At 41.3% G+C, this 72,089-nt stretch overlaps 1 protein-coding gene across 1 annotated transcript; it reads left to right on the top strand.

Annotated features, from left to right (window-relative positions):
* Positions 1-32,496: 32,496 nt before the first annotated feature.
* On the top strand, positions 32,497-41,579 carry LOC148010294 (uncharacterized). The gene is made up of 3 exons (XM_087671045.1): positions 32,497-32,664; positions 32,802-33,220; positions 41,420-41,579. The coding sequence occupies exons 1-3, from the start codon at positions 32,497-32,499 to the stop codon at positions 41,577-41,579; spliced, it is 747 nt and encodes a 248-aa protein (XP_087527171.1).
* The last annotated feature ends 30,510 nt before the right edge of the window (positions 41,580-72,089 follow it).

The raw sequence follows: 72,089 nt of genomic DNA on the forward strand, positions 1-72,089 counted from the left end.
GGGCCAGGTAGACAGTCGGAGGTAACTGAACCTGCCTCTCCCTCCAAGCTTTTAACTTGAAGCATTAAGTGTTTTTCTTTGAATTATTTCTTTGAGCAAAAAAGTTCAAACAATGTACCTAAGTGTACAATCACAATCATTTTGGAGGCCGTTTGTACGACCAACTGCTAAGGTGTGATTCCTTTTTCTCGGATGCTCCCAGCACTCGATCCTGGATCGTTCGCGACTTGGCAAGATCCCAATAATCTCAAAAAAGATCATGCAAGAAAATGTTCTTGGTAAGTTAACTTATTTTGACTTGCTCTTCCCCTTGGGTTTTAACCTTATGGTATCTTAACCCTAACTCAAAGCATTAAATGGTCAACCAAGGCAACGGACAAGCCTTATTCGCAATCCAACCAAGGGTCTTTTATTCTTCCAGTTCTTTACTCATCTCCCTCTAACCCAGTTCAGTTAACACACTTGGCAATGCAAGACTTTTCATCTAGGCCTTCAAAATACAGTCTAGATGCATGCGTCCCTTCAATCTCTCTTAGTTCTGTACTATGCAGAATTTTCCAATCAAACTTGCCCATCATGCACATGGTGCGTTTAATATATTAGTACATCCTAAACGACCTTTAACTCTCTTCATACCTGGCAACGAATACTTATTCCTAATGCACCGAATCTCATGTGACCTGCGTATATGAAAGTCTGGGTTTCTATCCATCGGTGCAATTGCATCCTATGAATGGAAACTAACATTTCATGTGTTTATTTTAATCACAGATGCAAACCATGAGTCTTACCAACTAACCACACACTAAACTAGATGAAAGTCCGTCATTTTATGTAAATTATTATGGAAACATTATCATTTCATGTGGCATAAACCTATGCGAAATTCATTATTCTATCATTTCACGCGAGCTTTCGAAGTAATATTTGCAATTCTTGAGTACAACACTTAATGCATAAGATGATTGCAATAATCCCCTAAGGCATGCCCATCCCTCATGTGTTTTCTTTATGAAATTGATATGATCTAAAATCTTCAATGGTGGTATTGTACAACTCCTATGGCAAGCTGTGTGCAACATTAATGAGTCTACATATTTTAAGTGTGATTATATAAACATCTAGACAAAACAAGAGTTTGAGGAACCTGGACTTGATTCGCAGGAGTAGGGGCATAGTTGATGCTTGCCTCTCCGTCTGCATCTCTCATGTCTCTGGCTCCACTTATGATCGAGACTCATCGCAATACTCGGCTTTGGTGCCATCGTGGAGAATTCCACCAAGATCTTCTTCTTCTTCTTCTCTTCTCATCCTTCTCTCTCTCCCTCTTCTTCTTCTTCTTCTTCTTCTTCTTCTTCTTCTCTTCTCCTTCTCTCTCTCCCTCTTCTTCTTCTTTGTCTTCTTCTTCTTCTTCTCTTCTCCTTTCTCTCTCTTCCTTTTCTTCCTCTTCTCTTCTTCTCCTTCTCTCTCTTCCTCTTCTTCTTCTTCTTCTTCTTCTTCTTCTCTTCTCCTTCTCTCTCTCCCTTCTTCTTCTTCTTCTTCTTTTCTCTTCTCCTTCTCCTTCTTCTTCTTCTTCTTCTCTCCTTCTCTCTTCTTCTCCTTCTTCTTCTTCTTCTTCTTCTTCTTCTCTTTCTGTCACAGCCAGGGGCCGGTGCCTCCTGGAGTCCACGAGGGGGGGGACGCTGTTTATGAGGGAGGGAAGGGTGGCATACTGACGGGGGGAGTTGCCTCCCTGCTGACACGGAGGGGGAGGCATGCTCTTCACGATTGGAGGGGGGGGGGGGGAGGGCCTGCGGTTGATCCCCTAGGGAGAGGGGGGAGGCTCCCTTATATGGTGGAGGGGGGAGGGAAGACGGCTGTCCGCCACCACCCACCTGGAAAACCATATTGGGGAATATGGGAATTTTCTATAAGTTTGGGACACGTGGTCAAATATTTGGATTTGTCATAACTTGAACACTATAACTCCAAATTGAGCGCTCTATAGCTCAATAGATTCCATTTTTCAAGTGCTTTCCAATGATAGGTCACATCATATGATTTTGAGAAACTTATGGGCATGTTATCCATGTGCCATCTTTTTAGTATTTAAAAAATGAGAATTGGAAGATTCCCAAACTCACTAATATTGTGTTCTGGGGGCTGCATGCCCCCCCCCACTCATTACTCTCTCTCTCTCTCTTTCTCCCCACCATGCAGTCAACAGGGGGAGAGAGAGAGAAAAAAAAATTGTGTAATTTTTTAAAAATTCTAAGGGGGGGAAGCATGGGGGGGGGGGGGAAGCATGGGGGTCACCGGGGGGGATATTACACTCTATTAGAGCTAGACACTAAGCACTTTACACCCTCCATGGATTATGTTATGGTGACAGATACAAGTGAGTCTGTCTTAAAATGAGGCCATGTCTAGAGATAATAGTCACTCATGGGATAAGGCTATATAGTCGGAGTTTAACTCCTTATAGACTAAACATACATGAGATTTGGTTCCTTTGCCTAGTGGCAAGAAGGCATTTCCCTGCAAGTGGGTATACAAGCTGAAAAGTATAAGGCCACTTATAATGCCCGAATTGTAAGCTAGGGGTTTCAAGCAAGAATGTGATGTAGAATTTGATGAAGTCTTTTCTCCTTTGGTCAAAATGGTTGTTCCCTACTTTCCTATGTGAAGGTTGAGATGGCCAAGATCCCTTATGCATCTACCATGGTCAAAATGGTTGTTCCCTACTTTCCTATGTGAAGGTTGAGATGGCCAAGATCCAATGTTGCAGCCACCACTGAGGCTTGCAAGGAGGCTCTTTAGTTAGGTTGTCTAGTGGCAAACCTTGGTATTAGTGATGTAGTATCTACACTACATTCAGATTCTACAAGTGCTATCCAATTAGCTAAGATTCTAGTCTTCCATTCAAAGATGAAACACATTGAGATGTGTTACTTCACCAGAGAGGTCATTGAGGATCGGTCTATTGACCTTGTCAAGATCTCAACTGACCAAAATCCTACAAATCTACTCACAAAATGTCTCTCAGCAAAGTGTTTTACCTTTCTTAGGAAATTGATGGGCATTGGATGAGATGATGACTTTCCTCATCCTATTGTACTTATGTGGATTTGTACTTTATCACTTATTTCTTATTCTCTCCTTACTAGGGGCACATTCACCTTTAACTGGGAGGTTGTTGGGGGTAAAGGCGCCTATGCTGCCTAGCCACCTGTGTATTACTACACTGACAATACCCACATATATGTACATTGTAAGTGGCAGGCGCCCATTAGTGTCACTTTATTCTTTATTCTTTTGGTGATATTTGAATAAAGGGAAGGCCATTCACACATTGTGATTGTTGGAGTTTCCACAACTTGTGTGTCTCTCTTTTGCTCTTGCTCCTTCCACCATAGCTCTTACTTTCGCTCACATGCTTCCACTCTGGGCTCACTCCCTTCAATAAAGGGATATCAGGTATTGAATTCCAAAATTGTGAGCCCTAGCCTTCTCCACATGGCTTTATTTCCTCTTCAATATTATTATTGAATCACACATCCCTCAACAACTCTTATACTTTTCATACATTTTCCATTAATTGGTACCTTATCTCATCAGTTGTCAACAAGAGGAAAACATAAAGCTATCTTCTAACTATGCAATAACCTATATACATGAGTGCTCTCACATATTAATTACATCATAACGTATAATAGATTGGTTCCTCTAGTATGGGACAATTTTCCAAGCTTGCTTAGAGTTCGATTTATCTCCCAATCTATCAAAATATTTTTTGCATGCAAAGCAATCTAGCGTTCCCATAGGGAGAGAATGTATGAGAGGTTTTTCCTAGCAGATTTACAAGCAAATGTTGATGTAGCTTCTAACATGAGCTAAGTATTCTAGTAATGACTAACTTTGATGACCCAAATCTGATGTAACTAGTCTATAATAAAGCATAGTACTTAGTGGTAGAGAAGGGGGTATCTAAAGTTGGCAGAACCTCATGTCCATTATCTTTTTTCTGTTAATCAAATATTTCTATTAGGAATTCCTTGTGTGGACCTCCCACCATAGTTAAGGGGTAAGTACCTTTCTCCACTATTGCAAGGGGTGAGTTCCTTGCTATCTTTATCAATTTTCATGGTGTAATACTCCATATTAATATTCAATTCACATGCTATAGCAATCTTGATCATGGCTTCTCTATTTTCTTGAGTCTATTTCTATATTTCTTTGGCTATGGAGTCTAGCTCTTTTACATTGGTATCAAAGCAAGGATTTTGATCTTGTTAGAAAGTCATTTTCATGTCATCATTTAGTCATAGTCAATTGAAGGCAGGGAACTACATTTGGATCTCGAATATATGGTGTGGTCACATCATAACTCTAGTTAGACAAGATTTACAATTCTAAATAGTGATCATTTTGGTGACTAATGACAAGGTTGTGAAAGAAACGTAATAAAGAAAAATAATACTTAGCTAATATTTAACCTTAGGTCTAGGGTTGGATATAAAAAGCTAAGTTGTAACTTGCCAAGCATCTTTTGCCAATTCTAAATATTTCTTATTTGCAGTTTCCACCTCCCTCCATCCATTGAGGGTGCATACTCTTTGGCCGCCATGGCATTGGGGTAGATACCATGCCCCTCCATAGTATGAGGAGGATATCATGTTGCAACCTCTCATAAATGATTCTCAACCATTGTATCAATTGGTAACATGATTCATGGTAGCCTAGCTACCTTGGTTATGGCTTTCTTAGCACCCTAAACCCTATAGCAACCTAAGGAGCAAAAGGGATACCATACCTCTACCTCATGGCTAGCTTACACAGGTTTAGAGGTTCCAAAAAGTGTGCTACAATAGTTGAATGCTCATCAAAATTCCATGGCTGATGTTTGTACCCCTTCTAAGTGGTTCACCTATGTCACACGTAGCATTGCTGATGAGATTTCAAAGAATCTCCTTGCTACTTTCTTCTTGAGGAGTAGTTTTGAGGCACATGACTCAAAGCTAATAATAGGATAGCATATGAAGAGTGGAGACATCAAAGGATCTTCATTCTATGAGAATCTCTGGCCAAGCCTTTTGCATCACCACAGACTACGATAGTGTGATAAGATTTTTGTTGAGGGATACTTGCTAGAGCAGCCATATCCCAAGAAGAGTGAAGATCGTGGTAACAACTATAATTCCAAGTAGCTTGGATGATAGTACCATAACATTTCCATGCATTTTGGCACACTCCACGAAAAAATCTTTTGTCTTTTTTGTCCTGATAATAGACAAGGATGAAGATAGAAATATAATGTATAAGAAGATAAAAATGAGGGATGATGTGGATGAGTACACATAGATGCTCGTGGATGGAAAACTTACGATCATGGACACATGCATCAGGGTGAGAGCATAATTTAAACACCCATGAAGTCCCAGAGGAGCCAAATGATGCAAATTTTATGCAAGAATCCAAAGGCGATGGAAGCAAAAGACACGGATTTGACAATTTTAGAGGCCGTGGAAGATGAGAATGAAAATTTTGGACCATTACGATGGTTGCGGATTTTTCATAATTTTTCTAACTGTCATATTGAAGCAAGATGAATTCTCATCCATTCAAGACCTCAACCCACACGCACAAGATTTTTCAGATTCTCAATCAGAAGCCGGACGGAGGAATTGTGGGAGGCCGAACATCCGAAGGGTCAAATAATGACCAAAAGTGTGAAAGAAATGGGCATGGGCCTTTTGGGGGGCCTTGGGCCCCCAAATTTTTTACAAATCGGGGAGGCACTAGGGGGGGTTTCTTTTATAGCAGTTGCATCAAAACACTGCATCCCCTTCCACATGCCGATTTAGAGAGAGAGAGAGAGAGAGAGAGAGAGAGAGAGAGAGAGAGAGAGAGAGAGAGAGAGAGAGAGAGAGAGAGAGAGAGAGAGAGAGAGAGAGAGAGAGAGAGAGAGAGAGAGAGAGAGAGAGAGAGAGAGAGAGAGAGAGAGTTTTGGACTTGCAAGCAAGCCACCAAACTAATCATCTCCGTTGATTCCTTGTATTTTTTGGCTCTCCATTGCTACCTTTTGTGCTCAAGATGGCTATCTGGATAGAAATCTGAGAATCTAGTATTTCTCTCTCCTCTTGATGAGTGTTTTCATGCTTTAAACTATGAGAGGAGGGGGTGGACTGAGATGAGAGATATGGATCGTGGATGATGCTGGAGTGTGAAGGAGCATAGATCGAGGTTTGGAGGAGCATCAGGGGCTATTGGGAAGCGTCAACGGCTTTCCAATCACGAGATGTGTATGAAATAAAGCGTGATTTTATGCGTAAGTGATGAATTTCATCGTTTTATGATAAATCTTGGTTACAAATGGTTTTTTTTAATTGTCAATGATTTGATCTATGAGAAACATTATTAAAATCAAGAAAAATCAATCATCTAATAATTTTTCCATAAACACACAAAGCCCACAACATTGCGATTTTAAGAAAATCATGGATTATGGGGGTTTTGATGTGTCAATGCAGTTTGGATGGGATGAAATATGGTATGAAAATAATTCTTAGAAAGTCTAATCAGTCTATATCAAAAATTTAGAAAATATCAGTATTTATCAATAAATAAATAGAGAAAATGAGAAAAATAGATTTTTTGTGCTTTAAAAATAGGAAAAAATAATATATATGTCCATCAATGTATGATATGGTTGAGGCATGAGGTTTAGCCTCACCTTGGCCTTATCTTTATGTTAAAATGAGTATTTATTACTTTTTATGAAGAAAAATACATCAAAATGCTCCCTAAACCTACCATCGAATGCACAATCCGAGTCTAGGTGTTGGAAATTCTTTGGCACTATAATAAAGTGTCTTAATGCCTTAGCCAATATTTAGCCTACTAGGATTAAGTATAAAAGGCTAAGTTGTAACTAGCTAAGGATCTTTTTTCCATTTTACAACATTTCATATTTGAGGTCTCAACCTCCCACCATCTACTAGGTTGCATACTCTTGGCCACCATTTCTTGGGGTGCATACCATGTTGCAACCTCTCATCACTTGATTCTCAACCATTAATGGTAATATCATTTAGCCTAGCCACCTTGGCTATGGTTTCTTGGCATTTTAGTCTATTTCTTTGTATTTCTAGTTTAATGGTTTCTTGCGGGAAAGAGCTTCTTTACATTGGTATCAGAGCACAGAATGTTATTTTCATGGTGAATCTAGTTACAAGATTAGGCACAGGTCTAGAGGACAAGAATTAGTCACAAGACTTGATAGTTAAAATTGTGACTAGTTAAGGTTCTCTGTAGTAAGTCATGAATAAATTTGAAGATCTTGAAGAAGGCCTAAAGAAATAATGGCAGATTCAAGGTTATTTTGGTGGTTTGTGGTCAATTTGGGACCATTTTAAAGGTTCTTGGACTTAACTGAAGTCTAAACAGGGTTTAAAAAGTTAAACGATGGTTACTTTTTGAAGTAAGCTTTTCTTTCCTCTTTCCAGGCTTCTTTGTGAAAGCTTCCATGAAGTTCTCTTCTCATATCTCTTTGCCATGGCCATATCTCTTCATGCAACCTACAGGGCATGATTCTTGATGCCTTGGGCAATCTATTGACTACCCTATTGCTCAATCTTCATCAAAGTTTTGACCATGTGATGCAGGAGAAGGGCCATGATAGTTTGCATTGATTTTTCAACCTCCTCTCTTTCTAAAAATCAATATTCTTCTCCATCATTGAAGCTTCTCCTTCATTTGATTAACCAATGGCAGCCCTAACATGAAGTACTTGCCTTTTCCTACTTGATCTTTCACTCTCCTTCAGCCTTGAAGCTCTCTTCATAACCCTAACTATGGTTGAAAATGGACAACATGAGGATTTTAGAAATTTCTTAAAGTTCTAAGTCAATCTTGGTGCCTTTTAGCTTTAAGAAGTGAAAGGCAAGTATCTACAACTGACATTGGGTATACGTTGAAGCTTTGAAGAAAGATTAAAGCGTTTTCCTTATCTCAAATTGGGGCAAAACAGGGCAGCCATCAATCTTCATCAAATTTTGCTTCCTTGAGGCTTCAATTCATGGGATTTTGTTGTCCACAAACCCCGGGAAGGTTTGATTGAATTGAAGCATTCCTTCAAGATTGAAGGCATTTTTAGCCTAGACTTGAAGATGGCAATGTCTAAAAATTTGTAATAGAGTAAAAGTGCTTAAATGCCTTAGCCAATATTTAGCCTACTAGGGTTAAGTATAAAAGGCTAAGTTGTAACTAGCTTAGCATCTTTTTTTCCATTTTACAACATTACATATTTGAGGTCTCAACCTCCCACCATCTAAGAGGGTAAATCCTCTTGGCCAACCTACTAGAGATGATTCCTGATACCCTGGGCAACCTATTGACTACCTATTTGATGGATCTTCATCAAATTTATCATCATGTGGAGAAAGAGAAGGGCCTTGATAGTTTGCGCCAATTTTTTTGCTCGTTGTTGCATGGTTATTCAGCAATCTCCTTCATCACTGAGCTTCTTCTTCATTTTTTGGATCATTGGCAGCCTTGGCATGAAGTACCTACACTCTATTGCTTGATCTTTCACTCTCCTTCAACCTTGAAGCTTCCTTCACAACCCTAGCTGTGGCTAAAAATGGACAGCATGAAGATTTTAGCAATTTCTTCAAGGTTTGAGTCAATCTTAGTATCTTTTAGCTTCAAGAAGTGCAAAGCAAGCATTTACAACCAACATTGGGAAAACATTGGAGCTTCCAAGAAAGACTAAAGCATTTTTCTCATCTCTCAGATTGGGGCAAAATAGGGAAGCCATCAATCTTCATCAAGTTTTGCTTCCTTCAGACTTCAATTCATGGGGCTTTTGTTATCTACAAACCCATGAAGATTTAATTGAAGGTATTCCATAAAGATTGGGCTCACATTGAAGAACTTCTTCAAGATTGAAGGCATTTTTAGCCTCTTCTACTTGGCAATGTCTAAAAATTCTTGGAATCTTTGATTCTAACAAGAACTTACACTCTTCAAAGCTCAAAGGATCTTCTCCAGCAAGCCATTGTAGACTCCTATCAAATCAATGGATTCTATTGATTGCATTGGAGAAATATTATTGATCGGGAGTTGGAAATTATATGGGAGCATTCATATTAGATAAAGATTTCTTGAAGTTGGTCTTATTATCTTCAATCTTGGTCCATTGATGGTGGTTTATGTTGAATATTGATTAGTTGGATTCATCTACTACTCTTCATCAACATTAAAGAGGTAATTTTATTGCTTTCAACTTAATCTCTCTTTTCATCCAATTGTTGAACTAGTCCTATTGTTCATAAGAGAGATTGAGTGTAATAGAACCTCTTAATTCCCATTAAAGGGCATGTAGAATTTAGCCTGGGACTGATTATGATTGCTTGATGAATTTCTTTCCTGCCCATTCAAATGTTGATGTTGAATTGATTGCATAAATGCTATCATTGCCTACTTAACTTGGATTTTTGTTGGATGATTGAACATTGATGCTATAGAACTGCAATAATGATAAAAATGGTAAGTGGGAATATTGTAAAATCTTGGATTCACTGCAAAAGGGTAATGCCCTATCCATAGCCCTTTTAATTCAGTCATTTCCCGATACCCACTCCTTGGGTAAGTTAGTCATGAATATATGTGTACATCACGTGGGTTTAAAATAATGTATTTTCAAAATACCATTTTTATACATTTTTTACATACAAAAGGGTGTAATATGAGAGCTATGCAAAATTGTATGCATCGCTCAAATTTTTTTTCTAAAATAATCAATTGCCTTTCTCTCATGGTGGCTGCCCCTAAATCATCAATAAATACCTTCAGCTCCTCAGGGAAAATGTCACCAAAGGTCTTATCAGCAATTTGTTGCCAAGAACCAGGCTCATTGCATAGACCAAATGCCATCACATGATACGCAAAGGTCCCGGAGACTGTTATGAACATCATTTTGAACTTATCCTCTTTTGCAATCACCATCTGATTATAGCCTGCAAAACAATCCACGAATGAATAAATCTCCTTACCTAGCAATTGATCCAGAATCTGGTCGAAAAAGGGCAGTGGATAGTAATCCTTAACTGTTTCTAAAGGATACGCTTAGTAGTATGGGTTAGACTATGAGGAAACATTCAGCTCTGTTGCCAAGATGGCAACCATACGAATAGTGATAGCATTGGCTGCTGCTAAAGATTGGATATTGCATCAGATGGATGTGAAAAACTCTTTCCTCAATGGTGACTTGGAAGAGGATGTTTATATGGCTTAGCTTGAAGGGTATACACACCCTGATTTTCAGCATTATGTATGCAAACTGAAAAAAGCATTGTATGGGCTAAAGCAGGCTCCGAGAGCCTGCTAGAATGCAAGGATCAGTAGTTACTTGCAGAGTTTTGGATTTACCATTGGCAGGGCTGATCATAGTCTATTTATGAAAAAGATAGACAAAGGTGTGGTAGTGATGATTATCTATGTTAATGATTTGATAATCACATGTGATGATGAATTTGGGATACAACATATTATGCAGATGCTGAAATCTAAATTTGACATAAAAAGCCTTAGGTGAACTAAAGTATTTATTGGGTATTGAGGTGATAAAATTTGAAAATGGTTTATGGCTAATGCAAAAATACTATGCCATGGAAATGCTGAAGAAATATGGCATGGTTGAATGTAAACCACTGGATACACCTCTTGATCAGAATGTCAAGTTGGGCATTAGCACTGGAGCTGAAATTGATGATGTGACTATGTGTAGGTAGATGGTTAGAAGCTTGATCTACTTAACCATCACAAGGCCTGATTTGAGTTATGCAGTTGGGCTCATAAGTTAGTTCATGCAGAAGCCTCAGAAGCTACACCTAGATGCTGTTAGATGGATTATGCGGTATGTAATGTCCACTGTAGATCATGGGTTGTTCTATGAGAAGGATAAGGTCCTGAAACTTATTGGATACACAAATGTAGATTGGGCAAGATGCTCATATGATCATAGATCTATGAGTGGTTATGCTTTTGGCTTTGGAAGTGGAATGATCAGCTAGGGAGCAAGAAGCAACCTATGGTTGCATTGTTTAGTACTGAGGCAAAGCACATGGGTGTTGCATTGGCAGCACGTGAGATTGCATGGCTATTCAAGCTTATGGACGATTTGGACATACAGGTGGATGCTCCATTGACCTTGTTATGTGACAATCTAGTAGTGTACTCCTGGCAACAAATCCAATTTATCATGCCAGGACTAAACACATTGAGGTACACTACCACTTTATTAGAGAGATGGTTCTTACAGGGAAAGTAAATCTTATGGATGTGAAAACTGATAAACACGTTGCAGATATCTTTACCAAGTCTTTGGGTAAAGATAAGTTTAGTGTTTTTAGATAGCTGCTTGGTGTACAGATATTGTCTTGAGCTTGAGAGGGAGTGTTAAGACTTCAAGCTTAGCTTTACTATCTTTAGGTTGTGTGTACCTGACACTTATCTTGTCCAACTGTACCACATGCGAACATTAAATAAGTCAATCTGTACTTGGTGTGAATGGTCTTACATACCTTAGACCTTAGAGTGTTGTATTCATGTTAATTATATGGATTATGGAATATGAAGAAAATGGAGTGTGAGAGCATATGGCTCCTCTCAGTTGCTCCTACCCTTCTTTCTGTCTCTCTCTCTTCTAACAAGAGAGAGCGTGCAAAGTGCTACATTGGTTTTCCTCAAAACCAAGGTACACTCTTCCTAAAAACAATCAAAGATCCCAATGCATGTAATCTCTTAGACAAAATCGGGCATAGTCACATGACGAAGTGTATAATAAACATATATATAAAAGTAGTAACAAAATGAAATGTCTAGAGTCTCTCGAAAAAAAAAACACACTCTCTCTCAGCATGGTACCGGTCCACACACTATGGTGGACAAACACTCCCCATAGAGCACATCATCTATTTCTAGACACATGCAATGTCTCATCTCCTCTGCACTGGCCCGCGCCAAACCACCACACCCTGCAAACACATCCAAAACATAGTCGTAGCGTTTCGTAAATGTAGCTAGTAACCACCTAACCATATCACCAATCACATATCACATATCACATATCACCAATCAAGATACAGAATCTTTGCGGCCATGCAAGTAGAAACAATGAAAATACCATACAAGGTAACCTGAGAGCAAAAACATGCAAGACTACTTACCGAAAGAAAAGATGAGACCTCTCTGCTCCGCCTCTGACAATGATACCATCAACGTCCATGGGAAAGACACAATCATCCATCATGTAGCTACGATACGCTAGAAACAATCTCTTCGAAATCTTCTCCCCAGCCTCTCTGTCGTAGCAAGGCACAACATGACCAGCACGATGCCAAAGACACACAGTAAGATCAAGTACCTATTCACGAGTGGAAATAGAATAAGTGATCCATGTTTTTATTTAAAGCATGTAACACAAACTTTATTTAGAACATACAACCGTACGTTCAACGTATCCAACTTTGTTATCTTACCGCCTCTCTAGTAACGGGATGTCGATAAGCCTTGGAGTCACACATGAGTGTCCAAGTGCGGTGAAGCACAAACCCCACTCTTGCCGCATCCCTAATAAACTCACCTATATGCTCTGCTAAGCACATAGTGACTAAGAATCCCTGGTCGGCCAAATACTCGTGAGCAAGGTCCATACAACCCATAACTAGACCCTTTGAGAACGTGTTCCACTTGGGAATATTCATGCCCTCTACAAACAACATTGGCATTATGATATATGAGAAGTGAGTTTGATGTAAACCTTGTGTGATAGAAAGCATAACTTACCCAATGGGATGGGACCTAGAGCATCCACAAGCAAGCTCGTAGGAAAATCCGCAAATATCAATCGAGCCACCTCTTGACATGGAACTCCATCTTTGCTATAAAGATGCATCTTTTGTGTTGCAAAAAACTTGTTGATGCTATACACAAAACAACATAGTCATTAATGCAAAGTAAACGATGATGCAATGCTATATGCAACATGTAAATTGATGTTCTTGCAATATGTAGTTGTCATGTCTACCTATCAAGGGTAAATCTTTCAATTTGGGTCACATCCACTAATAGAGCATCGACATATGTTTGATACTGGAACCCTGCAAAAATTATTTCAAAGTAATTTATTTTTAATAATCATACACGAATTTCAAGTTAATATAAAACTTCTCACCTACTAAACGGGTCATAGGTCGCCTCTCCCAATTCTCTCGACCAAGAGATGAATCTGCAACAAAGGAGGTGGTGGGCGCCATAGAGGACTCTGGCACATTTTTTCTCCCTGGATTACCTTGAGTACCCTGGGTGGCACCTTTGGTAGCCTTGGTTGCTTGCTCCTCTACAGTGGTGGGTGTGGTAAGCGGTTCATGAGTATCAACTCCCTCCTTGAATCCTACATAGTATCATTCACCCTTAGACTCCCATGCATGAGCACAAAAACTATTGCTACAAAAGCGACGAGATGTTTACATAGATTGAAGTACTTACTCTCATGCAGATCTTTCTCTTGCTTAGGGATAACCCCCACAGGGTAATCCAGCCACCAAGGGCAAACACTTGCCTCCCATGCCGTCAATTTTCTCTCACGTAATGATGGAGAATACATAGTGTTCTCGTCACCTGTGGTCGCGGCCCTCACAGACAAATATGGCAATTGAGTGCACTGTGCGCTTGAGCTATTGTCTTGGAAGTCTTCAATGTCTTAGGATCACTTGTCCTTACTACATAACAGAGGGAAAATACAATGATGTTTTTTTCCATGGTCACTTGGATAGAACCGTGAGCATGGGTTATCTTGCAAGTGAGGGAAACTCCAAGATAACATGTCACTATTGTCTTAATGTTGCTACTTGTGCATCCATTTGCAAATGCATGATCTATTATGTGTTGCCACTGGATCCTACAATGACACGTTTGGTGATCCATGTTGGGGAGCATGCTCACAGTGTTCAACATGGCACTAAGAGGGCAACCCTTGACAAGGTGCGGAGGCTTGTGAGCACGGTCCTAAAGATCGAAAAGGGAGGCCCACGAAAAATACAGATGCTAGTCGCTCGGTAGATGTTGTTTGAATCTTTAACAAAAGAAGACGAGTCGGAGGCGACAGAGGTGGATCTTAATCATTTTCTAGAAGAAATGATGCCACTTGTGCAGAATAAAGGGTAGACTTGTGCATTATTATTTTTTGCTTACAATGTATGTCCTGCATTTGAAATAACCCTCTAATAAACACATAGGTTCAAAGGCATTGTTTCACAAGAGAGAGCCAAACAAGGTCAGGTGTTGGTGATGGGTATGACAACATACTGCTTTTGCAAAAACGTTGTGTCTTCCCATTTTTCCATGGAAGTAGATTTCCAGGACAAGGTGATGCCAAGGAGAAGTGCTACTTGTTTAAAATGTCCACCAAGGGACCAGCATCAGGGGTGGACTTAGTGAATCGTATGAGGTGAATTGGGACTGGAGATTTACGACGTGCATGGGTGCACTTTGATCATACCCATAGGATTGATGGGTGGGCAACTATGTCTTGTTCAGTTTATGATCACGGGTATGTGGCAACATAATGAAAGCTTTTATTGAAATTAAATTGTTGTTGATGAACACTATACTAATGTATCAATCATGAACTAGCATGAGAGCATTGCAGGTAATTGCAATATGTGAATTTAAAGAGGAGGACGAAGAGTCTCAAATCCTGTTTTGGAGAAATTTGAATTCTGTCATGGTTCAATGTGGCCATGATCCACCTGACTTTGCTGGATTTATGTCCGATGAGGCAAGTGCAAATTGGATGGCAATAAGGGCTGTGTACAATGGAGGGCCTCATAACATAATGGAAGGGAGGGAGCGTTCTTGTCTTTTTCATTGGGAGCAAAGTTTGCAAAAGCATACCAAGAAATTAGTCACTGTGGATAAACAAATGCACCACATTGAATTGTGTGAAGCATGGAGGCTAGCAACGACAACTCAACTAGCCTCACTTCAGGCCTCTGATATCCGAGATTGGTGGGCACGAAATGTCAACAAGGAACACATCAAGGCTTTGGATAGGTGGTTGAAATGGTAGGACCAAAGAATTGCCCACTGGGGAGGAATTTAATCTCATGTAAGTGTGACATTTTTTCCAGCTCATTAAGATTTGTTGCACAATGTAGCAATGGGGAGAGCTACTGATTCTATTTTTGGATTTGACTCCGCAGGCTAACAAAAGTCCTTGGGAACATGCTCAAATTCCAAGCATAAACTTATCAAAAAGTGTCCATGCTAGTTGGTTAGCAGGTGAGGGTGGAAAATGAAAGATATCACTTTATGATGCATGTGTTAGTGATGTTTTGAATGCATATATTCAATGTGCAAAGAGGTTGGGCTATACCACGGGGAGGTTTATTGGATCTGGGACTTCTATGGAGTCTTTGTTGGCTAGTGCCAGCAAAAGGGAATCCCCAAATCCCTCCTCTGTTGCACGGGCGTTGCAAGGTGTTGTAGATGGAAGTCCTTTGTACGAGGAGCCTATAATGCAAGGTGATAGGGAGACTGTGCAAAGAAAAAAGAAGGGAGGTGGAGCAACTGTAAGTTCTCATAGACCGAGATACGTGATGGAGTCAAGGCAAAGGAAAATCAGGGGTAGGCCGCGGAGTATACAGTTTGATGATGGAAAGATGGAAGAGATATGTATCCAAGAGGATGAGGAGATACCAATCAAGCCCTTTGCAGGTGGAGTAAGTGCACCAAATGCGGAAACGTCAACTCACGTAGAAGAGGTAGAAGTGGCACAGGAGGAGTGGGCTTTACGAAGGACACCACCTAACTGTGTGAGAAAGTGTTTTGGTATGGAGGGTAGAAAGAATTGCAGCAGCAAATTACAGAGTCGGCAAGTGGGGTTAGTCGCACCATGCTTTTGGTCTGAGAGAGCCTATAAGAACAAGGCCATTGCACAATGGATATGGTTCTGTAATCATGATGTCAAGCATACAAACGCTGTGCAGAAACAAGTGATAGCATCACCAATTGTTCCATCTTTGTGGCCAGTTGATATAGGAACAAATATATCGAAGGAAGAGTGTAGCAGCCTAAGACAGGCTGGTTTCAAGTTTGCCTGCTTTACAGCACCACCAAGGAACGAGAAGAGCAAACCTCCTATTTCTACAGAATGTGGTTCAAGTGGGAGAAGACGCAAGTGGAGACATGGAATTTCCAAAGATGCACAAAAGAGAATAGAGGCAGCTGGTTGCATGGTTGTGACATTCTTGGAGGAGGTAGTGCAACTTGAGAGACAACATTCAGTATTTCGAGTCTTGACAGAGAGTTGTTATGATGTGCACATCAAAGAAGAGCCTAGGTGCACTTTCCTGATTTTCAAAAAAGAGAATCTACCCAAAAGGCATTTCTTGCTTGCAAACATATGTATTATGTGTACATGCACATACTTGGCCTTCAACCCAAGGAGCACATGGTCATACATCAGCCTGCACTAACCCCCACTGACCTTGCTTTTGTGTTAGGGCAAACACGTAAGATATGCCCTGTTATGTAGGAAGCCCAACGTAAGCATGGCTCATTCATTGTTCTGGAGGACTCATCATCATGCACTTCATTAGGGTGTGACATGTCCTTTTTGTTACATGAAGATCTTGGAACCTTTCTAGATATTGTACTCCTTTTGGGTAATGCAAAACTTTGGAATGTTATTTGATGTTGTGATTATTCAACACCATTGCTCCCTTTATTGTGAATGGGTTAGTAATGCATGATGCGCAATATATTTTTGACATGTCATTTGTAGAAAGCATCCAAGGTTGTTTCAAAAATCTCTAAAAATCAATTTCAATTGCAAAAGCACGAAATCAGAAGCTCGCAAAAATAACACACCCGTTGTGCATGAGGAAGTAAAGCTTGGATTGAACACATGTTCTAGTACATCTCAAAGCAGAGACATTGTCCTTTGTTCTAGCCAATGTGACAAAGGCGGCAGAGGCCATGGCTCTTTTCAAGGTTGTGGAAACACTCGAAACATCTATGGATAGCAGCAATAGAGTAATTGGCATGGCACAAATACACAGGGCCAGCGCAGCGGCTTTAGAGGCACAGGGAGATCAATCCGAGGTAGAGGCGGTGGATCTTGGTAGTCAAATGATCAGTCCAATAGGGACAAGGACTGTCATTATTGTGGCAGATATAGGCACATTGTAAAGGATTGTCATAAGAGGCAGGCATATATGAAGGCTAAGGGTAGACAACATGGGAATTATGCATCATCTAGCAGTGCTCATGATGATCAGGGTGATAGATTATTTGCCATGCAGCATGTGTCCAAGAATGCACCTAGGCAGAACAAAGATGAGAGATGGTACATTGACTATGGGGCTTCTAACCATATGACACCCCATGGAGAGTGGTTTGATGACTTGGTTGTTGCAGGTTCACATGGTTATGTTTGTATTGGGGATGACAACCAACATGACATTTAGCACACAAGAGTTGTTCTGTTGATGATGCCTGATGGCAAGAAAAAGAGCATGCATGATGTATTGCATGTACTGTCAATAACTAAGAATCTCTTGTCAGTGGGACAAATGGCCAAACAAAATCTGTAGGTTAGATTCAATAAAACTGGATGGTTTATTGAAGAATGCGGTAATGGCTGCAAATTAATTGCCAGAGACAGAAGGGATGGCAAGATGTTTACCTTGGACTCATCCATTCCAAAACTTAAGGTAGCCATGTTTGCACATGATGAGGGTTCTATACGGGGCATTGAGATTTGGCATAAGAGGATTGGCCATGTTAATGTTCAAAATCTGAAATCTATGCAGCATAAGGAAGTGGTACTTGGATTATCCAAATTCAAGTATAATGACTTTGGCCATGTATGTCCTGCATGTCAATTTGGAAAGTAAGCAAGGTTTCCCTTTATGAAGCATGTCAAGAATAGTTTGAGACCTTTGGAGTTGATACACTCTGATGTTTGGGATCCATCTCATAATGCTTCATTTTGAGGTGCTTGTTACTATGTATCTTTCATTGATGATTTCAACAGGTACACTTGGCTATACATATTGAAACATAAAGATGAAGTGTGTGATGCATTCAGAGTTTTCAAGAAGCATGTTGAAAATGAGTTGGGCTGCTCTTGTCTTCGGTCAGATGGAGGCAAAGAATATGTCTTACTAGAGTTTGACAAATATCTTGCAAAGTATGGGATTAGAAGATAGCTTACTTGCAGCTATACACCATAGTAAAATGGTGTAGGAGAGAGGAAAAATAGGCTACTAATGGAGTTAGCTAGAGCTATGTTGAATGAAAAGTGTTTGCCTATGCTTACTGGGTTGAAGCAATGGTGGTTGTTGTATATGTGTTGAATAGAACCTCTACAACATGGATTCATGATGTAACACCTTATGAGAGGTTGTATGGTCATAAGCCTGCCATTAGCACTTAAAGGTCATTGGTTGCATTGCGTATGTGCATATTCTGGATGAAAAGAGGAAGAAATTGGAACTTAAGGCTGTCAAGAGCATGTTTTTGGGTTATGCACATGATAGGAAGGCCTATAAATGCTATGTGTTGTCTACTCATGAGATGTTGATAAGCAGAGATGTTGTCTTTAATGAGCTAGCTTCTTGGTTTGCAATTGCAATGCCTATTGATGGATCAACCAGCACAAGTAATGCTAAAAATACCACTATAGCCAATACATCTATGAGTGGTCTGACAGGTGATGTGTCATCAACAATGAGTCCTTGGTTAGGACGGTTACAAAATTGCACTCCTACATCCATTGATATGGACATGTCAGTGAGGCTCATCCACTTACTGTAAGTTATGAGTCGTCCAGCAATGATAGCTTGGATAGTGAGTTGGGGATTCCTTCTGTTATGATGCTTAGTGCTGCAAGGTAGAATCGGTATGTACTGCCTCATGAGAGACAAGCTCAGAGTGAGCTACAATTGAGGAGGTCATAAAGGATCAAAAGACCAGTTGACATGTACACATACACTAGATACTCAGTCCGTCATTATGCCTATATGACTAAGATGATAGGTTTCAAAGAACCCACTAAGTTTGATGAGGTAGTTGCAGATGAGACCTTGTATGCTGCCATAGATAAAGAGTATTCAGCCTTGGCTGAAAATGGAACATGGGATTTGGTTCAGTTGCCTAAAGGCAAAGTCCCCATTGGCTGCAAATGGGTGTACAAGGTTAAATGCAAGTTGAATGGGTCATTGGAATGCTATAAGGCCATGCTGGTTGCAAAAGGGTGTGCAAAGAAATATGGTCTTCACTATGAGAAGACTTTCAGCCCTGTAGCTAAAATGGCAATAGTCAAAACAATCATTGCATTGGCAGTAGCTAAAGGCTGGAAGTTATGGAAAATGGATGTAAAAAATGCATTTCTAAACGGTGACTTACAGCAAGAAGAAGTTTATATGGAGCAGCCTGAAGGCTATGTGCATTCAAATTTTCTAGCGTATGTATGCAAGCTGAAAAAGGCATTATATGGGCTGAAACAGGCATCCAGAGCTTGGAATGCTTGATTTACCAGTTATTTACAGCAGCATGGATTTAAATTGGGTGATGCAAATTACAATTTATTTGTGAAGAAGACATATCATGGCTATGTGTTTTTGGTTGTCTATGTCAATGATTTAATCATTGCTGGAGATGATGAGAGCAGGACTGCTGAAATAAAGTCATTGTTGTAGGCTGAACTCAAATTCAAAGATCTTGGTGAGCTGAAATATTTTATGGGAATTGAGGTAGTGTCTACACCTCAAGGCATATGGTTATTGTTGCAGAAGTAGTATGCTTATGACATGTTACACAAGTATGGAATGGCTAAATGTAAGGCTATGGATACACCCTTAGACCAAAATGTCAAGCTGCAAATTGATGTTGGGACTAGGATAGAGAATGTTACCATGTATAGACAGATCATGGGCAGCTTGATCTACTTGACTATTACGGCCTGACTTAAGCTATGATGTGGGGCTGATCAGTCAATTCATCTAGAAGCCTCGCAAACCATATTTGGATGTAGTTATGAGAATCATGAGATATGTAAAGGGTATGATAGATTATGGGATGTTTTGTGCATATCAGAAATCCCTTGACTTGACAGTGTACACTGACGCTGACTAGGCTGGTTGTGCCTATGACAGGAGGTTAACTAGTGGATATGCATTTGGATTGGGCAGCAGCATGATAAGTTGGCAAAGTAAAAAAAAAACCTACATTTACATTGTCTAGTACAGAAGCTGAGTACAGGGGTGCACCTTAGCGGCTTGTGAAGTTGTTTGGTTGCTGAAGTTACTAAATGACTTGGGGATACACTTGGACAGTAAAGTGAAGATGCATTGTGATAATATGAGCAGCGTGATGCTTGCAAGCAATCCTGTCTACCATGCAAGATCTAAACATATTGAAGTACATTACCATTTCATTAGAGAAATGGTACTAGCAGAGTAGATTGACTTAATACATGCAAAGGTTGAAGACCAGGTAGCAGATATCTTTACCAAATCACTTGGAAAAGAAAAGTTCATCTATTTTAGGTAGCTACTTGGAGTGTTGCAAATGGTTTGAGCTTAAGGGGGAGTATTCAAGTGTGCTAGTTGGTTGGGAGTGCATATTTTGAGGGGGAGTATTCAAGTGTGCTAGTTGGTTGGGAGCTACTTGAAAAGTTTGTCACAACTATAGCGTATTATATAAAGTCCTCGTGACAGTTGCCAACATAGCATGCATGTTGGACTTTAGGGTAATCTGATTTGCAGGGCATCCGAGTTACCAAGTATTGCTTGGTAGACCTTGGATTTTGCAAGAAGACTGTCAAATAGATATACATGCTGGTAGATTGATATTTGGCAGAGGTGCCAGACGTGTGGTAGTTGATGCATATCCTGAATCACCTCAAAGTGAGTGAGCTCCCCTAACTTCTACAAAGTTAGAGACAATGGAAGATGTGTCTGCAAGTGAGACGTCATCGACTGACAAATCCAAAGAGGGATCGACTACAAAAGACATCTATCAAGTAACGTTGAATGAGCCATTAGAAGCTCAAGATAGAATACGGGACACAGATGTTATCGATTGGTACGTTAGACGATGAGCAGCCAATAAGGCTAGGGTCCATGCTTATTGCGAAGGAACGGGAGGATTATGTCACTCTAATCCAAGAGTTGCGTGATATTTTTGCTTGGAGTTATGATGAACTTAGGGGCATTTCTCCTAGCCTCACTGTCCATACAATTCCGTTGAAGGAAAGAAGCTGTCTTGTGCGATAGAAAGTCAGGCATACGCCGTTTGAGTTGTGGGATGGGCTCTTTGAGGAGTTACAGAAATTACGAAAAGCGGGTTTGATCTTCCTTGTGTAGCACCTTGAATGGTGTTCACTTGTTGTGATCAAGAAGAAGAAAAATAATCAAATTCGGCTGTGTGTGGACTTTTGAGAGTTGAACAAGCAAACAGTTAAGGATTACTATCCACTGCCCTTTTTCGACCAGATACTGGATCAATTGCTAGGTAAGGAGATTTATTCATTCGTGGATTGTTTTGCAGGCTATAATCAGATGGTGATTGCAAAAGAGGATAAGTTCAAAATGATGTTCATAACAGTCTCCGGGACCTTTGCGTATCATGTGATGGCATTTGGTCTATGCAATGCGCCTGGTTCTTGGCAACAAATTGCTGATAAGACCTTTGGTGACATTTTCCCTGAGGAGCTGAAGGTATTTATTGATGATTTAGGGGTAGCCACCATGAGAGAAAGGCAATTGATTATTTTACAAAAATATTTTGAGCGATGCATACAATTTTGCATAGCTCTCAATCTAAGGAAGTGTGTTTTTGGCATACCTTATGGGCTTCTACTTGGCCATGTAGTTAGCTCAGTAGGGATTGCGACGGATCCTAAAAAGATCAAAGCTATAGTCACCATGAGTCCAAAGAAGTCCACATCTTTCTGTCATTAGTTGGATATTATCGATGGTTCGTAAACGCTTTGGTAGAAAGAATGTTGCCATTGACTAATTTGTTACCCTTCAATTGTTTGTGTATGTGGAGTGACCCTTGTTAGGTGGCTTTCAAGGATGTAAAGTAGGAACTCGCAAGAGCATATATGCTGAAAGCACCGAAGAGGGGAAATTTTTTTTGTATCTTTTCAGTAGCTACCATGCATAGCATTAGTTGTTGTTTAGCACAGATGTGGGAATAGAAGTGGTATCACCCGATTACTATTGCCAGTCGGAAGTTGTTGGAAGGTGGGTGTATTCAAAACTAATTATACTTATATGGAAAAGTTGTGCCTTGCGATGGTCTTTGTGACCAAAAAGTTCAGGCACTATATTCTTTATGAGAAGGTTGTCCTTTATATGAAGGCGGAAACGCTATGACTACTGATGAATAAGCTACAACCGCCCGACCATTTGGCAACATTGTTAATCACTTGCAGGAGTTTGATTATGAGGTTAAGAGCAAGCCACCCAGGTTGTAGGGTATCGTAGAGTGCCTTTTGGACTTTGGGGAGTTGGCTGAAGGCAGTGGGATTGGGGCTCATTATCCAAGATTGACACGGCATCTATTCCCTCATGGTATGCAACAATAACACATTATTTTTTGACGGGAGAGACTAGAGCTGGTCTACCGAAGTCAAAAAAGAGAAAGATTAAATAGCAGGCTTTAAAATTCATAGTAATCATAGGCATGTTGTATCGGCAAGAGGTAGACGATATCTATCGCCGTTGTGTAATGCTTGACGAGGTCCCTTTCATCTTAGAAGAGTGCCATGACTCTGCTTGCAAAGGTCATTTTGTTGGGCGACTAACTGCAAAAAAAGCCTTGAGGGCGGGATATTGGTGGCCAGCCATCTTCCAAGATGCATTCAAGTACGTTAAAAGATGTGACATCTGTCAACGACATGATAGTCGAGAGAATAGGAAGGGACCACTCACTCCTATTATGGCGATCCTTCTATTCGAGAAGTAGGGGATCGACTTTGTGGGCCCTATTACTCTGTCATCCACTACACAGAAAAGATATATTATTGTAGCAACTGATTATTTTACTAAGTGGTCGGAAGCATGTGTGACACGGAAAGATAATGCAAAGGAAACCACCAGTTTCCTATTAGAGCAAATAGTATGTCGATTTGGTCTGCCAAAAGAAATAGTATCGGACTGGGGGATGCATTTTTTCTAAACAAAGTGATAAAAAGCATGACTGAGGCTTGGCACATCAAGCACAATAAAACAACCCTCCATAACCTACAAGCCAATGGGCAGGTTGAGAGTACCAACAAGCAGCTTGTGGGCATTCTGTCTAAGGTAGTATCGGAAAAGAAATGAGATTGGGACAAAAAGTTGTATGTGGCAGTGTGGACATACAATATGGCATTCAAACGAGCTACTGGTCACACCCCATTCAAGTTAGTACATGGACAGGAGTGCGTCATACCTCTAGATATCAAGTTGTCGACAATAAGATTTGCGATCAATCATTCTTTGGGTGACGGGGATGCCCTCTTAGAGTGCTTTATGAGTCTGATACACCTTGATGAGATTAGATTGTAGAGCTTGCTACATCAGGAGGTGACCAAGTATTGGATGAAGCAGCTCCATGACCTAAAAGCAAAGAAATACACTTTTAAGAAAGGATAGCTAGTGTTGTACTATTACAGCCTCTGGATGTCCACCATGTCTTTGGTACCCACACTTAGCCTTTTTTGTGATAGCCTCTAGTGTTTACCATGTTTGTGGTGTGCCTACACTTTGCAAGTGGTTGCTCACTAAAGCCTCTACACACTTTGTACTTTTGTGGTTGTGATTGAGGAGGGGTGTTAAGATATTGGCAATCACACCTAGCTTAACCTCTTTGTATGGAGTAGTGTGGGCTCAGGATGCAGAATGCCATATGCATAGTGGTGGAAAGTGTAGCCTAGTCTATTCTTATAAAGCATTATACTTGCTCTCATTTTGAATGCAATGTCATAGTACTTTTGTACTTCTAGCAAATTGTCTGTGTCATTGTCAACACACAAGACTATATTTATGAGTCCAAGCTTCCATCTTGGAACCTAATTCACTTGTTTGGCATTGGGTCTTGATGTCTGTCACCTCATGAGCTCACTCTTCCTCTTTCCACCTTCATGGCCATGCTCTAGATCATACATTTTTACAAATGACATGCTTCCCTTTTGTAGGGATGGACATATTCAAGGGTCTCTAAGAATGGATGTTGTAGGAACTAGCAATGGTAATGGTGAAGAAATTGTTTGGTGCACCTAATGCATATAAAGGTAGGGGGACAAGAAGGCCATATGTCTATTTAGTGCGGGTGTTGGGGGTGAAGGCGCCTTTGCCTAGCCGCCCATGTATTACTACATATTACTACACTGACAGAAACCACCATTGCACACTATAGGTGGAGGGCGCACGTCACAATCACTTATTCTTTATTCTTTTAGTGATAGTTTGAATAAAGAAAGGCCCGGCCACACATTCTGGTTGTTGGAGTTCCCACTTTGAGTTTCACTCTCTCTCTTGCTCTTGCTCTCCATAAACCATAGCTCTCACCACCAAGCTTCTTCCTCATGGGTTCCACTTCCCTTTCAACTGGTATCAAAGCAAAGGCATTGTAGCTTGCCCGACATTCTCTTCAGGTCAGATTTGAAGAGCTTCAACCTGAGCTTCAATGGCAGCCATGACACCTTCATTTGCAGATATGTTTTGATCTCCCACCTCCTCCTCGAGCTTCTAGACCTTCATTGGCACCTTCTACGGCTGCATCGGAACCCCCTCAACATTGCCAAGTGCTCCAAAGCACTGTTGAAGACCCCCCTAGCCCCCAAGAATAGCCAGCACAAAATGCGGCACATTTTTAGGGGACTAGGCTGACCTGCTCCTGGCATTTCCCGCTTCTTCCCCGGCTTCTCAACACTCTTAGCAACCTTCCCAATCATTGTTGGACTCCTTGCCATTAGTTCTTGGCTCCCGATGATCGATTCGAGTGCTTCCCCCCTTCAGCCATTGTTGGATACACAGTCCTAGGACTGTCAAAACATGGCAACACTTAACATTTACTGTTTGATGCTTCTTGGCATTGCCCATTTGATGTCTATTGATGCCCGATGATTCCTAGATGTTATGGGATGCTATGTCTATGCTTTGGGACTGATTTGGAGCAAATTTGGACATCATTTAACTGTAAATATTTTACTATAATATAGTGGACTGAAGCTCATTTACTTGGTGTATGCATTGGTTCTTGGATCCGGGGTGCTTACTGGAGGATTGAATGATCATACCGATGTATTTGGAGATTGTCAAATGCTTCTTTTTGGTTTCGGAATTCTTTTGAGCTTGGAGTCATCTTTCATTGGCATTTTGCTTTAGGTGGTAGGCTTTGGACTGATTTATGCCTATTATCACTGCTTGACATTTAGGCTTCTTACATTTATGCTTTGGTCAGATATGGCTGCCACTTGGTTTGCCAATGCTTGACAGTTACTTGGAGCTTCGTCTTCAGATGTATTTGAGCATCTTGGACATAGTGGGCATTACATTTGGTTGTCAGTTACATGCTCTTTGAATGCTTTCAGGCTTATGCTTTACGGGTTTGAGATAGCTTGGGATTTATGCTCTGGATGTATCCTACTGGGATTTGGCATGTTTGATGCTATATACTCCATGTATTAGAGTGTTGGTTGCTCTATTTACATTTGACTTTACTTCCAGTGGGAGTCTCTTGGTATATTCGGATGTACACAGAGTCTTACTAACACTTGAGCTTGAGTTTGTGGAGCAGTTACATGCATTTGCTCTCCTAAGAGCTTTATGTCTGCAGTTAGTCTGTAGTGGGCTAATTTGATACACCTATTAGGGTAGGCACCTATCTTTTTCACAAGTTTATCAGTTTTTTATGCATCCTGGATGGTTATGCATTGAGCTTCTTGCTCTATCAATTGTGCTTGTGCTTGGTCTCTTCTCTTACCCTGAGACCCATTACATACATAAGTTCTAGACATATGAGATGTCTCTTGCCTTAAAGGTTATTGGTTTGATAGTTCTTGGTACCTTCTTGCTCCTTGGCATTCACTGTTGGATGTACCTTGCTACCTAGTAGTTACAGTGCATATGTATTAGTGATTGCTTCACTTTGGGACAATTTTGCATACTGCTGTCATTTATTCCAGCAAGCTGAAATCTGTAGATTTTGAGCACTTCTACGAGGGTAATGGTTAGTATTTGATGTTATCTTGGTTATTTTTGGTGGACATGTACTTCTCTTGGTGATATCCACTCTTTCAACCAATTTTAGCAGTGGTTTTAGTCCATTTTCTGCTCATTACAACAATATGCAATTTTACATTTTTGCATTGATTTGGGACAATATGGCTGGTCATCTGAAAGACACAACTCTCTTTAACATTGCCAAGTTGGATGGTACCAACTATGGGTATTGGAAGTACAAGATATGGTAGGTTTTGGTGCAAAAGTTGCAAATTAAGCCCTTGCGTTTCAAGGGTGTTAAACCCGAGGATATGGATGATGATGTTTGGATGGAAGTTGATGAGCTATGCAAGTCTACCATTATCTTGTCACTTCATAATGTTGTTGAAGATGAGAATCAGAGTGCATGGGACTTATGGGAGAAGATTAAGGAGCTTTATGCACAGCAGAGTCCTGCGTCACAGATGTATTGGCTAAAGTAGTTAGTGGACCTTTGCATGAAGGAGGGGATATCCATATTATCTTATTTCAGCCAGTTTCATGCTATCATGAAGAATCTATTATCATTGGGTATTGAGTTCAAAGACAACTTGCACCCATTGTTTCTTCTTGGCACCTTTCCTGAATCATGGGATGTCTTCCGTACTGCCATATGCACAAACAAGCTTGATGGGCTGAAAATCAAAGATGCTGAGTGTGCTTTATTGGCTGAGAAAATCAACAGGAGAAACAATTATGCTTCCTGCTCTTCACATGCATTGACCATTAGAGGTGGCAGACATGGCAGGCATGACAATGATTATAAGGGCAGGGATTCTCAGAAGTCCAGGTCTAAGTCACGTGGTCGTAGTAAGTCCCTTGGAGGGAAGCGTGATTTTACTTGTCATTATTGTAAGAAAGTAGGACATATTAGGCCATAGTGCCATAAGATGCACGATGATAAGCCCAAGGAAAAGGGAAAAGAGAAAGTGCAAGAAAAGTCTTTTGAGTACAGTATTGTACCTGCAAAGTCCAGTGTGAAGATAGAAGAGGTTAATGTCATGCAAGCCACTAATTCAAATGACGATTACATACTTGTAGCTTCTTCATACGATATTTACAGGCTTCTGAGATAATTCTATGTATGCGTAGTGCTAGCTCTTGGATTTGAGTGTGTCATTTCATGTGACACCCTGTAGAGATTGGTTTCATACCTATCGTACCATCTCTAGTTTTGTGCATCTTGGTGATGACATGTCTCTTGACATTGTGGGCATTGGAGATGTTAGGTTGTAGTTTCCTTCTCGTAGTTCTTTTGTTTTGCATGATGTACGCCATGTACCTGCGTTGACTCGCAGCCTCATGTCAGCTGGACAGCTTGATGATGTAGGGTATTTTGTGTCTTTTGGAGACTCTGCATGGAAGATTATTCGTGGCAAGCTTATGCTTGCAAGAGGTGCCAAGCCTGCCAGCCTCTATCCCTTACTTCTATCCAGAGCTACCTTGGATCATGTTTTGTTTGTGGATTCTATCCCCCATGTATCCCTTTGGCATGCTCGTTTGGGGCATATGTCCCTTAAAGGAATGAAAATGCTTAGTGCTTTGCAGTATCTTTGGCCTTTTGACTCTCTGCATTTTGATTCTTGTGATCATTGTTTGTATGGCAGGCAGACTAGAAATATGCATAAAAAGTTTGGTAAGAAATGCATGGGTGAGCCCTTGGCTCTTGTGCACTCAGATATATGTGGGCCCATGCCCTGTCAATCACTCGATGGAGCAAAGTACTTTGTTACTTTCATAGATGATTACTCATGTAAACACAATATTAGTGAGTTTGGGAATCTCCCAATTTCCATTTTTTGAATACTAAAAAGGTGGCACCCGGATAATATACCCATAAGTTTCTCAAAACCATATGATGTGACCTATCATTGGAAAGCTCTTGAAAAATGGAATCTATTGAGCTATAGAACGCTCAATTTGGAGTTATAATGTTCAAGTTATGACAAATCCAAAGATTTGACCACGTGTCCCAAACTTATGGGAAATTCCCATATTCTCCAATATGGTGTTTGTAAGGTTTGGGCTTATCCCATCAAGAGAAAATCCGATGTCTTAGACACATTTTAGCGTTGGCTTGCATTAGCAGAGAACTAGTCTAGGAATAGGTTGAAATGCCTAAGGTTAGATAATGGGACTGAGTATGTATCACGTGTTTTTTAGTAGTTTTGTGATGAGTGGGGTATTAAGCGACAATTGACCACCCCTTACACCCCACCCCAAAATGGTATGGCTGAACGCATGATAGGACCATTCAGGAAAGGGTCCGTAGCATGCTTAGCCAAGCTGGCTTACCGCAACACTTTTGGGTTGAGGCAATTACTACTACAATGCATCTTATTAACAGGTTGCTTAGCAATGGCATTGACTTTCAGGTTGCAGAGGAGGTATGGGCAGGCAAGTCCCTCTCTTATGATCATTTGCGTGTCTTTGGATGTGAGGCATTCTTCCATGTGCCCAAGGACAAACGCAATAAGCTGGATCCTAAGAGTGTCAAAGGCATTTTCATTGGCTATGGAGATGCAAGGGAGATGGGTTACCATCTATGGGATCCGCACGTGTGGAAAGTGATCCACAGTCATGATGTCATCTTTCATGATGACAAAATGCATATGCATCTTGAGAAAGTAGTTGAAGTACGCAGAGTTATCTTTCAGGAGGAGCCACCTGCTCCCGTTCAGCCCACTCCACAGCTAGCTAGATAGCGTGCAACATCACCTGATGCTCATGGCCCAGATATTAGACATGCTGATGTTAGACATGATGTCGGTCAAGCAACAGAGCTTGAGTTTAGGTATTCTACTAGAGATAGACAACCTCCTGACCATTTTGTGCCCTCTATGGATTATTACTGGTTACAGATGCAGGAGAGCCTCTCACTTATGATGAGGCTATGCACAGGGGTGATTGTCACTCTTGGGAGAGGGCTATGCAATCTGAGCTTGACTCATTGCATAAGAATTAGACTTGGGATTTGGTTTCCTTGCCTTAGGGTAAGAAGGCTTTGCCTTGCAAGTGGGTGTACAAGTTGAAAAGTAACCCTGGAGCCCTGAAGCTGGCATACAAGGCTCTATTGGTTGCTAAGGGTTTTAAGAAAGAGCATGGTGTTGAATTTGATGAAGTCCGTTCAACATCTGCCGAGCGACTAGCATCTGTATTTTTCGTGGGCCTCCCTTTTCGATCTTTAGGACCGTGCTCACAAGCCTCCGCACCTTGTCAAGGGTTGCCCTCTTAGTGCCATGTTGAACACTGTGAGCATGCTCCCCAACATGGATCACCAAACGTGTCATTGTAGGATCCAGTGGCAACACATAATAGATCATGCATTTGCAAATGACTGCACAAGTAGCAACATTAAGACAATAGTGACATGTTATCTTGGAGTTTCCCTCACTTGCAAGATAACCCATGCTCACGGTTCTATCCAAGTGACCATGGAAAAAAACATCATTGTATTTTCCCTCTGTTATGTAGTAAGGACAAGTGATCCTAAGACATTGAAGACTTCCAAGACAATAGCTCAAGCGCACAGTGCACTCAATTGCCATATTTGTTTGTGAGGGCCGCGACCACAGGTGACCATCATATTTTTGTTCCATACCCATCATTCGTTTCTTGCTATCTATGGCTGGAAGCTCAAAAGCAATTGTGCCATTATACTCGATTGGGAGCTCATCCACCCTTCGTGGAAGTCCACAAAGCGCTAGTAATTTTTTCAATCTACCTGTTCTAGCTTTCTCTTCAATGAAGGCTGCAATCGAGTTATCATAGGAAGATAAGTCCTCGCTTTGGCTACCCACACATAGGTCCTCCCCGACATTTGTGTCATCAACATCCTTCTTGTTATTTGAGTGTACGTCAAGACACACTGGAGTTGATTTGCTACAACCAGGAGTACAATCAATGCAGTTGTCAATCTCATCTTCTATTGACTCAATACTGTTAGAGATACACACATAGTTACTTGAGTGCATGATAGAGTAGGTGGCTGATAATGTACTATCAATCAGATAGTGCGCATGCCCTTCATGATCCCATCTTGGAGACACAGTGACGTTGTTTGCTCCACCATCATTCTCTATGACAGCTTGCAACCCTTGGAATTTTTGTGTTGGAGGCAATAGATTCTGTAGGTAGTACTCACTCAAAAGAATCTCCCCATTTCTTAATGAAACCCTGTGCTCTAAGCAATCACTGGCTAGTCTCCATGTCAAAATAGCAAAACTCGACATGTTGTGCCCTCTGGTGGGTTAGTATTTGATGAAGAGAAGAAAACTCTAAATATAGCTCACAGTGTGTATTTGATGAAGAGAAGGCAACAGTTCACCGTCACTACAAGCGGAGAGAAATCAATAGAAAAATTTACGACTCAACCACCCACCATCCTTCACCTTTATGCACTCATAATTTATTTATGTTGTATTAATTATTTAATTATTTAACGGCTAACTAGTTACCTAATTACGTAATCAACAGCTAACTTCTTTATTAGGGTTATTAAGTCTCTCCTCAACTCTCTCCTCTCTTTCTCAACTCTCTCCTCTCTTTGCTCTCTCTCTCTCTCTCTCTCCTCTCCCTCTCTCTCTCTCCCTTCTCTCTTTCTCCCTTCTCTTTCTCTCTCTCTCCCTTCTCTCCCTTCTCTCTTTCTCCCTTCTCTTTCTCCCTTCTCTTTCTCTTTCTCCGTTCTTTCTCCCTTCTCCCTTCTCCCTTCTCTTTCTCCCTTCTCTTTCTCTTTCTCCGTTCTTTCTCCCTTCTCCCTTCTCCCTTCTCTTTCTCCCTTCTCTGTTTCTCCCTTCTCCCTTCTCTCCCTCTCTCCGTCTCTCTCTCTTGCCACAACTCCTGCGCGACAACTCCTACAACTCCTCGTGCGGAAGCTCCTACAGCTCCCACAACTCTCACGACGGTGCCCCACAACTCCTGCAACTCCTGTGCGACAGCTCCTGCCCCAACTCCTGCGTGACGGTGCCAACTCCTGCCCCAACTCCTGCGCGACGGTGCAACTCCTACGCGACGGTGCCAACTCCTTCCCCAGCTCCTCGTGGGACGGTGCCAACTCCTCATGTGGCAGCTCCTACAACTCCTCGTGTGGCAGCTCCTGCAGCTCTCGCGACGGTCCGTGGCTTCGTCAACGGCTTCGTTCGTAACACCTTGGCTTCGTGCGAAGGTCCTGGCTTCGTCCGCGGCCTGCCAGGTAACACCTTGAGCCCCCCAATCGTCCGCGTCCACGCGGACAATGGGTAGGCTTAAGCTTTGTCATTTGCTTAAGCTTCGTCTTTTGGTCACGCTTCGTGTGGGCTACGCTTCGTCATTTGGTTATGCGCCGTCGTGTGGGCTACGCTTCGTCATTTGGTTATGAGCCATCGTGTGGGCCTCCAAGGTAACACCTTGAAGCCCCCCAATCGTCTGCGTCCACGCGGACGATGGGTGGGCTTATGCCCCATGGCAACCATCCCGTATGCCGTCCCGTCATTTGGTTATGCCGTCCCGTCGTGTGGGCCTCCAAGGTAACACCTTGAAGCCACCCAATCATCTGCGTCCACGTGGACGATGGGTGGGCTTATGCCCCGTGGCAACCGTCCTGTATGCCGTCCCGTCATTTGGTTATGCGCCATCGTGTGGGCCTCCAAGGTAACACCTTCAAGCCCCCCAATCGACCGCGTCCACGCGGACGATGGGTGGGCTTATGCCCCGTGGCAACCGTCCCGTATGCCGTCCGACGGGCCTCCAAGGTAATAGATTGAAGCTTATGGTCGCGTCCGCGCAACCATTGGGTGGGCTTATGCTTTGTCCCATGGCTACAAGCGTGTGGCTTCGTCCCATATGCTTCGTGAGAATAAGGTAAGAGATTGAACCTGCCGTCCGGTATGCCGTCCGACGGGCCTCCAAGGTAAGAGATTGAAGCTTATGGTCGCGTCCGCGCAACCATTGGGTGGGCTTATGCTTCGTCCCATGGCTACAAGCGTGTGGCTTCGTCCGTGGCTTCGTCTCGTGACCTAAAGAGATTGATTGTGTTGCTAATGTTAAAGAGATTGATTGTGTTGCTAATCTTAAGGAGATTGATTGTGTTGTTAATCTTAAAGAGGTTGATTGTATATCTATTTGTAAGTGTGTAGAGAAAGTTATGGCACCTAAAAGAGTGCTTAGAAAGAGAAAGAAATGTGTGTCACCTCATAGTAGCCGTGAAGTCTGTATGAAGCTACGTTCAGGATGTGTTCCTAGGCGGATCTTAGAGCAAGAAGCATCATCGCGTTTGAGATCAGTGGACACTCCTTCAACAAAGAAAGGATGTGGTCCAAAAAGATGTGTCTACATTGATGACGAAGCACAATTGGATGGGGACTCCAATACAATTGACGGGGTTGCGGAGCACACAGGTAGTCACTTATGTGTCCATTTCATTTACATATGACGCTTAGTTCAGTGTTATGTATTAAATATGATTGGTTTAATGCTACTTTTTTTTATTATTACTTATTAATATCTGCTCCTACAGAGACTAATGTGCAGCATGATAGTCTAGATGACAAAGAAGAGGAGAGTGGTGATAGTGATCAAGGGGAGAATGATGATGAAAAAGAAAAGAAGCACTCAAGGAACTTAGGCAAGCAAGTCTCTCTAGGACTGATGAAGGATGTGCTGAGTCAATTTTATATAAAAAAGAGGACGCTGCCTCCTCTTGTGTCTCTTTGCAGATTAGTGGCTCATGAGGCAGTCAGATTTGCTACGGATGATGCCCAGTGGTTGATTCCTTCCTTTGATTCCACTGGTTATCTTGAGACTATGGGACACTTCCTTGTGTCAGTTGAAGGTTCGAGAGGGGAGACCATGTCTATGACAGCCAGCAATCTAGATGAATGGGGTCCAATATGGCGCCAAAGAAATGAGGATTTTGAGAGGGCTCTTGGAAGAGAGTGGCAAGACCTTAAGGGTAAAAAGTTCTTGGTTTGGGATGGAAACCACAGGCTTAAAACGTGGTAGAAACGCATCAAAGAAAGTAAGTTGTCCACTATACATGCAAGTATTGAATGTTCATATCCCATTCTTATGTTTGTTGGTTTTCAATTACAGAGTACTCCGACTGTGCTCACTACCATGTTAGTGTACGGTGCCAATTCATTGAGGTGCCAAAGGCAAAGGAAGCAGAGCTACTACTCGCACTAGACACCACCAACGCGTAAGTCTTTTTCCTTTACCTATGCTCCTCTTTGTAATATGTTACACTTACATTCTCATATTATGCTTTTGTTTGTTTTCAATAGTATTGCCAGAGCTCATGTTACTCCAAATATTGCGCATGAGGTGTATGTGTTTCAAAAGTTTGGTATTGCAAACAAAGACTCCATTCTAGATAGATTGAGTCCAGCCATGAGGAAGTGGGCTGAGGTTGAGATGAGTATAGAGGCAAGGTATTATCATGGTGTTGCTCCATGGTATAACTCTCCTTGAGGTTTAATATCTCAGCTTGTATGGAAGGTGATTTTCTTTCTATGGCTCACTTGTATGAGATGTGCTTTTCTATCTCTAATTTAGTTTTTTTTTTTTTGGAATGATAGGATGAATTTCATGTCTTCATCTCAAAAGAAACTGCTAAGCTTGAGGCTCTTGGTCTAGATGAGGTAGAGAGGAAGAAACGTTTGGAGAAGGCTACAAGGGTGGAAGAGGAGCGCCTTAAGGATAGGGGTTACAAATACCTATCCATTGCTAATCCCCAAAATGGTGATGAGTTCTTTAAGTTGTTATTTGGGCTAAAGTGGGATGATGCAAGCATGCTCAAGATCACAAGAGACAAGCTGTATTGTCTCACAAGCTCAAAAATCCCTGCAGAAAGGTAATTTGTATATATAACGCAAGGTGTGTGTATGTGATGCTTTCTTCTTCAATGCTTTCTATAGTTGTGACAAACTTTTCAAGTAGCTCCCAACCAACTAGCACACTTGAATACTCCCCCTCAAAATATGCACTCCCAACCAACTAGCACACTTGAATACTCCCCCTCAAGCTCAAACCATTTGCAACACTCCAAGTAGCTACCTAAAATAGATGAACTTTTCTTTTCCAAGTGATTTGGTAAAGATATCTGCTACCTGGTCTTCAGTCTTTACATGTATTAAGTCAATCTACTCTGCTAGTACCATTTCTCTAATGAAATGGTAATGTACTTCAATATGTTTAGATCTTGCATGGTAGACAGGATTGCTTGCAAGCATCACGCTGCTCATATTATCACAATGCATCTTTACTTTACTGTCCAAGTGTATCCCCAAGTCATTTAGTAACTTCAGCAACCAAACAACTTCACAAGCTGCTAAGGTGCACCCCTGGCTCCTCCATAGCAAAGGCTCCCTCCAACAACTTCATCAACTAGTATGATGCAATCACTAAAACAACAAACCATTAAACGTACCTGCTGAAAGGGAAGTGGAACTTAGGAGGAAGAAGCTTGGCGGTGAGAGCTATGGCGGATGGAGAGCAAGAGCAAGAGAGAGAGTGAAGCTCAAAGTGGGAAATCCAACAACCACAATGTGTGGCCGGGCCTTCCTTTATTCAAACTATCACTAAAAGAATAAAGAATAAGTGTCAGTGACGAGTGCCTGCCACCTGTAGTGTGCAGTGGTGGTTACTGCCAGTGTAGTAAAGTGTAGTAATATACAGGCGGCTAGGCGGAGGCGCCTTTACCCCCAACAACCTCCCACTTAAAGGTAAATCTGCCCCAGTGAGAGAGAAAAAAGAAAAGACAGTACGGCATGTACACATGTACAACAGGATGAGGAAAAAGACATCATCTCATCCAACACCCATCAATCTCCTGAGGAAGGCAAATCGCTCTATAGTGAGGCTCTTCGTGAGCATGTCTGCATGATTCTACTCACTCGATCAACAGACATGTCCTCAACGACCTCGTGAATGAAGTGATACCTCACCTCAATATGTTTCATCTTCGCATGGAAGACCGGATTCTTGGCCAACTGAATAGCACTCATAGAATCCGAATGCAGTGTACGCATAACATCTATCATACCAAGGTCTACAATCAAACAGCCTAACCAGATAGCTTCCTTGCAAGCCTCTGTGGCTGCAATATACTCGGACTTTGTAGTAGAAAGGGTCATACACTTCTATGCCCTGGAAATCCAAGAGATAGCTCCTCCAGCATAAGTGAAGACATAACCAGAAGTGGAGTTCCTACTATCTGTATGTCCCACATAATCAGAGTTAGTGTACCCCATGACTCCTGTATCCTGGCTACCATAGCAAAGACACATATCTACTGCTATGCCCTTTAGGTACCTCATGATATCCTTCACGGCATCCCAATGTTTCATGCCAGATGTAGCCATATAGCGTGCCACAACCCCAACTGCAAAGGCTATATCTGGACAGGTGGCTATCATGGCATACATAAGACTACCCCATGACTGATGCATAGGGAATCTTGGCCATCTTGGCCCTCTACTCATCTGTTTGTGGACAATCATCCTATGAAACCTTCACATGAGAAGGTAATGGATAGCCAATAGGCTTAACATCCTGCATACAAAAGCGTTCAAGGACTTTATGAATGTACTCCTTCTATGATAGATAGAGTAGTCCCTGAGATCTATCGCGTGTAATGCGCATATCAAGTATATGAGAGGCATGTCCGAGATCTTTCATCTCAAAGCTCTTCTTGAGCTAAGCCTTAAGAGTATCTAGCTCCTCATGAGATGTCTCTACCAAAACCATGTCATCCACATAGAGTACCAAAATCAGTAAAGAACTATCACAGGCTTTCTTTATATACAAGCACGGATCCATAGCACTGTGGCTGTAGCCCTGGACTGCATGAATGCATCAAACTTATGGTACCATTCCCTAGGTGCCTACTTCAAGCCATATAGACTCTTCTTTAGCTTGCACACTAGGTGTTCCTTGCCAGGGTCGGTAGAGCCCTTAGGCTGCTCCATGTAAATCTCATTATGCAAGTCTCCATGTAAAAAATTCATCTTGACATCCATCTGGTACAAGTCTAGGTCAAGCTGTGCAACCAAGGCCAAGAATAAGCGTAGGGTGGTCATCTTGACTTTGATCATACCCATAGGATTGATGGGTGGGCAACTATGTCTTGTTCAGTTTATGATCACGGGTATGTGGCAACATAATGAAAGCTTTTATTGAAATTAAATTGTTGTTGATGAACACTATACTAATGTATCAATCATGAACTAGCATGAGAGCATTGCAGGTAATTGCAATATGTGAATTTAAAGAGGAGGACGAAGAGTCTCAAATCCTGTTTTGGAGAAATTTGAATTCTGTCATGGTTCAATGTGGCCATGATCCACCTGACTTTGCTGGATTTATGTCCGATGAGGCAAGTGCGAATTGGATGGCAATAAGGGCTGTGTACAATGGAGGGCCTCATAACATAATGGAAGGGAGGGAGCATTCTTGTCTTTTTCATTGGGAGCAAAGTTTGCAAAAGCATACCAAGAAATTAGGCACTGTGGATAAACAAATGCACCACATTGAATTGTGTGAAGCATGAAGGCTAGCAACGACAACTCAACTAGCCTCACTTCAGGCCTCTGCTATCCGAGATTGGTGGGCACGAAATGTCAACAAGGAACACATCAAGGATTTGGATAGGTGGTTGAAATGGTAGGAGCAAAGAATTGCCCACTGGGGAGAAATTGAATCTCATGTAACTGTGACATTTTTTCCAGCTCATTAAGATTTGTTGCACAATGTAGCAATGGGGAGAGCTATTGATTCTATTTTTGGATTTGACTCCGCAGGCTAACAAAAGTCCTTGGGAACATGCTCAAATTCCAAGCATAAACTTATCAAAAAGTGTCCATGCTAGTTGGTTAGCAGGTGAGGGTGGAAAATGAAAGATATCACTTTATGATGCATGTGTTAGTGATGTTTTGAATGCATATATTCAATGTGCAAAGAGGTTGGGCTATACCACAGGGAGGTTTATTGGATCTGGGCCTTCTATGGAGTCTTTGTTGGCTAGTGCCAGCAAAAGGGAATCCCCAAATCCCTCCTCTGTTGCACGGGCGTTGCAAGGTGTTGTAGCTGGAAGTCCTTTGTACGAGGAGCCTATAATGCAAGGTGATAGGGAGACTGTGCAAAGAAAAAAGAAGGGAGGTGGAGCAACTGTAAGTTCTCATAGACCGGGATACGTGATGGAGTCAAGGCAAAGGAAAATCAGGGGCAGGCCGCGGAGTATACAGTTTGATGATGGAAAGATGGAAGAGATATGTATCCAAGAGGATGAGGAGATACCAATCAAGCCCTTTGCAGGTGGAGTAAGTGCACTAAATGCGGAAATGTCAACTCACATAGAAGAGGTAGAACTGGCACAGGAGGAGTGGGCTTTACGAAGGACACCACCTAACTGTGTGAGAAAGTGTTTTGGTATGGAGGGTAGAAAGAATTGCAGCAGCAAATTACAGAGTCGGCAAGTGGGGTTAGTCGCACCATGCTTTTGGTCTGAGAGAGACTATAAGAACAAGGACATTGCACAATGGATATGGTTCTGTAATCATGATGTCAAGCATACAAACGCTGTGCAGAAACAAGTGATAGCATCACCAATTGTTCCATCTTTGTGGCCAGTTGATATAGGAACAAATATATCGAAGGAAGAGTGTAGCAGCCTAAGACAGGCTGGTTTCAAGTTTGCCTGCTTTACAGCACCACCAAGGAACGAGAAGAGCAAACCTCCTATTTCTGCAGAATGTGGTTCAAGCGGGAGAAGACGCAAGTGGAGACATGGAATTTCCAAAGATGCACAAAAGAGAATAGAGGCAGCTGGTTGCATGGTTGTGACATTCTTGGAGGAGGTAGTGCAACTTGAGAGACAACATTCAGTATTTCGAGTCTTGATAGAGAGTTGTTATGATGTCCACATCAAAGAAGATCCTAGGTGCACTTGTCCTGATTTTCAAAAAAGAGAATCTACCCAAAAGGCATTTCTTGCTTGCAAACATATGTATTATGTGTACATGCACATACTTGGCCTTCAACCCAAGGAGCACATGGTCATACATCAGCCTGCACTAACCCCCACTGACCTTGCCTTTGTGTTAGGGCAAACACGTAAGATATGCCTTGTTATGTAGGAAGCCCAACATAAGCATGGCTCATTCATTGTTCTGGAGGACTCATCATCATGCACTTCATTAGGGTGTGACATGTCCTTTTTGTTACATGAAGATCTTGGAACCTTTCTAGATATTGTACTCCTTTTGGGTAATGCAAAACTTTGGAATGTTATTATTTGTTGTGATTATTCAACACCATTGCTCCCTTTATTGTGAATGGGTTAGTAATGCATGATGTGCAATATATTTTTGACATGTCATTTGTAGAAAGCATCCAAGGTTGTTTCAAAAAGCTCTAAAAATCAATTTCAATTGCAAAAGCACGAAATCAAGACCTCGCAAAAATAACACATCCGTTGTTGCATGAGGAAGTAAAGCTTGGATTGAACACATGTTCTAGTACATCTCAAAGCAGAGACATTGTCCTTTGTTCTAGCCAATGTGACAAAGGCGGCAGAGGCCATGGCTCTTTTCAAGGTTGTGGAAACACTCGAAACATCTATGGATAGCAGCAACAGAGTAATTGGCATGGCACAAATACACAGGGCCAGCGCGGTGGCTTTAGAGGCACAGGGAGATCAATCCGAGGTAGAGGTGGTGGATCCTGGTAGTCAAATGATCAGTCCAATAGGGACAAGGACTGTCATTATTGTGGCAGATATAGGCACATTGTAAAGGATTGTCATAAGAGGCAGGCATATATGAAGGCTAAGGGTAGACAACATGGGAATTATGCATCATCTAGCAGTGCTCATGATGATCAAGGTGATAGATTATTTGCCATGCAGCATGTGTCCAAGAATGCACCTAGGCATAACAAAGATGAGAGATGGTACATTGACTATGGGGCTTCTAACCATATGACACCCCATGGAGAGTGGTTTGATGACTTGGTTGTTGCAGGTTCACATGGTTATGTTTGTATTGGGGATGACAACCAACATGACATTTAGCACACAAGAGTTGTTCTGTTGATGATGCCTGATGGCAAGAAAAAGAGCATTCATGATGTATTGCATGTACTGTCAATAACTAAGAATCTCTTGTCAGTGGGACAAATGGCCAAACAAAATTTGTAGGTTAGATTCAATAAAAATGGATGCTTTATTGAAGAATGTGGTAATGGCTGCAAATTAATTGCCAGAGACACAAGGGATGGCAAGATGTTTACCTTGGACTCATCCATTCCAAAACTTAAGGTAGCCATGTTTGCACATGATGAGGGTTCTATACGGGACATTGAGATTTGGCATAAGAGGATTGGCCATGTTAATGTTCAAAATCTGAAATCTATGCAGCATAAGGAAGTGGTACTTGGATTATCCAAATTCAAGTATAATGACTTTGGCCATGTATGTCCTGCATGTCAATTTGGAAAGTAAGCAAGGTTTCCCTTTATGAAGCATGTCAAGAATAGTTTGAGACCTTTGGAGTTTATACACTCTGATGTTTGGGATCCATCTCATAATGCTTCATTTTGAGGTGCTCGTTACTATGTATCTTTCATTGATGATTTCAACAGGTACACTTGGCTATACATATTGAAACATAAAGATGAAGTGTGTGATGCATTCAGAGTTTTCAAGAAGCATGTTGAAAATGAGTTGGGCTGCTCTTGTCTTCGGTCAGATGGAGGCAAAGAATATGTCTTACTAGAGTTTGACAAATATCTTGCAAAGTATGGGATTAGAAGATAGCTTACTTGCAGCTCTACACCATAGTAAAATGGTGTAGCAGAGAGGAAAAATAGGCTACTAATGGAGTTAGCTAGAGCTATGTTGAATGAAAAGTGTTTGCCTATGCTTATTGGGTTGAAGCAATGGTGGTTGTTGTATATGTGTTGAATAGAACCTCTACAACATGGATTCATGATGTAACACCTTATGAGAGGTTGTATGGTCATAAGCCTTCCATTAGCACTTAAAGGTCATTGGTTGCATTGCATATGTGCATATTCTGGATGAAAAGAGGAAGAAATTGGAACCTAAGGCTGTCAAGAGCATGTTTTTGGGTTATGCACATGATAGGAAGGCCTATAAATGCTATGTAATGTCTACTCATGAGATGTTGATAAGCAGAGATGTTGTCTTTAACGAGCTAGCTTCTTGGTTTGCAATTGCAATGCCTATTGATGGATCAACCAGCACAAGTAATGCTAAAAATACCCCTGTAGCCAATACATCTATGAGTGGTCTGACAGGTGATGTGTCATCTACAATGAGTCCTTGGTTAGGACGGTTACAAAATTGCACTCCTACATCCATTGACATGGACATGTCAGTGAGGCGCATCCACTTACTGCAAGTTATGAGTCGTCCAGCAATGATAGCTTGGATAGTGAGTTGGGGATTCCTTCTGGTATGATGCTTAGTGCTGCAAGGTAGAATCGGTATGTACAGCCTCATGAGAGACAAGCTCAGAGTGAGCTACAATTGAGGAGGTCATAAAGGGTCAAAAGACCAGTTGACATGTACACATACACTAGATACTCAGTCCATCATTATAACTATATGACTAAGATGATAGGGTTCAAAGAACCCACTAAGTTTGATGAGGTAGTTGCAGATGAGACCTTGTATGCTGCCATAGATGAAGAGTATTCAGCCTTGGCTGAAAATGGAACATGGGATTTGGTTCAGTTGCCTAAAGGCAAAGTCCCCATTGGCTGCAAATGGGTGTACAAGGTTAAATGCAAGTTGAATGGGTCATTGGAATGCTATAAGGCCATGCTGGTTGCAAAAGGTTGTGCAAAGCAATATGGTCTTCACTATGAGAAGACTTTCAGCCCTGTAGCTAAAATGGCAATAGTCAAAACAATCATTGCATTGGCAATAGCTAAAGGCTGGAAGTTATGGAAAATGGATGTAAAAAATGCAACGGTGACTTACAGCAAGAAGAACTTTATACGGAGCAGCCTGAAGGCTATGTGCATTCAAATTTTCTAACATATGTATGCAAGCTGAAAAAGGCATTATATGGGCTGAAACAGGCATCCAGAGCTTGGAATGCTTGATTTACCAGTTATTTACAGCAGCATGGATTTAAATTGGGTGATGCAAATTACAATTTATTTGTGAAGAAGACATATCATGGCTATGTGTTTCTGGTTGTCTATGTCAATGATTTAATCATTACTGGAGATGATGAGAGCAGGACTGTTGAAATAAAGTCATTGTTGTAGGCTGAACTCAAATTCAAAGATCTTGGTGAGCTGAAATATTTTATGGGAATTGAGGTAGTGTCTACACCTCAAGGCATATGGTTATTGTTGCAGAAGTAGTATGCTTATGACATGTTACAAAAGTATGGAATGGCTAAATGTAAGGCTATGGATACACCCTTAGACCAAAATGTCAAGCTGCAAATTGATGTTGGGACTAGGATAGAGAATGTTACCATGTATAGACAGATCATGGGCAGCTTGATCTACTTGACTATTACGGCCTGACTTGAGCTATGATGTGGGGCTGATCAGTCAATTCATCCAAAAGCCTCGCAAACCATATTTGGATGTAGTTATGAGAATCATGAGATATGTAAAGGGTATGATAGATTATGGGATGTTTTGTGCATATCAGAAATCCCTTGACTTGACAGTGTACACTGACGCTGACTAGGCTGGTTGTTCCTATGACAGGAGGTTAACTAGTGGATATGCATTTGGATTGGGCAGCAGCATGATAAGTTGGAAAAGTTAAAAAAAAACCTACATTTACATTGTCTAGTACAAAAGCTAAGTACAGGGGTGCACCTTAGCGGCTTGTGAAGTTGTTTGGTTGCTGAAGTTACTAAATGGCTTGGGGATACACTTGGACAGTAAAGTGAAGATGCATTGTGATAATATGAGTAGCGTGATGCTTGCAAGCAATCCTGTCTACCATGCAAGATCTAAACATATTGAAGTACATTACCATTTCATTAGAGAAATGGTACTAGCAGAGTAGATTGACTTAATACATGTAAAGGCTGAAGACCAGGTAGCAGATATCTTTACCAAATCACTTGGAAAAGAAAAGTTCATCTATTTTAGGTAGCTACTTGGAGTGTTGCAAATGGTTTGAGCTTGAGGGTAAGTATTCAAGTGTGCTAGTTGGTTGGGAGTGCATATTTTGAGGGGGAGTATTCAAGTGTGCTAGTTGGTTGGGAGCTACTTGAAAAGTTTGTCACAACTATAGCGTATTAGAAACCATATATGCAATAGGCATAGGCATCATGCACATGGTAGCTCTCAAGGGTAAATGAAGAGAATTTCCATATGCATAACCCATGGAGAAAAAGATCAAAACATAGCCCAGAAGCATATAAATACCACTGATAGTCATAACTACCAGTTCCAAGCCAAGGGATCAAATCATCCCATAATAGGGTAACTACATCCAATAAATATCAAGAGAGCATTAACAGGTCGGAATGAGTCCCATTGTCTCACTGTAATAAGCTCAAGCTCAACTACATAAACCAAATGCTCTATAGTATATCCAAGTGCCAATGTGACTCAGTACATAAAGACAAGTAGCTCCCACCATTGAAGCAAAACTTGAATGCCAAATGAGCAAGAAAATCTCAAAAAATCATGTGAATGATATCCAAACATCCGAAATCCATAGAGCATATATTCGAAAGCATAAAACCCAATATATTCTTCAAGCCCTAACTACATAAGCAAAACCAAGTTTTGAACCACAATCAAGATGAATATTTTCAAGCTCAAAATCAAAGCTTAAGAGTATCCCATAGCATATTCGAGTGCATAGACCAATGCTAAGTATCAATACATTTGTATGAAGCACCTAAGCGATATCCAGGAGCAATAGATATTTAGTGTTCCCTGAGAAAAGCTTGTTGTCCATTGTACTACAATAGTGAAATAAATACCAAAATTGAGTGAATGCAAGTGCAATTGAAGCCCAAAAATATTCTAAGACATGTGTTAAGCATCTCAAATCGTAAAGCTAACATTTGGGCATCAATACCAAGCCTCGAAAGCATCGAATGACAAGAAGCATATACTTTTTCTAGATAAATGACATTCAACTATGTTATTACATGAATGAAATATTTGAGAAAAGTGAGCCAAAAAGTGTGCTCAAATCAGTCCAATAGGATCTCATAACACTAACATAGCATCCCCAAGTGATTTGACATTAAATAGACATCCTAGGGAGAATAAGTGGCCTCTAGACAATGAGGTAAGTGCTATCCTAAACTATATTACAATAGGCTGCCGTGTTTGCATAGTCAATAGTTGAAGCTTGAGGACTCAAATCCAATGCTCAATGTCAAATGTTAGTGCCAAGGTGTTGGAGATGATTGCTTGAGTGTGAATGACCATATGGGAGTTGGAGGAGATGCCAAATGGGGCAAGAAGAGGAGTATGGACAGCAATCACAAACATGGTGCTTGCAGCCCCTCTTATTGTTGCTTTTTCTACCCACAAGAGGGACCAAAAAATGATTACTATGGATAGAGGAATGATTGGAGCAAAGCTTCAACAAGCATTTGATCACCAGGAGGGAGGAGAGCACCAACTCATACCTCTCCAAGCTGAGCCATGGCAGCCATGAAACTTGTGAATTGTAAGTATTTTCCACAAGCTAAAGTGGGTTGAGCTCCTCAATGTCTATGCAATGGTTTTTACAAGTTGAAGTAATGCCAGAGTGGAAGCAAGAGCTATGGTGGAAGGAGCAAGAGCAAGAGAGAGACACACACAAACAAGATATGGAAACTCCAATAGTCACAATGTGTGAACGCCCTTTCCTTTATTCAAATATCACTAAAAGAATAAAATGATAGTGATGAGTGTCTATCACTTGCAGTATATAGGCGTGTGGGTACTCTCAATGTAGTAATACATAGGCGGCTAGGCACAATCACCTTTACCCCCAACATTTACAAATCATCAATTAGTAGAGAATGTTGTGATAAGTATGAGACTATAGTATGGGGCCATTGCTGATTGACTTGTTTGTTGTTTTGCTTTGGATATTATTGTAGTGGAAGTGAGATATTCATAAAAGAATGAAGAGAATATATTAGTGACTTAGGGAGACTCCCTAGGTATTTGCTATCCTTGATGTTCCCTAGGCAGGTTTGACGGAAGCTCATGACAGAAGCTCAAATTCATTTTACCAAGGATTTCTTATTTGTGGTAGCACCTAAGGTTCAAGCAGATCCCGGAACAAAGTGATTTCCACCTGCAAATCAAAATCATGCAACAATTCCCAGCTAGTGTATGCGATGGCAAAATCCAGATCCTCTTGAAATGAAGTTGCATCTTCTTCAAAGTCATACTCTTTAATCCACTCAAATTGACAAAGATTATTACTAGAGTTGATGAGCATACTTCATGAAAGAAGCAGCAACGAATCTTTCAAAAGATTGGAGACGTTCAGGATTAACACGATTGGTTTATTACATTATAGACCAATCTGTGCAATCTGCAATGCGGGAAGAAGCATCCACCAATTTTGATCTTGAAGCATGGCACATTTACAATGATGTAGGAGAATTCAAGGACTGTGTTCATCTGGCACATCATATGGTGCAATGCAACAATTTTGAGTAGAAGAAGATCCATTTCTACTCGATTTGACAACTTTGTTAGTGGCTTTTTCATTTATCCTCTCAAGATCCATTTCTACTGCGCCTACCTTTGCTGCCAGGGCATTGAATGAACTCTTGTAGATCCTGAAGCTTCTAGATATTGAGGAAAATCTCTGGCTGTTGTTGTCCATCAAGATCCATTTCTGGTGCGTATGTTTTTCTCTTTTGGTAATCTTTGCCTCTCCCTTCATCTTCTTTTTGCCAGGAGAATGATAACAGTAGATCAAGCCACTTTATCTTTGGAGTAAATGGTGATGGTGAATCAATCATTGCCTCTTGAGGATTGTTGCAGGGTGAGGACTTGACAATGACCTTTGATTGATTATGCTGGATCAATATTAATCACTCAATACATCTAAACATAACATATTTCAGAGGACTTTTGTTTGGTTTAAAGAGACCAAATGGAGAGAACTCATCCTCTTGGTACTTGATGGGAGTGGAGTTGGGTATCTTTGTGTAGCTATATGTCAAGGGGAAGGGCAAATATGATTGGGCAGGTTTCAATGTAATAGATCTGTAGCTCCACTTGGGTATCTTTGTGAGTTATACGTCAAGGGGAAGGGCAAATATGATTGGACACGCTTCATTACAACAGATCTGTAGCTCCACTCAACACATTTTGCATTGATTTCTACTCCAGGGAAAACGACTTTCGCTACACGAAAATCATAAAATAGAGTCACTGCTTGTTCATTTGGAGTTAATCTTCACTCTTGAATCATGAAGGCACATTGCAAGTAGTAGCTATTGCCGTCAACTTTAAGGGAAGGCATTAGGAGGGAATGTGTGCTTACACATGACCTATGATTGAGTTTTAAGGTAGATCTGCCAATGTATTTTATTGTCTCTGCTAGTTGCGTTCTTAGAAAAGCGTAGCTCAGCTTTTTCATCTTTGTCCACACTATCTGACGCCCAATCAAAAGTACCATCCTCCTCCCCAACTTGATGACACCTCACTAAATTCTTCCACATGTGTGTTTTGGGCAACAGCTTGCTTAGCTTCTATTTGAGTTGTGCTGCTTAATCTGGCTTGTTGACTTTCTTTTTTCTAAAGAGTCAAGATTACTCAGCAATCCAGCCTCTTTTTGTTTTCTTTGCAATGTTCGTAGTTCAGTATGCAAAGCATATTGAGCTACACATTTGTGAGCCTCGGGCTCCATTTTCACGATATCTTGGGCGAAAATTTGGAGGTCCTACCAGGATGCCACTAAAGGGACATCATCCGATACCATGTGATCAATGGAGGCCTCTGCATGGGCAACGCATGAATCTCACAACCCTAAGGGTAATTGTTGGTACACTTATTCATGCTTGGAGCATTAGAAGAAAGTTGCCATAGCTACAAGTGAGGCCAGAGCTAGGCTAAGCAGGTCACTATGGACAACATGGACTACAGGGGTGACAGACATGAAAATTTTGATGGTTGCATGGAAAATCATGCATGCCTTGGGTCTTATGGACAACATGTTGCTTGTACCTTATATAGCAATGTTGGGACCCATCAAACTCATGCATATGGAGACTTTAATGCAAGTAGAAGTATTGTCTATGGATAGCATATGTTGGGATCAGTTGCTACTCCAATGAATTGTTATGGATTCGATTATGGTGGCATGATTAAACATGAATATGCAGCACAAGACAGAATGTATGGGCATAGTTCTTATAAGTAGCATTCTTTTTATGGCTATCACCATGATGATTATGCCAATTCAGACCCTAATTCTTTTGGGCAGCAACAACATGTTAATCATAGTTATGTTTATGATCAACCATTTGGGGAAAGCCTCCATTCAAATCAATCTTTCCTTCATCCAATGAGTGGGGCTAGCTGCAATCAAATGCTCCTACAGAAATTCAGGTCCCTATGCATAGACAAGAAGTATATGAGTATGCCTATGTTATGAATACTTCTTCTTCTCAGCCACAAGTGTTTATCATCAGCCCGCAAAGGATTGGAAATGCTTATGTGCAGCCTTATGCAGTAAACCATGGACAACAAGCTCATGGTTATGGTTATCATTTGATAGATGGGAAAAATGTCCATCAATTTTCTTTCAGTGGTGTACATGGCATCTACATGGCATCTACTTGTCAAGTCGTATCTTGGACAACATAACTTCCAAGGGCCTATGTTATAAATGCAATGAGAAGAACACTCTTGGGCATGACAATGTATGCAGGGCAAAGCATATTAATGTATCAGTTGTTCTTGAGTTCCATACTCCTCATGGCATTAGAAGCAACATTTTCCTCATCAATAACTGAAGGAAATGCAAAGGCAGCTGATATGCTACAAGTTTAATGAGCATTGGTCACCTCATCATGAGGGTTATTGCATGAATAAACATTTTGCTACAGTCCTTGACTTGGAAGACCCAATGGAAGATGTATATGTGGGGCAAGTACATGATAGTCATGGGCAGCAAGAAAATGATGCCTATGCTGAAAATCAGGTTGAAGATGTAAATGGGCAGTAAGGGCAAATTTCTCTAAATGCCATACATGTAACACATGTAGTTGATGAACAATCATGTATAGAATAACAAGAAGAAGAAAATGTTTTTAGTGACCAAGATGAAGTACAAAGAGATGCAGTTGTAAACGAAGAACAAGAGAATGTATATCAAGAGGACTATGCAGTCAACCAAGATGATGCATATGACAATGAATCTAATGCTGAAGATGAAAGGGTTGAAGAAGATTCAATTGACCAAACAAGCATTGAGGATATGAAATCATTAAATGATGATTTTTAGTAGCCTATTGATTATGATAATGATTCAACATGCCTTCTTCATGATTATGGGGATGATACCTTGGATTATGGAGGTGTTGACGATAATGCTGGTGATTTTTCATTCCCATATGATCCAAGGATTTACATGAATGCATCTATGGATTATGGATGGGATTTATCACATCCTTTTGATCCTGGAGGAGATAATAACTGTTATGCAGAATACCTCACTTATGAAAGCTTTGATGATGATTTATCATTTTATTCGGGTGAGGTTAGCAGTGCTTTGATGGATGAAAACCATTTTTTGGGGATTCCTTATGATCCGGGATGATTTTGGGATGATTTCATGTGTCTTGGAATAGGAGACAACTTGGTATATAGAAATTTTGTAATGAATTAAATTGCCATGACGCAATCAAAATATGGGTTTGAGGGTATAGGTTGATGCTTTGGGTTACGTATTTCATATCTATACCTCAAATACTGAATTTGGACACTTCAGCCAGAAGTTATAGGCATTTTTACTTCAGCCACCCTATTCAGCCCTGCTTTCTCTTTCATGACAGTTACTCCTATCCTATGAAGACCTTTTATTGAAGGTCAGCTTTTGGAGTTTATCATGGATTATGCAGCCTCTACTCTACCTTCTTACTTGTTTCCATCCTTGTACTCAATGTAATTTCAGCTTTGAGGACAAAGCTCTTTTAGGTCGGGATGGCTTCTAATAAAGCATAAGTCACTTTAGTCTAGAGTAGGCTAGGGTTAAGTATAAAAGGTGGAGATGTAACATGTGAGGCATCTTTTTGCCATTTTACAAACATTATGTGTTTGAGGTCTCAACGTCCCACCATCTAAGAGGGTGAATACTCTTGGCCACAATAGCTTGGGGTGCATACCTTGCTGCACCCACTCATCATTTGATTCTCAACCAACATTGGTAATATCATTTCATGCCTAGCCACCTTGGCTATAGTTCCTTAGCATTTTATGTCTATTTCTTGTATTTTAAGTTTAAAGGCTTGATGTGAGAATTAGCTTCTTTACATGTGTTGAGTGAGGGACTGAGGGAAGGTGAAGCTCTTCGTCATCTTCTTACTTTTCTCGTCTTCTCTACTAGCTTTTCAACTCGTTGGTGTGCTTGGTGGTGGATGAGAAGGAGCGATGGCATTGGATCGTGTTGATCGTAATTGTGGAACCATCTTCGAGCCTTCGAAAGGTAAGTTAGGTGAGTTCGCTACAACTCGAAGCTAGTCTTGTGTTCTTGCTTTCTTGGGTTGGAGAGAAGGATGCTTGGTTAGTTAGAGCGGAGTGTTGAGAGACAAGATGAGAGATTGTCGCCAAAGTAAGTTGTAGCTTCTGAAACAATAAAAGTCCGTCCAACTTCCCGATTGTTGGTGTGTTTGGATCAACATCTATTGAGGTGCCAATGAAGGGCTTTAGCTGGTTGACATGAAACACATTGTGAATCTTGGTGGATGAGGAAAGTTCTAAGCAATAAGCCAAGTCACCAATTCTCTTCATGACCCGATAAGGACCGTAGAACCTATGGGCCATCTTATTGCTACTACCATCCTTGAGAGTAGAGTAATGGGACTTTGGAACTCTTAATAGGACCAACTCTCCCTCTTGGGATTTTGTATGCCTTCTCCTCTCATCAACATAAAGCTTCATGTGATATTGTGATTTCTAAAGATTCGCTTTACATTATTGAAGCAAGTCATGCATGCACTCTAACTCCTCTTTCCTTTGAGGGTTTATCTTGTCATTGAACAATACCATAGGGAGAGAATCATATACCCATATAGTGCCTTAAAAGAAGAAACCCCAATGTTAGAATGGCTGGAGTTGTTGTATGAAAACTTAGCTAAGTGGAGCTACATATTCCAAGTATACATCATCATTGCAAAAGTACCTCAGATAGGTTGACCCTCTTGGTTTAACCATTTGTCTAAAGGTTGTATACTATGGATGGAGCAAGCTTGGTAACCATAGATGTGAAAACTGCTTGCCAAAATTTGCTCATAAACTTGGCATCCCCATCATGCACTATGAACTGTGGTAACCCATGCAATTTAAACATATATTGATAGATGATTTTTCATGCTGAAAAGTGTTGTGGCCAAATTCGAGGCCGGGCGCAGGAGATAGGCCGGAAAGGAGGGCCAAGACCAAATGGCCAAGTGTAAAAGGACTTGGGGGGTCAAGGGGGGTGACCCTAGGGGTCTCCCCCCGAAAATTTCACGAATTTGGGGGGGGGGGATGGGATTTAGGGGGAGGGGAGGCTATGAGCCATCAACCACTTCAATGTAACCCCTCCTTCTGATCATATCCTTGATCTTCCTCTTGTCCACGCTTCCTATCGCCAACTTCAGCCTCTCCAATGGCTGCCTGAAGATGAAGATAAAAAACCAGTCTTTCTCTCTCCTCCTCTCTCTTCCAAGAGGTAATTCATGTGGGAAGAATCAAGAGGAGAATCGAGTGGTGAATGCTTGTCCGACATGGTACCGGATCACTCCCGAATCGATGGAGGGCTAGATTTGGCTATTCGGACGTGGGTTGAGCCTTGAATGAGGGCTGATCTGCAAACCCGCATCAGATTTTAAAAACCGCAAAGAAGGAAAAAACTGGTAACTCTATTTTACAAAGGAAAATTACATTTTTTTAATATTTGATTGAGCCAATGTTGTTCTTATGGAGTGAAAATTGGTAAACATATTGTTTATTGTTTGTTCTATGCTTGCATGATGAAAAAATAAAAAAACATAAAGTCAAAATGCTGGAAATAATTTTTAGAAACCCGTAAAACATGATTTTCATGAGAAAAATGGGGTTTTGGTATTTTTGAGTGGGATAAACCAATACACATGGGATAAAATACCAATAAAATCTATATTTATGTTGTTCTAAGAATCATGAGCCATAGCTCTGAAAATATATCAATATTTTTATTAGAAAAATAAAGAAAAAGAGAAAAAAATAAGAGAAAAATAGGAATACACCTTAAAAAATATAGAAAAATATAATTAAGTGGTTGTGGATGTATAATAATGGAAAAACATGAGGTTTGGCCTCAGTTTGCTCTATTTTTTTGTCATAGTGTGTGATTTATTGCTTTTTATATATTAAACCATGACAAAACAACCTCTATACACCTATGCAACGAAGCAAAACTTAAACGGTGAGGGGGAGGAGGATTTTATGCAACAATTTGAGGGTTGAAATAATACAAATTCTGATTGTTTTTGTATGCATAGCATTTAGGAAATGACCTATTTGGAAATAAGGAATCTAGTAGCACAAGGTTCGCCTTGGTGCTAGATTCTTGCAATGAAGCATATACGTATTAGTTGGAATTCATGAAAAGACTGTTTGCATACTAGCACATAGGCTGATTTCGAAACATAACTGTCTGTGCACAACGAGACATCCACTATTGCATTGATCATACATGTGGTATTAACTCTTGGAAATGCATAGCAATTGTTTGAATTATATTTGACCCACACTTGAGAGGGTGAGATTCCCCTTGCCGTAGGTTAGTCGTTCGTTTCTTGGGAAAATTTATTAGTGAGAAAACATGGTATCTCCTAGATCTCACTGAAAAAAATAGGAATCTCGTGCGATTTTATATGTAAAAGCAGCGCATCGAGAGGCCAATCCCCAAGATGTAGGAGAGCTCCAGTGGGGCCACGACAATCAGCTGATGGGATGCCTCCTATGTCTGTGATACATGGCACTTATTGCCAATATGTGTGGGATACCCCCTTTGAGGGGTTTTGGAAAAGGTGTCGTTGGACTCTTATCCAGTTACAAACGCAATATTAGATGTATCTAGTGTGCATTTAGTTATTATAGATGCTCCTGGCCCACGAGGCCGTGTGGTGGTGGAGGTGTGTGCTGTATGCATGAGGTCGACTAGTGCCATAGCCAATGCTGGCCCATTTTGTCCCATCAATGGTGCATTTTCGGGAAGCTGCCTCAAAGTGGTGATTTTCGAATCTAGGGTCTCTTGGGGCCTACTTGTTAGTTTGTCCTTTGAAGAGATCCATCAAGCTGAACTCCAAAAACACAAGAGAGCCAAGAGGGGTAGATGGAGGGCCAAAATCAGTAGGCGTTATTCTCCTAAAAGGAGTAGTCTTGACCCAATTCAAGGCCGGGGTCTTAGTAACCTTAGCCTAAATCAAAGTCAGTCAAGAGGTAGAAGTTCTAGTACTTCCCCCCTCCCAATTAATCTGCCCACTTTGAGTGGTGTGATAGCTTTCTCTTTCTCGATTCCATTAGCAAATCCGATCATTGCCATGGCGCAACCTATCGCAATCCCTATGGGAATGGTGGATTTCCCAACCTTAGGTTTCCCCTACCCATTTTTAATGGGTTAGTGGAAGAGGATGCAGAGCTTCACATAAGGGAGTTCCAAAAGCTAATATTTAACTATTGCATCCAAGAGGAAGGGCATCTAATGATATTCTTCAACATGACCCTGAAGGGAAGGGCAACTATATGGTATAACGGCCTTGAGGTTAGAACCATAACCACTGTGGACTTATTTTATGAAGCCTTTCGAAGGGAGTTGACCCCTGAGAGGGGTGGCCAATATTAGTTGCGCCGCGTGTTGAATTTGACATGCCAAGAACCGCATGAAGATATACAAGTGCATGCCAAGAAGATTAAATAGGTTTTTCATAAATTGGATGTCTCTATCCCTATCTCACATGATGCCCAGTTACAATACTTCTTGCATGGTCTTGATTTTAACATCTAGGTGTAGCTGAGTAGTGTCACCTTGGTGGATATAGACACTGCCATTAGATGAGTGCAAGAAATAGAATCCCGACTGCAAGCAGCCTATGCTTCTCAAACCAATCCCAATATGGGTCTAACGTAAGAAAATAATTCTCAACTGATCAATGGCAGTGGAAGCCAACGGATAGGGATGGCCAACCCTAACGGGAGAGGGAACGTGGTGCCGAATGTGCCTTTATTGCCAGCTCCTCCTAGTGTGACTATGCCTATGGATAGTCAGATGCCTCCAAATGTGGGAGGCCAAGCAGCAAACCCTAACATCATTCCGTGGGTCAGCAACCAATGCCTAATCAAATTGTGCAGCCAAGGGATTGACGGGTAGATGATCAGGGCTATGAGTTGAGTTCGTCAAAAGTCCTTAGAGAAGTCAAGGACATGATGAAGCAGTACACGGATATGATCTCTGAACAATATTGGCAAATAGCTGTTGACATTTATTTCTTAAAGAAACAACAGAATCTGAAAGGGAGTCGATGCCCCGAAGAGGGTGCACCCTCTAGATTCAGCTACAAATGGTGTGGTGGGCAACATTATCCACGTAATTGCCCAAATGTCAAGTGCAACATTTGTGGGAAGTCCGACCATTTAGCAACCACCTGTTGGAGTAAGATCAATTCCCTCCAGCAAGGCAGTCGACAACCAGGGATTGTTAATCATTGTGCACAAGGAAACAATTTTCAGCATGATGATGGGCCGAAACAAATACTCCAAAGGGGTAAGGCTACTATTGAAGAATTGCCAGGTGGCAATGGGGTGAGCCTCCTTGAGGATATGCAGGTTAATGGCATTGAAGCTTCTAACCTACATGCTGTAACAAGAGGCCAAAAAAATAGAGAAGGTGACAAAGATAATGTAAAACCTATCGATGAAAACCCTAGATAGGATGATAAAGGAATGCAAGTTCTAAATCCTGACGAGGAAGGGGGACCTCTGAAGCCCATAGAGAGTAAGGCTAATGCCAAGAGAGATAAAGGAATGCAAGTTCTAAATCCTGACGATGAAGGGGGACCTCTGAAGCCCATAGAGAGTAAGGCTAACGCCAATAGAGATAAAGAGGTGTCGAGAAAGAAGGTGAGAGTTAAAAAAGAGGCAATAAGGCCGATGCAGTGTCCTAAGAGCGGATGGTTTGGCGCGAGAGGCGAGCTTTAGCAAATTATCACAAATTTGATTTAGTTAGCTCCCTTTACAATGTTAAACCAGACATGAATCTCTTGTAGCTAATTAAGCTGGTGCCAAGAGTACGCAAAGAATTTAAAAAGATCTTGCATATGGGTTATATCCTAGAGCCCTTGGGAATAGCACGAGTAGGGGATGACTGGTTTGAACATGCCGAAAAGCACTATCCAGGGGTGCAGCCTTTGATAAGTCCTAATGTGATGGACGTATCCTCCTCTATATATCCATGGACAAGGAGATTGTGTAGTTCTGGCTCACCATCCAATTTGTTGATGGGATTCTAGTGGATAATGCTATCGTTGACATAGGATCCTCGATTAATATTATGAGTTTTGAATTGATGGAGAGGTTGGGTCTTGCGATGCAGAAAGATTCCTCCACAACCCTTAGAATGGTTGATGATAGTCTGAGACAGCCGGAGGGCTGCATTACTAAAGTCCTCGTGACAGTTGCCAACATAGCATGCATGTTGGACTTTAGGGTAATCTGATTTGCAGGGCATCCGAGTTACCAAGTATTGCTTTGGTCGACCTTGGATTTTGCAAGAAGACTGTCAAATAGATATACATGCTGGTAGATTGATATTTGGCAGAGGTGCCAGACATGTGGTAGTTGATGCATATCGTCTATGCAATGCGCCTGGTTCTTGGCAACAAATTGCCGATAAGACCTTTGGTGACATTTTCCCTGAGGAGCTGAAGGTATTTATTGATGATTTAGGGGTAGCCACCATGAGAGAAAGGCAATTGATTATTTTACAAAAATGTTTTGAGCGATGCATACAATTTTGCATAGCTCTCAATCCAAGGAAGTGTATTTTTGGCGTACCTTATGGGCTTCTACTGGGCCATTTAGTTAGCTCAGTAGGGATTGCAACGGATCCTAAAAAGATCAAAGCTATAGTCACCATGAGTCCAAAGAAGTCCACATCTTTCTGTCATTAGTTGGATATTATCGATGGTTCGTAAACGCTTTGGTAGAAAGAATGTTACCATTGACTAATTTGTTACCCTTCAATTGTTTGTTTATGTGGAGTGACCCTTGTTAGGTGGCTTTCGAGGATGTAAAGTAGGAACTCGCAAGAGCATATATGCTGAAAGCACCAAAGAGGGGAAATTTTTTTTGTATCTTTTCAGTAGCTACCATGCATAGCATTAGTTGTTGTTTAGCACAGATGTGGGAATAGAAGTGGTATCACCCGATTACTATTGCCAGTCGGAAGTTGTTGGAAGGTGGGTTATTCGAAACTAATTATACTTATATGGAAAAGTTGTGCCTTGCGATGGTCTTTGCGACCAAAAAGTTCAGGCACTATATCCTTTATGAGAAGGTTGTCCTTTATATGAAGGCGGAAACTCTATGACTACTGATGAATAAGCTACAACTGCCCGACCATTTGGCAATGTTGTTAATCACTTGCAGGAGTTTGATTATGAGGTTAAGAGCAAGCCACCCAGGTTGTAGGGTATCGTAGAGTGCCTTGTGGACTTTGGGGAGTTGGCTGAAGGCAGTGGGATTGGGGCTCATTATCCAAGATTGACACGGCATCTATTCCCTCATGGTATGCAGCAATAACACATTATTTTTTTACGGGAGAGACTAGAGCTGGTCTACCGAAGTCAAAAAAGAGAAAGATTAAATAGCAGGCTTTAAAATTCATAGTAATCATAGGCATGTTGTATCGGCAAGAGGTAGACGATATCTATCACCGTTGTGTAATGCTTGACGAGGTCCCTTTCATCTTAGAAGAGTGCCATGACTCTGCTTGCAAAGGTCATTTTGTTGGGCGGCTAACTGCAAAAAAAGCCTTGGGGGCAGGATATTGGTGGCCAGCCATCTTCCAAGATGCATTCAAGTACGTTAAAATATGTGACATCTGTCAACGACATGATAGTCGAGAGAATAGGATGCGACCACTCACTCCTATTATGGCGATCCTTCTGTTCGAGAAGTAGGGGATCGACTTTGTGGGCCCTATTACTCTGTCGTCCACTGCACAGAAAAGATATATTATTGTAGCAACTGATTATTTTACTAAGTGGTCGGAAGCATGTGTGACACAGAAAGATAATGCAAAGGAAACCACCAGTTTCCTATTAGAGCAAATAGTATGTCGATTTGGTCTGCCAAAAGAAATAGTATCGGACTGGGGGATGCATTTTTTCTAAACAAAGTGATAAAAAGCATGACTGAGGCTTGGCACATCAAGCACAATAAAACAACCCTCCATAACCTACAAGCCAATGGGTAGGTTGAGAGTACCAACAAGCAGCTTGTGGGCATTCTGTCTAAGGTAGTATCGGAAAAGAAACGAGATTGGGACAAAAAGTTGTATGTGGCAGTGTGGGCATACAATACGGCATTCAAACGAGCTACTGGTCACACCCCATTCAAGTTAGTACATGGACAGGAGTGCGTCATACCTCTAGATATCAAGTTGTCGACGATAAGATTTGTGATCAATCATTCTTTGGGTGACGGGGATGCCCTCTTAGAGTGCTTTATGACTCTGATACACCTTGATGAGATTAGATTGTAGAGCTTGCTACATCAGGAGGTGACCAAGCATTGGATGAAGCAGCTCCATGACCTAAAAGCAAAGAAATACACTTTTAAGAAAGGATAGCTAGTGTTGTACTATTACAGCCTCTGGATGTCCACCATGTCTTTGGTACCCACACTTAGCCTTTTTTGTGATAGCCTCTAGTGTTTACCATGTTTGTGGTGTGCCTACACTTTGCAAGTGGTTGCTCACTAAAGCCTCTACACACTTTGTACTTTTATGGTTGTGATTGAGGAGGGGTGTTAAGATATTGGCAATCACACCTAGCTTAACCTCTTTGTATGGAGTAGTGTGGGCTCAGGATGCAAAATGCCATATGCATAGTGGTGGAAAGTGTAGCCTAGTCTATTCTTATAAAGCATTATACTTGCTCTCATTTTGAATGCAATGTCATAGTACTTTTGTACTTCTAGCAAATTGTCTGTGTCATTGTCAACACACAAGACTATATTTATGAGTCCAAGCTTCCATCTTGAAACCTAATTCACTTGTGTGGCATTGGGTCTTGATGTCTGTCACCTCATGAGCTCACTCATCCTCTTTCCACCTTCATGGCCATGCTCTAGATCAGACATTTTTACAAATGACATGCTTCCCTTTTGTAGGGATGGACATATTCAAGGGTCTCTAAGAATGGATGTTGTAGGAACTAGCAATGGTAATGGTGAAGAAATTGTTTGGTGCACCTAATGCATATAAAGGTAGGGGGACAAGAAGGCCATATGTCTGTTTAGTGCGGGTGTTGGGGGTGAAGGCACCTTTGCCTAGCCGCCCATGTATTACTACATATTACTACACTGACAGAAACCACCATTGCACACTATAGGTGGAGGGTGCACGTCACAGTCACTTATTCTTTATTCTTTTAGTGATAGTTTGAATAAAGAAAGGCCCGGCCACACATTCTAGTTGTTGGAGTTCCCACTTTGAGTTTCACTCTCTCTCTTGCTCTTGCTCTCCATAAACCATAGCTCTCACCACCAAGCTTCTTCCTCCTGGGTTCCACTTCCCTTTCAACTGGTATCAAAGCAAAGGCATTGTAGCTTGCCCGACATTCTCTTCAGGCCAGATTTGAAGAGCTTCAACCTGAGCTTCAATGGCAGCCATGATACCTTCATTTGCAGATATGTTTTGATCTCCCACCTCCTCCTCGAGCTTCTAGACCTTCATTGGCACCTTCTAGGGCTGCATCGGAGCCCCCTCAACATTGCCAAGTGCTCCAAAGCACTGTTGAAGACCCCCTAGCCCCCAAGAACAGTCAGCACAAAATGCGGCACATTTTTAGGGGACTAGGCTAACCTACTCCTGGCATTTCCCGCTTCTTCCCCGGCTTCTCGACACTCTTAGCAACCTTCCCAATCATTGTTGGACTCCTCAGCATTAGTTCTTGGGTCCCGATGATCGATTCGAGTGCTTCCCCCCTTCAGCCATTGTTGGATACACAGTCCTAGGACTGTCAAAACAGGGCAACACTTAACGTTTACTGTTTGATGCTTCTTGGCGTTGCCCATTTGATGTCTATTGATGCCCGGTGATTCCTAGATGTTATGGGATGCTATGTCTATGCTTTGGGACTGATTTGGAGCAAATTTGGACATCATTTAACTGTAAATATTTTACTATAATATAGTGGACTGAAGCTCATTTACTTGGTGTATGCATTGGTTCTTGGATCCGGGGTGCTTACTGGAGGATTGAATGATCATACCGATGTATTTGGAGATTGTCAAATGCTTCTTTTTGGTTTCGGAATGCTTTTGAGCTTGGAGTCATCCTTCATTGGCATTTGGCTTTAGTTAACAGGCTTTGGACTGATTTATGCCTATTATCACTGCTTGACATTTAGGCTTCTTGCATTTATGCTTTGGTCAGATATGGCTGCCACTTGGTTTGCCAATGCTTGACAGTTACTTGGAGCTTCGTCTTCAGATGTATTTGAGCATCTTGGACATAGTGGGCATTACATTTGGTTGTCAGTTACATGCTCTTTGAATGCTTTCAGGCTTATGCTTTACGGGTTTGAGATAGCTTGGGATTTATGCTCTGGATGTATTCTACTGGGATTTGGCATGTTTGATGCTATGTACTCCATGTATTAGAGTGTTGCTTGCTCTATTTACATTTGACTTTACTTCTAGTGGGAGTCTCTTGGTATATTCGGATGTACACAGAGTCTTACTAACACTTGAGCTTGAGTTTGTGGAGCAGTTACATGCATTTGCTCTCCTAAGAGCTTTATGTCTGCAGTTAGTCTGTAGTGGGCTAATTTGATACACCTATTAGGGTAGACACCTATCTTTTTTACAAGTTTATCAGTTTTTTATGCATCCTGGATGGTTATGCATTGAGCTTCTTGCGCTATCAATTGTTCTTGTGCTTGGTCTCTTCTTTACCCTGAGACCCATTACATACATGACTTCTAGACATATGAGATGTCTCTTGCCTGAAAGGTTATTGGTTTGACAGTTCTTGGTACCTTCTTGCTCCTTGGCATTCACTGTTGGATGTACCTTGCTACCTAGTAGTTACAGTGCATATGTATTAGTGATTGCTTCACTTTGGGACAGTTTTACATACTGCTGTCATTTATTCCAGCAAGCTGAAATCTGTAGATTTTGAGCACTTCTACGAGGGTAATGGTTACTATTTGATGTTATCTTGGTTATTTTTGGTGGACATGTACTTCTCTTGGTGATATCCACTCTTTCAACCAATTTTAGCAGTGGTTTTAATGCATTTTTTGCTCATTACAACAATATGCAATTTTACATTTTTGCATTGATTTGGGATAATATGGCTAGTCATCTGAAAGACACAACTCTCTTTAACATTGCCAAGTTGGATGGTACCAACTATGGGTATTGGAAGTACGAGATATGGTAGGTTTTGGTGCAAAAGTTGCAAATTAAGCCCTTGCGTTTCAAGGGTGTTAAACCCGAGGATATGGATGATGATGTTTGGATGGAAGTTGATGAGCTATGCAAGTCTACCATTATCTTGTCACTTCATAATGTTGTTGAAGATGAGAATCAGAGTGCATGGGACTTATGGGAGAAGATTAAGGAGCTTTATGCACAGCAGAGTCCTGCGTCACAGATGTATTGGCTAAAGTAGTTAGTGGACCTTTGCATGAAGGAGGGGATATCCATATTATCTTATTTTAGCCAGTTTCATGCTATCATGAAGAATCTATTATCATTGGGTATTGAGTTCAAAGACAACTTGCACCCATTGTTTCTTCTTGGCACCTTTCCTGAATCATGGGATGTCTTCCGTACTGCCATATGCACGAACAAGCTTGATGGGCTGAAAATCAAAGATGCTGAGAGTGCTTTATTGGCTAAGAAAATCAACAGGAGAAACAATTATGCTTCCTGCTCTTCACATGCATTGACCATTAGAGGTGGCAGACATGGCAGGCATGACAATGATTATAAGGGCAGGGATTCTCAGAAGTCCAGGTCTAAGTCACGTGGTCGTAGTAAGTCCCTTGGAGGGAAGCGTGATTTTACTTGTCATTATTGTAAGAAAGTAGGACATATTAGGCCATAGTGCCATAAGATGCACGATGATAAGCCCAAGGAAAAGGGAAAAGAGAAAGTGCAAGAAAAGTCTTTTGAGTACAGTATTGTACCTGCAAAGTCCAATGTGAAGATAGAAGAGGTTAATGTCATGCAAGCCACTAATTCAAATGACGATTACATACTTGTAGCTTCTTCATACGATACCTTACAGGCTTCTGAGATAATTCTATGTATGCGTAGTGCTAGCTCTTGGATTTGAGTGTGTCATTTCATGTGACACCCTGTAGAGATTGGTTTCATACCTATCGTACCATCTCTAGTTTTGTGCATCTTGGTGATGACATGTCTCTTGACATTGTGGGCATTGGAGATGTTAGGTTGTAGTTTCCTTCTCGTAGTTCTTTTGTTTTGCATGATGTACGCCATGTATACTTGCGTTGACTTGCAGCCTTATGTCAACTGGACAGCTTGATGATGTAGGGTATTTTGTGTCTTTTGGAGACTCTACATGGAAGATTACTCGTGGCAAGCTTATGCTTGCAAGAGGTGCCAAGCCTGCCAGCCTCTATCCCTTACTTCTATCCAGAGCTACCTTGGATCATGTTTTGTTTGTGGATTCTATCCCCCATGTATCCCTTTGGCATGCTCGTTTGGGGCATATGTCCCTTAAAGGAATGAAAATGCTTAGTGCTTTGCAGTATCTTTGGCCTTTTGACTCTCTGCATTTTGATTCTTGTGATCATTGTTTGTATGGCAGGCAGACTAGAAATATGCATAAAAAGTTTGGTAAGAAATGCATGGGTGAGCCCTTGGCTCTTGTGCACTCAGATATATGTGGGCCCATGCCCTGTCAATCACTCGATGGAGCAAAGTACTTTGTTACTTTCATAGATGATTACTCATGTAAACACAATATTAGTGAGTTTGGGAATCTCCCAATTTCCATTTTTTGAATACTAAAAAGGTGGCACCCGAATAATATACCCATAAGTTTCTCAAAACCATATGATGTGACCTATCATTGGAAAGCTCTTGAAAAATGGAATCTATTGAGCTATAGAACGCTCAATTTGGAGTTATAATGTTCAAGTTATGACAAATCCAAAGATTTGACCACGTGTCCCAAACTTATGGAAAATTCCCATATTCTCCAATATGGTGTTTGTAAGGTTTGGGCTTATCCCATCAAGAGAAAATCCGATGTCTTAGACACATTTTAGCGTTGGCTTGCATTAGCAAAGAACTAGTCTGGGAATAGGTTGAAATGCCTAAGGTTAGATAATGGGACTGAGTATGTATCACGTGTTTTTTAGTAGTTTTCTGATGAGTGGGGTATTAAGCGACAATTGACCGCCCCTTACATCCCACCCCAGAATGGTATGGCTGAACGCATGATAGGACCATTCAGGAAAGGGTCCGTAGCATGCTTAGCCAAGCTGGCTTACCGCAGCACTTTTGGGTTGAGGCAATTACTACTACAATGCATCTTATTAACAGGTTGCTTAGCAATGGCATTGACTTTCAGGTTGCAGAGGAGGTATGGGCAGGCAAGTCCCTCTCTTATGATCATTTGCGTGTCTTTGGATGTGAGGCATTCTGCCATGTGCCCAAGGACAAACGCAATAAGCTGGATCCTAAGAGTGTCAAAGGCATTTTCATTGGCTATGGAGATGCAGGGGAGATGGGTTACCGTCTATGGGATCCGCACGCGTGGAAAGTGATCCACAGTCATGATTTCATCTTTCATGATGATAAAATGCATATGCATCCTGAGAAAGTAGTTGAAGTACGCAGAGTTATCTTTCAGGAGGAGCCACCTGCTCCCGTTCAGCCCACTCCACAGCTAGCTAGATAGCGTGCAACATCACCTGATGCTCATGGCCCAGATGTTAGACATGCTGATGTTAGACATGATGTCGGTCAAGCAACAGAGCTTGAGTTTAGGTATTCTACTAGAGATAGACAACCTCCTGACCGTTTTGTGCCCTCTATGGATTATGTACTGGTTATAGATGCAGGAGAGCCTCTCACTTATGATGAGGCTATGCACAGGGGTGATTGTCACTCTTGGGAGAGGGCTATGCAATCTGAGCTTAACTCATTGCATAAGAATTAGACTTGGGATTTGGTTTCCTTGCCTTAGGGTAAGAAGGCTTTGCCTTGCAAGTGGGTGTACAAGTTGAAAAGTAACCTTGGACACCCGAAGCTGGCATACAAGGCTCTATTGGTTGCTAAGGGTTTTAAGAAAGAGCATGGTGTTGAATTTGATGAAGTCTTTTCTCCTGTGGTCAAGATGACCACCCTACGCTTATTCTTGGCCTTGGTTGCACAGCTTGACCTAGACTTGTACCAGATGGATGTCAAGATGAATTTTTTACATGGAGACTTGCATAATGAGATTTACATGGAGCAGCCTAAGGGCTCTATCGACCCTGGCAAGGAACACCTAGTGTGCAAGCTAAAGAAGAGTCTATATGGCTTGAAGCAGGCACCTAGGGAATGGTACCATAAGTTTGATGCATTCATGCAGTCCAGGGCTACAGCCGCAGTGCTATGGATCTGTGCTTGTATATAAAGAAAGCCTGTGATAGTTCTTTACTGATTTTGGTACTCTATGTGGATGACATGGTTTTAGTAGAGACATCTCATGAGGAGCTAGATACTCTTAAGGCTTAGCTCAAGACGAGCTTTGAGATGAAAGATCTCGGACATGCCTCTCATATACTTGGTATGCGCATTACGCGCGATAGATCTCAGGGACTACTCTATCTATCATAGAAGGAGTACATTCATAAAGTCCTTGAACGCTTCTGTATGCAGGATGTTAAGCCTATTGGCTATTTATTACCTTCTCATGTGAAGGTTTCATAGGCCGATTGTCCACAAACATATGAGTAGAGGGCCGAGATGACCAAGATTCCCTATGCATCAGTCATGGGGTACTCTTATGTATGCCATGATAGCCACCTATCCAGATATAGCCTTTGCAGTTGGGGTTGTGGCACGCTATATGGCTACATCTGGCATGAAACATTGGGATGCCGTGAAGGATATCATGAGGTACCTAAAGGGCATAGCAGTAGATATGTGTCTCTGCTATGGCAGCCAGGATACAGGAGTCATGGGGTACACTAACTCTGATTATGTGGGACATACAGATAGTAGGAACTCCACTTCTGGTTATGTCTTCACTTATGCTGGAGGAGCTATCTCTTGGATGTCCAGGGCATAGAAGTGTATGACCCTTTCTACTACAAAGTCCGAGTATATTGCAGCCACAGAGGCTTGCAAGGAAGCTATCTGGTTAGGCCGTTTGATTGTAGACCTTGGTATGATAGATGTTATGCTTACACTGCATTCGGATTCTATGAGTGCTATTCAGTTGGCCAAGAATCCGGTCTTCTATGCGAAGATGAAACATATTGAGGTGAGGTATCACTTCATTCACGAGGTCGTTGAGGACATGTCTATTGATTGACTGAGCAGAATCATGCAGACTTGCTCACGAAGAGCCTCACTACAAAGCGATTTGCCTTCCTCAGGAGATTGATGGGTGTTGGATGAGATGATGTATTTTTCCTCATCCTGTTGTACATGTGTACATGCCGTACTGTCTTTTCTTTTTTCTCTCTCACTGGGGCAGATTTGCCTTTAAGTGGGAGGTTGTTGGGGGTAAAGGCGCCTCCGCCTAGTCGCCTGTATATTACTACACTTTACTACACTGGCAGTACCCACCACTGCACACTACAGGTGGTTGGCACTCGTCATAGACCCTTATTCTTTATTCTTTTAGTGACAGTTTGAATAAAGGAAGGCCCAGCCACACATTGTGGTTGTTGGATTTCCCAGTTTGAGCTTCACTCTCTCTCTTGCTCTTGCTCTCCATCCGCCATAGCTCTCACCGCCAAGCTTCTTCCTCCTAAGTTCCACTTCCCTTTCAGCAGGTACGTTTAATGGTTTGTTGTTTTAGTGATTGCATCATACTAGTTGATGAAGTTGTTGGAGGGAGCCTTTGCTATGGAGGAGCTTCTTCTGGCCATTCCAAGGTGGTTTTTCATCCCCCTTTCCGAGTTTTCTTTCCCTTAAGCAAATAGTGATACATGTGTAAGGGGGTACTTTTTGTTTATTGGGGACCGGCAATCAAGGCATGACATCCCATGTTTAGGTTTGGTATATCTGTGGGAGGTCTGAGTAGTCGTTACCTCCTGTAAAGCCATTGCCAGGCACTGAAAGACCTATTTTCGAAGGGAATTCTAGTGACCGTATTCTGCAGACCTGCTAGGCGGTCGTTCTAAGAGTTTCTGTTAGTTGTGAGGCAGTTAGAGAAGCCTAGACTTAAATATCAAGAGAATAACAAGTTTTGAATCTAGCTAAAAACACATATACGGAGGTGTAAAAAGGGGTCTAATCCCTATTTTAAAAAATATAGAAAAGAAAAAACATAAAAAAATTTGAGCAGTTGACCATCGCCTTGCGAAGGGCTAGTAGGTTCTTGGGGATGAGTCAGACACGGGGCCGATGCCTTGTCTTCCTAGGGGTGGCAACTAGCTGAAAAGCACAACAAATAAAAGAAGGTTGGAGCAAAAAAAAAAGTGAGCATTAGAAAAGGATTAAGTGTCACCTTGCGAGGGCTTGGCAGGTTCTTGGGTACCAAGACAGGACCTGAGGCCGATGCCTTGTTCTCCCTGGGTCACTACACTTAGCTCCCTCCTTTTTACATGCTCCAGTATGAAAAATAAGAGGCTAAAGGACCAATATGTTAAGAGATAATATTTGTTCATGATCAGGCAATAGGAGTCCTCGCCTAGTAGGAGCTCCTAGTTAAGTTGTCATTAGGTAGGTAGTTCAGACCACCACTTAGCGTGCCCTCTTTGATAGTTCTTTTTAGCTTTGCTGTGTTGAAATAGTTGATTAGTGACTAGCTTTAGGCTTTTATCAGATTATGCTAGGCCTACTCCTCGTGGATTTTATGCCTTGGTTTTGTTAGGGGGTAGGGTGAGAGTTGTGATGTGTATCTATTTTGTATCAGCTTGATGCTTTCTTTGGTTGTTTTTGTGCATATCTATTCGTGGGATTCGACGGGCTGAGTCACCCTATCCCATGGTCACCAATGACATATGATTTTTTATGTCGAGAAGTGCTTAAAAATAGCGAAAAATTTTGAATTTCGGGGAAAAAATAAACTTCGTCGAAGGCGGTAGCTGCAATCAGTATGATTTTAAGCGGCAATGCCCCAAAAGTGCTTTAAAGACCCACCGAACGGTGGTTGGGGAATTTTCATAATTTTTATGACCTTAGATGGGACTTGTGGAGATGCCCAACAGTGGGGGACTTTGAGACAAATGCCTAGAATTTTTCAGCAAATTTGAGGCCGGACGTAGGAGATAGGCTAGAAAGGAGCACCAAGACCAAATGGCTAAGTGTAAAAGGACTTGGGGGATCAAGGGGGTCTCCCCTCCAAAAATTTCATGAAATGGGAGGGGGGGTGTTTTTTTTTAATGGAAATGGAAAAAAAAATAGGACAGTAGTAAACGGCGCAAAATGAGGGGAGGGGAGGCTATAAGCCATCAACCACTTCAATGTAACCCCCCTTCTGATCCTATCTCTGATCTTTCTCTTGTCCACGCTTCCTATTGCCAACTTCGGCCTCTCCAATGGCTGCCTGAAGATGAAGATAAAAAACCAATATTTCTCTCTCCTCCCTCTCTCTCTTCCAAGAGGCAATTCATGTGGAAAGAATCAAGAAGAGAATTGGGTGGTGAATGATTGTCCAAGGCATGGTACCGGATCACTCCCGAATCGATGGAAGGCTAGAGTTGGCTATTCGGACGTGGGCTAAGCCTTGGATGAGGACTGATCTGCAATCCCACATCAGATTTTAAAACCCACAAAGAAGGAAAAAACTGGTAACTCTATTTTACAAAGGAAATTTGCCTTTTTTTAATATTTGATTGAGCCAATGTTGTTCTTATTGGTAGACATGCTATTTACTGTTTTTTCTATGCTTACATAGTGAAAAAATAAAAAATAAAGAGCCTATTTTTTTGTCACAGTGTGTGATTTATTGCTTTTAATATATTAAACCATGACAAAACAACCTCTATACACCTATGCAATGAAGCAAAACTTAAACGGTGAGGGGGAGGAGGATTTTGTACAATAGTTTGAGGGCTGAAATAATATGAATTCTGATTGTTTTTCTATGCATAGCATTTAGGAAATGACCTATTTGGAAATAAGGTATCTAGTAGCACAAGGTTTGCCTTGGTGCTAGATTCTTGCAACAAAGCATATACATATTAGTTGGAATTCATGAAAAGATTGTTTGCGTATTAGCACATAGGCTGATTTCAAAATATAACTGTTTGTGTACAATGAGATATCCACTATTGCATTGATCATTCATGTGGTATCAACTCCTGGAAATGCATAGCAATTGTTTGAATTATAGTTGACCCACGCTTGAGGGGGTTAGATTTCCCTTGTCGTAGGTTAGTCGTTCGTTTCTTGGGGGAAATTATTGGTGAGGAAACATGGTATCTCTTGGATCTCGCTAAAAGAAAGAGGAGTCTTGTGCGAATATGTTTATATGTAAAAGCAACGCATCGAGGGGCCAATCCCCAAGATGTAGGAGAGCTGCATTGGGGCCACGACAATCAATCGATGGGTTGCCTACTATGTCTCTGATACATGGCACTTATTGCCAATATGTGTGGGATATCCCCTTTGAGGGGTTTTGGGAAAGGTTCCGTTGGACCCTTATCCAGCTACAAACACAATATTAGATGTATCTAGTATGCATTTAGGTATTACAGACGCTCCTGGACCGCGAGGCCCTGTGGTGGTGGAGGTGTCTATTGTGTGCATGAGGTCCAGCTAGTACCATAGCTAGTGCCATCCATTTCTGGTCCCATCACATATTTCATGAACTAAGTGGCCACTTGAGATGCAGTATACTTATTTTTAGTGGGAATCAAGTGGATAGCCTTAGTAAGCCTATCAACGATTATCACATATATGTTGTTCCATCCTTTCTTGGTTATGGGTAGGCTCATAATAAAGTACATAGTGATATGTGTTAGGAATAGGCAAGGGTTATAATAGACCAGCTAGTCTAAGAATTTTGTCCTTGTTTTGTTGGCATGGAATACAGTGGGATACAAAATCCTTAACATCCCTCCATAGGCCCTTCCAGTGAAAGCTCTTGGTAATCCTATCAATGTTTTGAAGACACCCAAGTGACCAGCAGGAGAGCGGTAAGAATGCATCTCTTCCATGATCTTTTGTGTGAAGGGAGAAGTGTGGGGAGAGACAATCTTGCCATGGGACCATATGAGGCCATTCGTAAGTTGATATTTCACTATCCCATGCTGTAATTTTTGAAATATGTGTATGAATTCTTTATTTAGTAAGAAGGCTACGTAGACTCCTCAATCCAATCACTATACAACTCCGATATGGATGACATTCTACATGCCCACTGTTAACCCTCAAACGAACGAAGGTGGAAAATCCAGAAAAGCTAAAGTAGAAGACAAAGACAAAGGCCAAGGCAAAGAGAAACGGAAGACAAAGACGCACAAGGAGAAGAGTCCTAAATAAGGGAGAAAGGCGCACAAGGAAAAGCGCAAGTCAAAACTTTTGTAAAAGAGCGCAAGCGCATCATGGTTTAATTCAAGGAGCGCCGGGCTCTCACCCGTGCAATTTGTAAATGTAGACGGGCGGTGGAAAGGAAGCTAGGAAGATAGAAGGATAATGGAAAAAAGGGCCTAGGCTACGGCCGGCCATGTAAAAAAGGGGAAAAGGGGATGACCGCCCAAAAGGGATTTAGGGTTTTGTATATAAAGTTGAAAAGTGAATGCGAAGCTCATTCTTTGGTGTGTGGCTAACAAGAGCTCTCTTCTTCTTCTCTTCTCCTCATCTTCTTGCTTGTGTGTGCTCTCGAGAGAGGGAGTGTGAGAGTGTGAGAGAGCAAGTATGTGAGAGTGAGGGATCAAGAGGGTGAAGTTCTTCACCATCTCCTCTTCTCTTCTTCTCTTCTATTCTCCTTTCTCGTGTGCACGGCTATGGAGGATGGAGCTTGGAGATGGAGGAGGCTTGAGGATGCTTGAGCTTGCATCTAGGATCGTGGAGCTACCGGGGTGTGCGAGAGAGGAGGCAACTCGCATTGGCATCAAGGTAAGCTCACTACACTCATAGGATCGACGGTGCATCGGGTAGGTGAGAGATAGCCATTAGAGCTCGCTTGAAATGCTTGAAGAAATAAGCGGTCCGTGTGTCTTGGCGGTTGAGCATGAGCTCCCACGACAATACACAGCATGTATGCTGGCTTGACATGATCTTGGAGCTCTATGTCATGCTCAGAAAGCATCATTGAAGTGTAGGTATATGCAAGAAGGACATATGCATTGACTTTTAAGTATTGGAGCTGAATTTTGTTGACAAAAATACTCAAATCTAGAAGTATCTGACAGGCTAAAATCTGTCCAGGAATTTCCAGCACTAATACAAGGCACCATTTGATCCATACGTGCCTTGGAATGATGGTTATCACTAGCTAGAATGCTGGGTGAATGTCTAGGCAATACCCGTGTACACTTGGGCATGATTAAAAGGATTAAAAATTCACTTTTGGAATGCATTTACAGATCTAAAAATTACAGGCTGAAAACTATCATAAAATTGTGGATAGCAAACATGGTCTTTGCTTGAAGCACTACATGACATTGATTGGTCCCTATCAAATGTATGGTTTGGAAATGTTTGAAGCATTAGGACAAGCATTGAATGCTACTGAAAATTGAAGTTTGGAGCTAAAAAAAAATTCATTTAAAGTGTCTTGGTTGATTACAAGTAGGGAATGCAGTCCATGACATTGCTTCTTGAAGATAGAGTGTATATGCTTGTATGTGTGGTCATGTATTGACCCCGACACACTGAAGTAAATGTATAAATAGATTTGAAGACATTTTGGAGCTGGATAAACCTTACTTTGCTGAATATTTTTTTATTGCAATCTATGAATAGGAGTTTTGACACTTGTACTTACTGGTTATGCATTGATTTGTGCCCATATGGTCATATTTGGATTGCTAAATGTAGTAGCAGATGTCTATGAAGTTTAGGAGCATATATGACATGTATACATATCGTTTTTAGTTGTGAATCAAATGCTAGTCACTAATAGTTTATAGATTTCACATTGCATGTATGTACTCTGATAGTAAGGTTGCATGAGATGACTGAGTTAAAACATCTACATGGTTTATGTATTGACTGATATACCTATGGGTTATACCACATGTTGTGGATGGTTTTGAGATGTTGATGGGCTGAAATACTCTAGTTTTTAATAGTGAAGTTGTTACAGAAAAATTGTCATAAATAGTCAAAGGCTACAGTTAGCTAGTTAGACTTGTTGGCTTGCAGGTAGTCGGGCATTGTTTGCAACATGGAAAATGCAAACATAACCAACAATATAACCCAGATAGTGGGGAAAAAGCTTGATAGCAATTATTATGCCATATGGAAGTTTCCCATGGAGAATTTCCTGATAGGAAAAGGATATTGGGACTTGATGACAGGTGTTGAAGCTAAAACCTCAAATTCTAGAGAAGAATCCTACAACTGATCATAGGCGAGTGTACCAAGCTTGGTTGGGAAGAGCTTGCAAGCTGCTACATTGGTTATTTTTGTGTATCTTAGATGCCATGGTAATGTAGATCATGAACTACAAGTCACCAATAGATGCATGAAACATATTCATCAGGTACTATGGCACAACTACCAATGCTAGGAAGTTCAACAACATGGAGAGAAAAGGCAAACCTATATAGAATTATGTCACAGAGATTAAGACTATTGTAGATCAGCTGGCATCCATTGGCACACAGGATGAGGATGAAGATACGATTGCAGTGACATTAAATGGTTTAGGATCTGAATATAAGTCCTTTGATACTTCCATCTATTTGCAGACTGAAATGTTAGATTTCAATGAGTTGGTTGCATTGTTTATTCATCAAGAGGTTAAACTTGGATTGGCTACAAGTTCTAGCAGCTCCAAGAACAAGGATGCTGTAATTTATTTGAATCAATGCGGCCATGGCAACTGTGGTAGAGGTTATGGTTCTGGCAGAGGAGGTCAGCAAAATGTATCCTATGGTCATAATAACCAGTAGGGCTCAAATACAAGAGGAGGTGGAAATTTCAAAGGCATGGGGAGATCTAGCCCTAGAGGTAGAGGCTCCTGGTAATGAAGTTTGGTACATTGGGCATCGAATCATATGACACCTCATGGTGACTAGTTTACAGATATGGTGCCTGAGAATAATGGCTACGTATGCATAGGGGATGACATGCAGCATAGCATATAACATAAAGGAAAAGTACCTTTGGTAATCCATGATGGTAGGAAGAAGAACTTACATGATGTATTTCTTGTCCCATAAATTACTAAAAATCTATTGTTTATGGGTCAGATGACTAAGCAAAATTTGTAGGTCCAATTTAACAAGCATGGATGGTTCATTGAGGAGTTTGGTAATGGCTACAAACTGGTTGCTTGAGGTCATAGGAATGGCAAGATGTTTACTCTTGATGCTACTTTGCCACAGCTAAAATCAGCAATGTTTGCCCGTAAAGACTTGGAAATATGACATAAGAGAGTGGGACATGTTAATCATCAGTAGCTGCAAATGATGCAAAAGAAACAACTTATGACAAGTTTACCCAAGTTTCAATATACAAATATTGGTCATGTCTATGATGCTTGTCAGTTTGGTAAACAATCAAGGTTGCCACTTGTTAAGCATGTAGGAAGAAACAGTACGCAACCGTTGTAGTTAGTTCACTCTAATGTGTGGGGGCTAGCTCATAATGCATCCATGGGAGGCTCCAGGTACTATTTGACATTTATTGATTATTACAGTTGCTAAACTTGGGTTTATATCTTGAAAACAAAGGATGAGGTGGTGTTTGCTATTTTTCAGCAGTTTGAAAAGGAATTTGATTGTTATATCTCTTGCTTGAGATCTAATAGTGGTGGGGAGTATGTATCAAATGAGTTTTGGCTGAAAATGGCATACGTAGGTAGCTTACATACAACTACACTCCACAGCAGAATGGGGTAGCTGAATGGAAGAATAGGGTATTGATGGTGGGTAATGATGAATGAGAAGAGTATGACACTCTATTATTAGGTTGAGGCTGTTATGGCAATCATGTATATCTTAAACAGGACTCCCACTATAGGTATTCATGAGATGACACCATTTGAGAAGCTGTATGGCTACAAGCCTTATGTCAATCACATGAAAGTATTTGGCTATCTTGCTTATGTGCACATACCTGATGAGAAAAGGAAAAAGCTAGATTCGAAAGCATATAAGTGTGCCTTTATTGGTTATTCGTAGGAGAAGAAGACATATAAATGCTATGATCCCTCCAGTCGGGAGACATTAGTTAGTAGAGATGTTATCTTTTATGAGATAGCCTCTTGATATGTATCACTGGCTACAGTGCCATCGAATATGCCTTCTACACATGTATCTATAGTTAATTCTCAACAGAGTACTGCAATGATAGGTCCTAGTTGTATGATGGTATCTCCATGGACATGGAGATTGAGGAGCTCTGGCTCACCGTCCACTGACACCACTATGTCAGTGAGGGGGAGATATGATATGGTGGACATGAAAGGAAAAGATAAAGTCATTGATGATACATCTAGTGTGATGACACATGGTAGGATGACTTCAGGTTATGACTCAGCTGATTGTCTAGATAGTGAGCTTGGTATTTTGATTGTGTATATGCCTAGTACTAGGCAGAACAGGTACATTCCGCCTCATGAGAGGGAAATCCAGTAGTGCACCACAACTTAGAAAATTGCAGAGAGTTAGGTACCCCCTATGGATAGGTTGACTTACAGTGGTTACTCTGTAAAGAATTTTGCTTATATGACAAAGGTGACAAAGGTCAAAGAGCCTGCTACATTTACTGAAGCAATGATGGATAAAAAATGGTGCATAGCTATGGATGAGGAGATAGATGCTTTAGCTGAAAATAGTCTCTGGGATCTTGTGCCACTCCTAAAAGGAAACAAGACCATTGGCTACAAATGGGTCTAAAAATTTAATGCAAGTCGGATGGAATTGTAGAGAGGTATAGAGCTAGGCTAGTTTCTAAAGGATACGCTCAGTACTATGGGTTAGACTATGAGGAAACATTCAGCTCTGTTGCCAAGATGGCAACCATACGAATAGTGATAGCATT

Source organism: Lygodium microphyllum, chromosome 29 (genome assembly GCF_053477565.2).
Source record: "Lygodium microphyllum isolate KBCC chromosome 29, Lygodium_microphyllum_v1.1.10, whole genome shotgun sequence".
NCBI classification, from domain to species: domain Eukaryota; kingdom Viridiplantae; phylum Streptophyta; class Polypodiopsida; order Schizaeales; family Lygodiaceae; genus Lygodium; species Lygodium microphyllum.

Bases quoted from the DNA above. Each gene is read 5' to 3' on its own strand.
- LOC148010294 (XM_087671045.1), top strand. From the start codon at position 32,497: ATGAAGCTACGTTCAGGATGTGTTCCTAGGCGGATCTTAGAGCAAGAA. The intron at 32,665-32,801 runs GTTGCGGAGCAC...GCTCCTACAGAG, and splicing joins ACTCCAATACAATTGACGGG to ACTAATGTGCAGCATGATAG. The intron at 33,221-41,419 runs GCAAGACCTTAA...TTGATTTACCAG, and splicing joins AGGGCTCTTGGAAGAGAGTG to TTATTTACAGCAGCATGGAT.